Genomic DNA, 72,089 nt, shown 5'->3' with positions numbered 1-72,089 from the left:
GAATATATAAACAGAAGAGAAATCCCAAATAATAATCTATTCTGTCAGAATTATTGCTAAGAAATTAGGAAATATGTGAGAAAAACCTTTTAAATATTGACAAAATGAGGAAATATGATAAATTAGCTAGAACTAAAATACTTAATTGAATGTAATTTCAGAAAGGGATGATCAAAATTAATTTGTTCTAGAAGCTTATATTGCTTGAGAGTAGAAAATAATTACTAATTTACTTTAGGTTTTGTTTAGAATTCACATTAAAATAGTTGGGTTATGGATTGATAAAATAAACATAGAACAAGTAATCTTGCAAACAGGTTGATGGGGGAAAATGAATGAAAATGAGCAAAAGAAGTTAATCCAAAAGAAGACAAAGAAGTGGAGATACAACAATAGAATGCCAAAACACAGTGTAAAGCAAAAGATGGCTCAACCAAATCCAAATATGCTAATGGTACAAAAATGTAAATGGATGACACCCTTCAGAGTAAATAAAAAGATGGCCAGATAGAATTAAAATTCAAAATTTTGTTTGCTGCTATTAAAAGACATATCTAAAACACAAGAACACAGGAAACCAGAAAGTCTAATAATGCACAAAATATATATTAAACAAATATAGTTAAAAGAAAGCTGGCATAACTATATATTCATGAAGCAAAATAGACTATGAAGTCAAACACAACCAGAAATAAAAAGGTTGGTATTTGTTAGAGTTTCAATTCACCATAAGATATAACAAATATAAATACTAACCACATAACCTGTACATATGTTAAGTTAAAATTGTCTACTCCTCAGTCATAGTGAGAGATTTTAAGATAACTGTCTATAAAATCAGTGATGGTATAGAACATATTATTGCACAATTAGCAACCTTAAGGTAATAGCTATATAGAACAGCACTCCAAATCTGACATACATGGCATGTCTATGCAATGGAACACTGTGAGCCAAATGTTGGGCCTCAGAGCTAGCTTCCACAAATTTTAAAGACTTTGTATCATGTATAGCAAAGTTCTGATGGCAATAAAATTATCTTAATATTTGGTACCAAAGGTAATTAAGGAAACAACACTTGTTTGGAAATTAAAATACTCTTCTAAACAATGTATATGTTAGAAGAGAATTCATAATTAAATTGGAAAATAGTTAAGATTCAAAGATAAAAGAAATCTACAAATGAGAACACTTAACTTGTGGGAAACTTATGGTATTAAATACCACAATATGAAAAGAACCACAGAATAAGCCCCAGGAATGTAGAAAGCACATGATTAATGATACTAAAAACAATAAAAGTTAGTTCTTTGTAAAAACTCACAAACTGTTTGCAAGAGCAGTCAAGATAAAATATAGATTCTTAAACTCTATTAAGAATTTAGAAAAAAAAGCAATGTAACTTGAGAAACTGCATAGGTGGAACAGATAATGAAATAATCTGAATCATTTTATGCCAGTAAATGTGAAAACTAGATGAAATGGGTAAATTTGTTAAAATCACAACTTACTAAAACTGAAACAAGAAAAACATATATTAATGGTCTTGTTACCATTAAGGAAAATAATTTATAATTAAAACTTTTCCCACAAATAAAACATCAGACCCTGGTGGCTTTACATGGGCTTCTACCAAATAGGCATGAAAAAGGCAAATCTAATATTACACAAACTCATTCACATTCACACTCTCACACACACATACACACAGAAAAGTTACTGGTTGATAGAAAGTGTGAAAGACAACAACATAAAATTTTTAAAAGATAATATAAGGAAGCATGTTTATGACCCATGGTGTGAAATATTTCTTAAGCAAGACACAGAACATACAGTCTACAAAGACGAATATTGATAACTTCAGCTATACTAAAGTTGAAGATGCCTGATGATTAAGTTACCATGGAATGAAGACATGAGCTCCAAGCTGGGAGAAGATGTTTGTAAAACATATAATTGAAAAGATCTTATGCTGAGAATATATAAAGAACTCCTATGAATCGCAAAGAAAAAAACAACCCAATATAAAAGATTTGGACAGGCACTTTAAGAATGTGTTTGCCAATAAGTACTTAACCTCATTAATAATCAGAGAAATAAATATTTAACCATAATAAAATATTATTTTATATCCATGGATTGAAGAACAATTTTTTAAAGTTCAGACAACACAATGTTGATAAAATATAGAGAAATAAAAACTCCCACATTCTGCTGACCAACATATAAATTGGTACAACCGCTTTGGAAAACAGTTTGACATTCCCTAAAAAATTTGAACATGTGCTTATCCTGTGATTCAGCAATATACTTGAGAAAAACTTGCATGTGCATACCAGAATATGTGTACAAACATAGTCATAGCAGCATTGCTCATAATTGAAAAACTTGAAATGGGTATAATATCAATCAGGTATATAATAAAAAAATAATTTGTTACTGTCATACAATGTAATATTATACAATGGTGAAACTAAATTACAGCTATTTACATCAACATAGATGAATCTCAAAAACATAACATTTAACAAACAAAAAGAGTTAGATCAACTCATATACAGTTTGTTTTCATTATACAAATGTCATAAACTAAAATAAAATATATATTTTCACATAGATGGTATAACTATAAAGAAAACAAAGCAAAGATGAATACAAAAACCTTGATCTTGTTGCCATTAGGAAGATGGGAGAAATTGAGAGAAGAATGGAGTCAAGGAAGAACATAACAAGAAGAATATCTAGAAACTATTTTAATTGTTCATCTGATAACAGGTTCACAATGGCTATCTTCATTATTATCCTTTACAGTGTAAATAAAATTTTGCTTATTTTTGGGTGCATTGTAAATTTAACAATAAAAACAAATCTTGACAAAAAAAGGAGCCAAGAACAGAAAACAAATTTTAAGTAAGAAAAAGGAAAAACTTGCCCAATCAGACATTAAAACTTTTATAAAATTATAGCATTAAATAGTGTAAGAATAGGATAGGAGTAGACAAATAAACCAAAGAGCTAGGTTTACCTAGGAATAAAACAGAGCCTAGGAACAGTTTGGCATATATGTGGGAACTTGTTACAAGTTCTTGGGAAAGGATTTGATAATTGGAGATGGGACAATAAATATACAATAATAATGGTAATTCTTAATCTGAATAATCTCTATTATGTCCTGCAGAGCAGAAGAGTGAATGGTCAAGGGCCACATGGCTGGAATCTGGTGCCATTTTCTAATCCTGCCTCAAGTACATTAGAAGTAAACGCCAGGGCAGCTTACCTTGCATATCTGTAACTCACCTCACTCTGGTAAAATGGGAATGATACAATGATAGTACTTGTCTTATATTCTTGTTAAGTTTGAATATTAAAATAATCAAGTTTAAGTGCTTTAAGGAGTGCCACTCCTGGTTGAAGCCTCAATAAATAGTTTCCAAAATTATCTGACTTTAAATTTCAGAAGTTAATGAATTACTATGATGAAGAGGAAAAAAGGGTTTTTGAAAATCATTGTTAACTCTTCTGTCTCGCTCAACAGACTCTGACTTTGAACAGCTTGAAAGTAACAATTATGCCTATTCAAGTTCATATATTCAGTACCTAACACAGAACTTGCCATGTAATGGATGCTTAATAAATACATATATTATGTCGCATTGATTTGAATTAAGAAAAGGGAAAGTAGCATTGCTATTAAAAGGGAAAAAGTCAATGTGGGTGCCAGAAAATGCCACTGCTTTTCACTACTGTGTGAAGAAAAACAAAACAGTGTTTTAAAGGCCAAATTTAATGGATTCCCAAGGTTATGCTACTGTGAAATTATACTACTGTGAAACAGGAATTAGAATCAGTCAATCCAAAATGTAAAATACCATGGAAGATAAGGTAATAAAACATAGTATACGTTAAATGAATAGTCCAATTAGCCAAACACTAGGGAGGACTTAAATCAGAATGTAACTTTATATGAGCAGAACAAGGAACAATTATTTATACAGACAGGTAAAAGGGACCAAAAACATTGAGTTGTACAGCAATTATGCGGTAATATGTCATCCTATAGAATATCTAATCACTGAAGAAATATCTGCATATTAATGCATTGACACAATTCCTTGTGAGATATTTAAAGATTTTAATTATATCCATAATTAAAATAATTCAAATCAGCAAACAGCAAAACTGATGAAAAACTGTATATTGTCCATCTTCAGAGAATATCTGTGTTAAAATAGAAGCATTATAGTAGAATAAAAATCTTGACTGCTTATTTCTATATGTGGATAGCCACCAGTTTGAGGTCTCATCAAAATAGAATAGATACAGATGAAACATGGCTTCATTGCTATCATTTCTAAAAATACTGAAGAAAATACCTTTGTTTTGAAATCTACATCAGAAACACTGTTCCAGGTGACACTAAAAAGTTTCATAATTTTTCATCTTAAAATGTGATATAAACTTACTATATATAAAAAATTTATAATAAAAATTTCAGAATACTTTGTTTCCTTTAGAACTATATAGCCACAAGGTTTAAATGTCAGGAGAATTATGATGAGATACTTCTTTATCCTCAAAAAAAGTATACTTTAGGTTTCATAACCAAAAAGAGAATATAAAAAGCTCTGCTCCTTTTTGCTTTTTTGTTATCATTTCAGAAATGATTGACTGTATTTCAAAACTAGATCTTCCAAGCCATTACATTTCACCATCTGGTTAACCTTATCAGTAAAGCACTAGAAAACAAACTTCACACATTAGAATTCTATCCACTCTGAAGAGTTATCTTGATCATAAAGGCCTTGTCCAAAACTGAGATAAATTATTATGGAGACCAGAGATGAGGCTACATTAACTGTACATGACTGAAGTCAACTAGAACTGCACCTATAACAAACCTCAATGTGCGATGCTGCTGGTGGTGGTACCTGTGCAGAACAGGGGAGGTCAGTGTCTCAAGCTCATGTTTACCCAACACAGCATAATCATTTACAATATATCCCATTACAAAAACATCTAGAATTTTCCAGTTTAACAATGATTATGCTTGATCCACAGGGCATCTCAATGTTCTGTAACACCTTTTGTACACTTTTCCAACGTTTCTGGACCAAATCAGATTTGATGCAAAAGTTATCATGATCTTAAAATTATGACAAAACTAATGCCCATAAGTAAGAGCAAACACTAATAAAAACTGTAGAATTAAAGTTACATTTAGAATGAGAGCCCAAATCATTATCCAAACTACAGTTCCAGGAAATACACGTTTCAATCTGAAGAATTTATATAATGGTCCCAGAAGATTTTACTGGATTTAAATGGAAGATAGCACCCAATAGTCCTACATTTTTTCATCCTTGCCCAATAAGGGTATGAAAGAAGGGAATGTACAAGTAAAAGATGGCACACAGACATTATTTGTGATCTAAAATATTCTGGGAATAACACACAAAGAAGAAGAGGTACAGGTGATAAATACTCATGTTGTTTACTTTGGAGAATGTAATTATTCTGGCTGAGGCTATGATTTTTGATAATTCAAAAACTATTATCAGTTCTGCATACACAATAAAACATTATTTGGTGTTTGCTCACAAGAGTATTCCATGTCAGTTCTACCATAGTTTTCCCTTTCATTCCCATAGAATGCCAAGAACTTCCAAAATGCATTACTATGCAAATGCCTTAGGTGACTTTACTACACATTTATATTGCAAGGTGATCAATAAATTATTATTTCAATATTTATTGGAATTTCAGAATAAGAAAGAAGATGAATTACACATATTCATCTCCTATGATTAATGGATGTTCCAGCAGAAGGCATACACTGATGGAGTAGGTCAGTATTCAGACTATATTACTGAATATTTCAACCCGGGTTGTAAATATAGTATCTGTTTCTCTTAGGGACTGTCACACTGAGTGCAGTATAAAAGGCAATAAATTTCAGCAGATTAATTAACTCTTTGGTTACTGGGGCTGTGCGTCACCTACCCTGGCACCTAATAAAAATTCCTTTAATGCCAAGACATAAAGAAGGGCCTCTTTGGAAATGAGTTATTAACAGCATTTCGTGAATAGATGGAGAAATTGTAGCCAAGCCATTTAAGTGTCATAAAGTGCAGCAAAGGCTGCTGGAGGCCTCTGAGGGACGCCAGGCAATACCATAACAATCAAATCTGAGATGGAAGAGGGATTGAGCTGTCCACTCAGAATTTTTATATTGTCAAAGAGCAGCGAGGAAATAATGTGATCAAGAAGTGAATTAACCTTGTGTGTGAAGGAAAGGGGATGATCTGATGGAAAAGGCAGTAAAGTAAAAATCACTCCATAATGCCTACATTGCAGGCGAGTCATGAGGGGCTCCTAATGTCTGCAGGCTGTCAGAGAACAGATCCAGACGTCTAAGTACTATAAACCCATTACCTGCATTAGCCTGTAATTGGAATACATTTATTCATGCTTTCTTAGTTCTTCAGGGTTGGCATCTTGTATACCCACAGAGCATTAATTCCTATAAATGTTCTATCTTTGCAGACAACTAGACAGTCTCGGGTGGGAATTAACATTCAGCAAAGGAGGAGGAAAGTGCTGTGTATGTAGTACAAGATTTGTGTCCATCTTCTATTTCTTACTCTGTTTTAATTTAGCACCTTGACTGCTTCCCCTCAAATATTTTTGGATGCTTTCTGATACATGTCTAGCTATCATATTTTACTATTTCAAGACAAGAATTACAGCAAGCAGAAAACAATAAACATCAATACTAACCAACGTTTTTTACTAATGTTTGAATAACGATCTTTCAAAATGTAAATGTCATTTTGTTACTTGAGGTTGCATCTCAATATATAACACTTTTTATAAAGTTTTACACATAACCCAAGAAGTATGTACGAACAATAATAAATTTAAATCAACTTTTTTTTCCTGAAGACAGTACCTTTAGCCTCAGTTATTTAGTAAAACCAACCCCAACAAATACTAGAAAGTAGGTGCCTGGCACAAAGATCAACTACCGTGTACCAAGCACTGCTCTAAATGCTTTACAGATATTAACTTAGGTCTCTTTGATGACAACCCTCTGAAGTGGGTACTTATATTATTATCTTCATTTTATAAATTAGGGAAGTGGAGCACAGAGAGGTTATGTAAATTCCTCAAGATCACACAGCTAATTTGAAACCCCTACGGTCTGTCTCTAGGAGTCTAAAGTTTTAGCTACTTCACAAAAATGTTTCACAAAAAAAAAAAATTAATAGTTTTAACATATTGCTTAAATTATTCTCACCAAACAATGGATATTCTATTTATACTCTAATAAATAATAAATCATAAAATTATATATGGACATCCAAAAATGTGTGCGTGTTGTTCTCGGGAATTCTACACCTTCAGCTGCCCCTCATTGCTCCTGAACTATCAATCATTCTCCTTTTTTAAGGGAAAGTTCCTATTAGCATATAGATGTGCTTCTGGCTTTAGTGTCTTCTGGCTTTAGCCTCATTCTCCTTGACCCTATGTCGCCTAACAGCTATTGTCACCTCTTCACTGGCAAAACTTCTCTAAGGAGTTGTATTTACCTGCTGTTCCTACTTGCTCATGTCCCATGATTTTGTCAGCTTCGTACCACTCTGCCTCCTTCCCTACTACATCACAGAAACCACTGCACTAAATTCAAAGGTCATTTTCATGCCTTTATTTTGTTCAACCTTCTTGAAAGCAGAACACAATTAACTTTTCCCTCCTTCTTGAAAACACTGTCTTTGGGGGCTTCCAGGACACTACTCTCTGCCTTCTCTCCCACTCCTACTCGCTGGGTTTTCTTTCACTGGCTCCTCTGTACCAGCTGTGAGATGCTGAGGTTCTTTAGAGCTTGGCTCTGGGCTCCTTCTGTCACCTCACTTCCATTCCCCTTAGGGCATCTACCACATGTTCACTATGTTTGTATTTTTATTTCCTCTTTTTTACTCCAGATATAAATATACAGCTGCTCCCTGACATCTCAATTTTATGTCTTACAGACACCTCAGATTTGACACATACAAAATGGAACTCTTGATTTTCTCACACCACCAAAACAAACAAACAGCAAAATTAACCCTACCTTATTTCCAGATGCTTAAGCCATAAATGTAAGTGTCACATCCAAAGACCCTGCTCTCTCCATCTCATTTGCCAGATATTGGTTTAAGGACAATGTTTTATCCAGTTCTGGCCACTGAGAGTGAGGGAAAGATTTTCCTTACCTGTAAAAAGAGGCACAAAAGGAAATGCCTGCCTCATCCAGGTAATGAGTGAAACTGCTGCTACAAAGCCTTCCCTATGCGCTTCTTCTGTGCTCCAGTAAATTCCTCACTGTTTAAGATACCTTAACCCTGGCTGGTGTGGCTCTGTGGATTGAGCATTGGCCTACAAACCAAAGGGCTGTTGGTTTAATTCCCAGTCAGGGCACATGCCTGGGTTGCAGGCCCAGTCCCCAGTTGGGGGCTCACAAGAGGTAACCATGCATTGCTGTTTCTCTCCCTTTCTTTCTCCCTCCCTTCTCCTCTCTCTAAAAATAAATAAATAAAATTTTCAAAAAGATAATTTTAATTGGGACTTATGCTATTTGAAGCCAAAATTTGACTGACATATCTTTTTTTCTATCAGTTATCTATCAGCATAACAAATTATGTCAAAACTTAGTGGTTCAGAATGGCAATAAATGTGATTTGCTTCACAGCTCCCTTGGGTCAGGAATTCAGAAATGGCTTAACTGAGTGATCCTGGTTTGGGGTGTCTAATGAGGTGGCAGATACGACATTGACCAGGACTGCAGTCAACTGAAGGTTGGACAGGCGCCAGGTGGATCCATTTCCAAAATAGTTCATTCACATGGGTCATTCACACTGACAGCTTGGTGTTTTGCTTTTGGCTGGGGCCTCAGTTCCTTCCCACATGAGTTTCTTCACAGGTTGCTGAATCACAACATGGCAGCTGATTTATTTTAAAATGATTGATCCAAGAGTGAACAAGCCAAGTAGAAATTCTTCTTCTTCCTCTTCTCCTTTTCCTCCTCCCTCTCTCTCTTCTCTTCTTCTCCCCCTGACCCTCCCCCTCCCCCTCCTCCTCTTCCTTCTTCTGAGAACCATGCCTCAGAAACCACGCAGCATCATTTATGTGGCATTCTATTCATTAGAAGGGAATCACAAAGTCCAGCCCAGATTTAAGGGGAGAAAATAGGCTTCACCTTTGTAAAAGATAGGCAGACGTATTTTTAAAATGCCACATGAACCTTTTATCACTGCATTCTAGTCCCAGTAATGTTCTTTAAGTTTCTAGAATTTGCTAAACACCACTCTACCTCAGCGTTCTTGCATCTGTGAAATACAATCACCTGGAACATTCTCCTTGGAGCTGCTTCTTCTCTTTAGGCTGGCCTTTACTGAACACCTTTCTGAAGTGGATTCCCCATTCCGTGTCTCCTTTCTTCATAACATCTTTCACAATGTATGATCATTCCATTTTTATTTTATTTACTTTCATCCTTTGTTGGTCTGTATTTACCCATTGGGAAGTATGTTTCATGATGGAAAGGATACTTTTAGTCTAACTTACCATTATATTCAGTGTGTGGTAGGTAGTAGGTACTCAAAAAATAGCAAATGAATAATTAATTAATGAGAAAAACTCGAGTATGCATCCACAAAATATTTTTGGAAGAGTGACATTAACACAGCCATTTAGAGGAAAATGTGTAAGATAATAAGGTGCTTAGAAAGTTTAATATAAAAAGGGACATTATAAAAATATTTTGAATATTCAAAGAGCTATTATTGGGAACAAAGTAAATCTATCCTTTATGATTCATAGAGTATAATTAGAATAAGTAGGTAAAAATTATGGGAAAACAGACTTTAGTTCAGTAAAAGGAAGACATTTCACCATGGTCAGGTGCATCAGCTGGTTGGAGTGCCGTCCCACACACCAAAAGGTTGTGGGTTCAATCCCCAGTCAGGCCATGTACTGGAGGTAATCAACTGATGTTTCTCTCTCACACTGATGTTTCTATCTCTCTCTCTCTCTGTCCCTCTCTCTCTCTCTCTCTTTCTCAATCAATCAATAAACTTATTCTCAGCTGAAGATTTAAAAATATTAAAAAAAATAAAAGGAAGACATTTCTAATGATTAAGTTAACTAAAAAAGGGAAACCTATTGACTTATAAGAGTGCAATCTTCCTATCACTCCACACATTCAAACATATGCTCTAAGGCTTCCTGCCTTCAGTGTTGGAAAAGAAATTCAGATATATGACCAATTGGACCAGATGACTCTAAGCTTCCTTTGCACATTCTGGGACTCTATAATATAAGCCTTAACAAAATATACATTAAAACTTTCTTATAGAGAGTGAGCAACAACAGAAGTGAACACTAATGAAAATTATGGACTCTAGTTCATTATAATGTACCAATTACTGGCTCATCAATTATAGTAAATGTACCACTCTAATGCAAGATGTTAATAATAGTGGGAACTAGTGGGCATGGGGTACATGGGGACTTTTTGTATACATGCAAAAAGTGTGTGTGTATGTGTGTGTATGAAAAATAAAAGGCTATGATAATAGACTATAAATTTTATGGAGCAAGTATTAAGGTATCTAAAGAGAGAAAGGAAAGAGAAAAAGACAACAATGAGGTGTAGAAAAGTAAATGCTAAATTTGAAGGATTGTAAATTTAGAGAAAAATCAGAGAAAAGGACATAGTCTAGGCTAGTGAAGTAAAATGAATGAAGCCTCAAAAAGATAAATATAATGGGGGGTGTACTACTACTAATAATGAATATTGTAAATATTCATTTGAACAGTAAAGTAATTGGTATCAACGGAGCTTATGATTTATTGATATATTCAACAGATATTTATTTGAGCAAGACACCATGAGAGAATGATAGAGAATTTTTAGGTACATTAGACATCAAACCTGCTCTCAAGAAGCTTGCCAGAAGTTGAGAATTGCATGACTTCAGAAAATAAAAAACAGATCAAGAAACTGAAAGGCTTTCTTGTTCTACTATTCACTATGTATATGCTAAGGATGACATACATCCAAGTGCTCTTAACAGGGAAAACTAGGTCCACATGGTGCTGTCTAGGTCAGAAATGTTTCTCACATTTTTCTATTATTTCTAATGCAAAGAAAATATTTTGTTCCTATCAAACTTATCTGTATGTAAGAGCTCTGTAACAATTCACCACTGCCTGTAAGTGTGAGCTGCTGTTGGCATTGCTGATTTCTTGGTACTGCTCCCTCTATAGGGAACCACATGACAGGGGAGAAGTTTTAACTATTAAGCAGACCTATAGCTTGACCTTGTCAGAAGCACTGCTCTAGAAGAGAGTATGTCATGGTTGGGAACACTAGGGGATACCTAGTTCATGTCTACAGTGCAGGGATCGCTTGTAAAAAATACCCCAGAATAAGGCCATTCTACTCTCTGTTGTGAGACAGCCCATTTCATTTTGGAAAGTTAGTACAGTATGCTTAAAGGCAGGGAAACCAGAATTGATTATATATCTCAGTTTAGTTCTAGTTCTGCACACCACAGCCACATGAATCTAATTATTTTTTATATATCAAGGATTTAAATATTTGAAGACAATAATTGAATGCTCATTCATCTTAATGGTTCCTCGTTATTTCATAATAGCACAGTCCCTCTGTTCTGCATAAACATTTTTTGTTTGAAGCCCAAAGGCCACAAAGACCTGTCCTTCATTTTCCTCCCCCACAATCAATTTGAAGAACAGTTGATCATACCAAAGATATCATGATTAAATATATAATAACTGAATAGTCCAAAAATTATATATATTATAAATACACATAAATAAAATACAAATGTAAGAATATTAGCTATAAATAAAAAATAAATAGATGTTAATAGACCAAAAAAGAAGTTGTATGTTTTTATATCTTGAGCCCCTATTTTGGCTGATAATATTCCTGGAAATGCGTTAAGATATTGATAACATCTGTTGCCTCAAGAGAGAGGAAGTAAGTAAACAATACCAGGAGTATGTGATCAACTTTTCATTGCATATGCTTATGTAAGCTTGAATTTTAACTATGTAGATATGTTTCATAATTATAAATATCATTAAAACTTAAAGAAAGCAATAAACATTAAAAATATATAAAGGGTACTTCCTTTAACCAATTGTTTGAGGCATAGTATAATAATTAATCAAAAGAGAAAATGAACTAACGAATCTCAGAGTTGAGTTCAGTACCCAATTGTTGATTCTCTTCCAAGCTTCAGATCCAGATGAAGACTCATCCTTACATATATATGGAAATGGAGAAGTAAAATAATTCTTCTGCTCAAGTCTCACAATCACATTTCTATATTAAATATCAATACCTTTAGATTTTCATGCCTTCAGAGATCTCAACTATCTAGAATTACATTGTGCTGATAAATCTTGGTTGTGATCAAAGAACATTTAAAACTATGACATAGTTGCCCATTTTAGCAATGTCAGTAACTAATGTGTTCAATGGTCTGATGATTAATAATCAGAAGTACATTTTCAAAGATATGGCAAAATAACCTTCATATTATACTGTTTCATGGACAGCCATATTATAAATTTCTTCCATTGTTGAGGTTCAGAATGTGACAGAATGAGTATAAAATATTCCAATTTCTCTTAATAGTCACAAATCAATGAATAATACACCTCAGATGTCCATGGCAAATTCAATTAATTCAGGAATTTATAATCTGGAGTAATCCAATTTTAAATTTGGGAATCACACACTCAACTAAATTTATTAAAGCCAATTTTATTAAATAACTGTACCAACTAAATATCAAGTTATAGGGAGAAAACACTGAGTTATTAAAAATATTCTCTTGCAACTCCCTCACATACAAATTTGTTCATTCAGTCCATATTCACTGAGTGCCCCACACACAGCAAGCACTGTATCAGACAGTGAGGATTAAACACATGACATGGTCACTGCTTTCTAAGAGCTCACAGCCCAGTAGAGGAGAGAGACAGACACAGAGAGAATAAGAAGCACTAAACTGCAAAACACTGTGATCACTGCTCTCATAGAAGCAAACAGAAGTGAGTACAGGAATTGTGGTGGCTCGAGAGAGAGAACAGTTCATCTACTTACCAAAGAGAATGGTGAGGGATCTTTAAAAGGATGCTACTTTTCACAGTCATAGAACTTGACTGTGGCAGAGCCTTCATTCAAATTCAGATCTTTGGATTTCCAGGTTGTATGCATTTTGTTACACTGTTCCCTCGCAATTTGATCAAAGATAATCAGTACTAAAGCTATAGCACACATGTACAGAAATGAGATTTACTTTAGGGCATACCTTGCCAAAAAATTTCCTACTTCACAGAATGAAACTAAGGCTTTTTAAATAACTCTAACCTTGTACCAAAAGCATTTAATATTCATACACATGCATAGTATGATATACATCTGCATGTATATGTAGTTTCACATAGAAGTTAATAGATATGCATAGCTAGTGATGTGTATCTCAAAACAAGCCCAATTCAGCTTATTCACAAACATTTGGTGCTGAAAAGCTTATAAATTAACCAGCTGTCAGATTATGTTGGTCCAAAACTCTTATTCCAGCAATATACTTAGAAGCAAGAATGAATCTTTCCATTATTGCCATCTCTCTTACTTGACAGGACATGTTTCAGAGGGATCACCTTGCTTAATGCAGCTAATGCAATACAAACTAGTTGACTATTTAGGTCATCCAAATATCCTACCCTATCCAAATGTGTGCAAAGCAATTAAAACCTCTCATGTTGCATGTGATAAGAGGTAAAATTCTCCAGCCTGCCAAATGTCAAGTCCCAACAGGTAGCAAAAGAAAAAAAATTGGCCTTATTCTTTCAGATAACTGAAAATACTGTGGCAATACATTGGCTTTAAAGGAATAATGATGCTCCACTCCTGTCTCAGCAACAATAATGGATAATAATCAGTGATTATTGCCACCCAAACCATTTTAATAAGAAGAGGCAGTTTGTGTACATCTCTTGGTACTTTCAAAGCCTCTATCAAAAATGGCTGTAAATATGAGAAAAATGACATTTATAAAAAAAATAGAGTGGCCTTTAAGATCATGTGAATATGATTTGTTAAAGTGATGTGCATGGCATCTCTTCAAAATCAAGAGTTCTTCAGAGAGGTTAGACTTAGCAGCGGGCCCTTAGAAGCAGAGCTGAAATCTATCTAATATCAAAGTGCACTGTGACACCGGCTGTGCTCCTTCCCCAGCGCCTCAGCGCTCTGTGCCGCCACACATGTGAATGGAACTTCTGCTTCCTTAGAAGCCTAAAAAAGAGCCTATTTCTATCCATTGCTTTTAGAAAACATCAGACAAACTTTGGCAGGGGAGAGGTAGGGAAGAACACCATCTTTTACACATAGCATGTTAAAATGGAATAAACTGAATGCTACAATTTTTCTCTAAGCTAGTTGGTCCCCAGCCATTTTTTCCTGATAATCTGTAGAATATTGTTACAAAATGTCTTAAGTAATACTTTTCTTTCCATGTTAGCCCTATCATAGATAATTCTAAAATAAAAGCTAGCCATTCTATTTCTAGAAGAATTCTCTTTGCTATTAAGACCTAAATCACATTAAAATAAACACACACAGTATAAACAGAAAAACAGAAAAAATATGTATATAATTTTTGGATATATATGTATCTCCAAAGAAATTTTAGAAGCTTTTTTAATGAAAGTCTATTGTGATGAAATGAAACTAAATGCAGCTAAATCATGGTCACATATTATATAGTTGCAATGAAAATTGATTCAAAGAACTTAAGAGGTGGGAGAGTAGTTGCTAAAAGGGTTTTTTTTTTGTGAAAGAGACTTCAGCTAGTTGCTTTCAATATAACAATCATATTAATCAACTCATGGATTAATTATCCATTCCAAATGAACCCAGTAACAAGTTCAGTAGAGAGATACAAAAACTTTTATAATATAATCAAATTAGCACCATAGGTATGTTATATGCTTCAAAGAAGAAACAAGCCATGGTAAACATAGCTGATTAACCATTTTCTTATAAGAAAAGACAAAATCTAATTAAGACTAATTTAGAAAACCAAGAAAAACCTTCATCACACATCATGTCAGAGTGATAGGAGACAGGATCCTTGCCTCCACACACATGTATTTTCATTCGCCTAGCTCACCCTTATCTAAGAGAATTCTTTCTGCATAAGCATTACACAACTCAGATTGGCTGTGTACCACCTTTGTTAAGTTCATGTATACAGTATATATGGGCCCCTGCTGCTCAGAGAGTGAGGATGGTTTTGGCTCCCATGGCTCCTTTATGTCCTCGCCCAATGCCACAGGACAAGACTGAAGGCGAATGATACTTTGGCCCCTGTTCTTGCTCACAACCACGAGAATTGAAAGGCAGGTTTGGTTGCTGTTCTCACCCACTGCCGTGAGAAGGAACTTGGCATAAATTCCCTCTCCAGCACTCCACTGTCATTTTTCAGTCTCGCAGAATCCAAAGTAAACCTGCCCGGAGTTGAACTTCTGTGCTGCATCACATTAAACCTCATCCTTGTTTTTTACTCTTACTCTGTATAAGAATAATGAGAATATATATGAGTATATTAAGCAAATATTTATGTAAAAATATATCATGATGCTTTTAATACAATAAAGGAAACTAAGGGGACCCAGTCCTTACTAACACCAATGACTCATAAAAAATTAGCTAATATTTTTCAAGGGTTATTAATTTATCATTGTAGTTTTTAAGACTGCTTTTCTGGCCATTGGTTATAATATTTCAACTTAAGGGCTTTGGCTTTTAAGCTGAAAGAAGTGATTATTTCCTTAAACCTTATATATAGTATCTTAAAAGATTAAAGGAAATAGCCACATGATATACCTCTCCAGACTTAATTTAATTGTATTTATTTAACAGTAGAAACCTTTTCTCTGGAGTACATAAAAAATAAAAATTAATAAATACTTATCTTTCTGTCATGAGTTTTTCCAGTGCTTATTATATAAAGAAACAGAATAAAACAAATTTCCTTCTGGATGTTTTAATCTTTATCTTTGTGTCATTGAAATGCAAACTGTATATATAGTGTATTTTGAAGCAGTTTCTATGTGGACATTATATATATTATATTGTTTACTGTATCTATATATTATACTATTAATTTCTTGGGAAAACTTCAGACTGTATTTCACATGTTAATTTTACTTACTTTCTAGTATTAAATATAGCAAATATCCTTTAACCTCAATTATAATTAACCAAAAATTAGTGTGGTCCTCACAAATCAGGCTAGTACCATTAAAACATCTTTCACCTTAATTATTACAAAAGTCAGTAAAAAAAGAAAGATAAAATAAATGAATGCATTTTATAGTCAAATGAAAGCTTTAATGTTAACTATAAATTTTTACTTTATTCAATTGCATCAATGAACCAAAATTTATTTCCATAAAAGTATCTTGGATGAGTCCTGGCCAGGTGGTTCAGTCAGTTGGAGCATCATCTTGTAAACCAATAGGTTGCAGGTTCCATCCCCAGTACAGGCTGCATGAGTGGGAGGCAACCTATCACTGTTTCTCTCCCTCTCTCTCTCTCTCCCTCCCTCTCTCTCTCCCTTTCTCTCTCTCTAAAATCAATGAACATATCTTCAGGTGAGGGTTAAAAGAAGAGAAGTATCTTGGGTGAAATTTGTTGGTAGAGATTTCAATACTTCTCAATTTGGATAGGTACAACACTAATTTGCCTGGCATTAGGTTTTGCTAAGTAACAAACGTTTTATTCCAAAGATGCAGAGGAGCCCTATCTAATCCCTGATGTCATGTTGTCTCCTAAGGCACCAACATGGCAGGCCCTGAGGTTGTGTAATGTGGTGGTCTGGCTTGAACATTTCCAAAGTTAAAGGTACTTTATGTGTCTGGAGGACCATTTCTACTGAATTCACTTGAAAATATAATGCAACCACTTTTAGACAGTAATTTAAGTTTAATTTGTTTCAAAATAACATATTTCCAGTTGTTGGATGGTCGCAATGTGTCCAGAAAATATATGGAAAACAAGAATAATATTTTCCTTTTGTGGATCCTAAGCAGCAGATTTCTCATTGGAAACAGCATGGGCAGAAAGACAGTGCAACAACATCTTTAAAGTATCAAAGAAAAAATATATGTTACTCTAGAATTCAAAATCCAATGAAAAGAACTTTTAAAAACAAAGTCAAACTAAAGATCTCACAAGCAAAAATTAACTAAAAATAGATCACAGACGTAGATATAAAACCTAAATTATAAACTTCTCAAAGAAAACTAAAGAATAATCTTTGTAACATTGGGCTAAACAAAGATTAATTAGCTATGACACAAAAAACACAATCTACCAAAAATTAATAATAAGTTATAAGTCAAGCAACATCAAAATTAAGAACTTCTACTCTTCAAAGACACTGTAAAGAGAATGATAAAGCTAGCCTCAACACAGAGGAAAATACTTTAAAGTTGCATTTCTGATAAAAGTACTTGCATCCAGAATATATAAAATATTCTCAAAATACAATCGTAAGGAAACAAGTAAACCATTTTTTAAATGGGCAAAATATTTTAGCAGACACTTCACCAAGATGTACAGAACATATACAGAAGTCAAACAAAGATATGAAAAGATGCTCAGTATCACTAATCATCAGGGGAATTGCAAATTAAAACCATAGTGAGACATTACTGTACATTTATAAGATTAAAATTTTAAAAACTGGCCATACCATCTGTTAGCGAGGATGGGGAGCAACTGGAATTTTTATCCAATGCTAGTGGTAATATAATATGGTGCAATCACTTTGGCAAATAATTTATCAGTTTCTTAAAAAGTTAAATATACACCAACTATATGGTCCAGCCACTCTACTTCTAGGTATTTACCCAAGAGAAATAAAAATATACATCTACACAAATACCTGTACATGAATGCTCAAGAACAGCCTGATTAATAAAAGCCAAGCCTGGCAACAACTTGAATGTTCATTTACAAATGGATAAATAAATTATACAATGCATACAATTTAATATTACTCAAGAATAAAAAAGAATAAACTATTGATAAATACAACAACATGGATGAATCTCAAAATAATTCAACTGAGTGAAAAAGGCAGACAAAAAAGTATATGGGATAGATTTCCATTTATTTAAAATTCTAAACTATTCAAACTAATTTGTAGTGATATAAAGTAAATTATAGTTCTTTGCAGAAGGGGTAGAGGTAGGGATGGGTGGGAGGGACCAAATATAAAGGGACAGGAGGAATATTTAGGAGCACTAGAGGTATTCATTATTTTTATTTTGGAGATTTGTGTATAGATATATACATATATAAAAACATATCAAATTGTACACTTTAAGTGTGTGCAGTTTTTATGTAGTTATTCCTCAATAAAGCTGTTAAAAACTGTATCATCAATCTTGAATTGGTTATTAGTCTCAATTGCCCATATTCTTGCTTTATAATTGTAAATTCTTTTGAACTTCTTTATCTTTGTCATTATTTATTTCATTGCTGTGGGTCTATTTTAACCTTACTGCAGGTAACAATGAATATTTTTATAAACTGTATGTTTGGGCTAAATTTTTCAACTAATAATGAGTATATGCATGCACTGCAATTCCAATATTAATCATGCTTATCCAGTTAAGTCAAAACCTCCAGAAATGTGTTTGTGCAGTAATCCTACAGTTCTATCACCAGTTTCTTCAATGATTGAATAAGAGAGGATATGATACTTGAGCCAAGGGCTATTTTATCCATTTAAAGTAGGATGTTGTCATATGTGTTTGAGCCTTACTTCTAGACCTAGGGTGTAGATAGAAGAGCAAGCCTGGAAGGTTAAAGATTCTATAAGGTCTCTGTGACTGGGATTGAGAGATATCAGGCTTGTGAGGAAATCAAGGTCAGAGCCTGCAAAGCCTTCTATGTTATTCTAAGAGTAGAATACACAACGTGAGTAAAAGGCAACAAAATGAATAGATGGGAGATTATAGATTGATTGGACTGGTGAAGGGATGGGTTCCAAAAAATCAGACAAGAAATAAATCTTCAGATTCTTGAAAGTCTTAGAAAGCAGGATAAAGAGCCCTGGCCAAGTACCTCAGTTAGTTAGAGTATCCTCCTGATACATCAATGTGGCAGGCTCAGTCCCCAGTCAGGGCACATGCAAGAATCAACCAATGAATACATAAATAAATGGAACAACAAATTGATTTCTCTCTTTCTGTCTCTTTCTCCAAACAAATGAGAAAAATAGAAACAGAAGCATGTAAACAAGGAACAGACTGACAGTGACCAGAGGGAAGTGGGGAGAGGAAAAGGGAGGACAGAAGGAAAAGGGTCTAGTCAAGGAACTAGTATAAATGACCCGTGGACATGGACAACAGGGTGGGGGCTGACTATGGGAGAGGGGGGAGGTGGGTGTGACAGGAGAGAGCAATGGGAGAAAAAAATGGGACAACTGTAATAGAAAAACAATTTAAAAACATTTTTTAAAGAAAAAAAATCTATCTATATATATATATATTTTTTTTAATTTAAAGAAAAACAGGATAAGGACATCAAACTTGCCCCCACAGATAAGGGGAGCCCAGTTATAGTTTTAAATCATGACTTGGTAGGTAGAAATCTAACTTGATCCTTAATGACCTTCACCCTTGTGTGTGGGCTGAACCTCTGGTATGATGAAATATCACCCCCAGGGTTATGTTACAGTACATAACAAAAGGGATCTTGCTAATAAGTTGATTTTAAATTAAACAAGAGGGACATTACCCTTATGGGCCTGACATAATCACATGAGTCTTCGAAAGCTAGGTCTAAAAGTCAGAGACAGAGCCAATTAGGGTTTTTAAGCATGAAAAAGATTTGACATGCCATTGCTGGCTTCGTGCATGAAGGAATCTGCATGGCAAGAATTACAGGTGGCCTTCAGAAGCTGAGAGCAGCCCCTCAGCTGACAGCCAGTAAGAAAACAAGCTCATCAGTCCAAAAACTTCAAGAAACTAGATTCTGCTAACAACTTAAATGAGCTAGGAGAAAGACCCCAAGCTTTAGACAACAGTTCTTGCTAACAGTTTGATTTCAACTTTGTAAAACCAACCAGCTCGAACCTAGACTTTTGGTCTACAGGATTCTGAACTGATAAATGGGCCCTGTTTCAAGTTGCTGAATTTGTAGTAATTTGTTCAGCAGCAATAAAAAATGAATATAGGCTCGAAGTGAGAAGATGGCTGTGGAGTAGGGACAGTGTTCTCAGCTCGCTCCTGTTAAGGAGAGAAACCAGGAACAAATGCAGAGAGGAATGACTGACACCTCCACAAAAGATCTCTAGACAAGGTGGGCAGAGTGACTCTCAATCAACTAACCAGAGAAAAAGATCCACGAAAAAGTAGCTGAAATACAACCAGACAGATTAAAAAAATATAATCAACGACAACACAGATGGAGATCCAGGAGGGCGGAGGAGTAAGTGGAAGCTACACTAACCTCCTCCAAGGACCAGCCAGTGCTGACTCAGCCCCAGTACAGCAGACAGACCATTCCCCTCCAAGTGGCGTCATACTAAGGGGAAATAAAAGCCCTGCCTACAGGAATTAAACTGACACACCCACAGTTCATAAGCCTGACGGCCAATCACAGATTGAATATATTAACAACTAAAGAAGAGAGACAAAGGCAGTAGATCACTGGAAGTCCCCAGTAGGCTGCCTAAGGCCAGTCTGGTACATGACCTGATGCTACCAGAGGCAGATCCAGGAAGAGCAGATCATTCCAAGGGCACCAACAAACAATAGGAATCACAAAAATGGGGAGACAGAGAAACAACCCCCATCAAAAGGAAAGGTAGAATCCCCAGAGAGAGTGCTAAATGAAATAGAGGGGAGCAAAATATCAGATATGGAATTTAAAACATGGATTATGGAGAAGCTAAATGAGCTAGCGGAAACTACAAAGAACTCCAGGGAAACTACAAGGAACTCCAGAAAAACTACAAGGAACTCACAGAGAATTACACGAGCATGAAAAAGGACATAGAAGCTATCAATAAGAGTGAGGAGGAAATGAAGAATACGATCTCTGAATTGAAGAACACAGTAGAAGGAATTAAAAGCAGGCTAGAGGAAGCAGAAGATCGGATCAGTGAGCTGGAGGACAACGTACACAAAAACTCCCAGACAATGCAACAAAATGAAAAAAGACTGAACAAGACTGAAGAGGTTCTAAGACAGCTGCAGGACAACATGAAACGTAATAATATCCATATCATAGGAATTCCAGAAGGAGAAGAAGAAGAGCAAGGGATAGAAAACCTCTTTGAAAAACTAATGACAGAAAACTTCCCTCACACGAGAAGAGAAAGAGTCACGCAAATCCAGGAAGCACAGAGGGTCCCAATGAAGATGAACCCCAACAGGCCCAACTCAAGACACATCATAATTAAAATGGCAACATTCAAAGACAAAGAGAGAATCCTAAAAGCAGCAAGAGAGAAACAGCTAATAACATACAAGGGAGCTCCAATAAGGCTATCATCAGATTTCTCAGCAGAAACACTACAAGACAGAAGGGAATGGCAAAAAATATTCCAAGCAATGAAAAACAAAGACCTACAACCAAGAATACTCTACCCAGCAAGGCTCTCATTCAAAATGGAAGGCGAAATAAGGAGTTTCTCAGACAAAGGAAGACTAAAAGAATACATCTCCACCAAACCAGCAATGCAAGAGATGCGAAAGGGTCTGCTCTAAGAAGATAAAGAAACAGAGAGAGACAGAGAAGAACACGAGTACAAAGGGGAAAAATGACAATGAATAAGTACTTAGCAGTAATAACCTTAAATGTAAATGGATTAAACGCTCCAATTAAAAGACATAGGGTAGCTGAATGGATTAGAAAGAATGACCCACATATATGCTGTCTACAAGAGACACACCTTAGAACAAAAGATCTACACTGACTGAAAGTAAAGGGATGGAAAAAAGTATTTCAAGCAAATGGACATGAAAAATAACTGGGGTAGCAATACTTATATCAGACAAAACAGATTTCACAGCAGAGTCCATAAAAAGAGACAAAGAAGGGCATTTCATAATACTTAAGGGAAAAATCCATCAAGAAGATATAACCCTTATAAATATATATGCACCCAACTTAGGAGCACCCAAATATATAAGGAACATTTTGAAAGACTCCAAGAAAGATATAGACAGCAACACACTCATCGTAGGGGAATTTAACACCCCATTGTCAACAATGGACAGATCTTCAAAGCAAAGAAACACCAAAGATATTGAGGCACTGAACAACACTCTAGATCAAATGGACTTAGTCGATATATATAGAAGTTTACACCCCAAAGAAGCAAAATATACATATTTCTCAAGTGCACATGGAACATTTTCAAAGATAGACCACATGGCAGGACACAAAACAAGCCTCAATAAATTCAAGAAAATTGAAATTATATCAAGCATCTTCTCAGATCACAATGGCTTAAAATTGGAAATCAACCTCAAGGAAAAAACTCAAAAACTTTCAAAGTCATGGAGAATGAATAACATGCTATTAAATAATGAATGGGTTAACAATGACATCAAGGAAGAAATCAAAAAGATTCTGGAAACCAATGATAACGAACACACAACAACCCAAAACCTATGGGATACAGCGAAAGCAGTCCTAAGAGGAAAGTTCATATCAATACAGGCCTACCTAAAAAAGCTAGAAGAATCTCTAATAAAAAATTTAACCCTACAGCTACAAGAACTAGAGGAAGAACAACAAGCAAAACCCAGATCAAGTAGAAGGAAGGAAATCATCAAGATCAGGGCAGAATTAAATGACATAGAGTCTAAAGTAACAATTCAAAAGATCAACAAAAGTAGGAGCTGGTTCTCTGAAAAGATAAACAAAATTGACAAGCCTTTAACCAGGCTCATCAAGAAAAAAAGAGAGAGGACCCAAATAAATAAAATTAGAAACGAAAGAGGAGAAATCACAACTGATACAACAAAAATACAAAGAATTATAAGAAATTATTACGAACAACTGTATGGCAAGAAATTTGACAACATAGAGGAAATGGACAAATTCCTGGAAAACTATAGTCTTCCCAAACTGAATCAAGAAGAAGCAGAAAGTCTAAATAGACCAATAACAGCTAGTGAAATTGAAGCAGTAATCAAAAAACTCCCAACACACAAAAGCCCAGGACCGGATGGCTTCACAAGTGAATTCTACAAAACATTTAGGAAAGAACTAACTCCTATCCTCCTCAGACTATTCCAAAAGATACAAGAAGAGGGACGACTCCCAAACTCGTTCTATGAAGCCAGTATAACCCTAATTCCAAAACCAGGTCAAGACACAACAAAGAAAGAAAACTACAGGCCAATATCGCTGATGAACATAGATGCTAAAATCCTCAACAAAATATTGGCAAACCGGATCCAGCAACACATTAGAAAGATAATACACCACGATCAAGTAGGATTCATCCCAGGGATGCAAGGATGGTTTAATATTCGCAAATCAATAAATGTAATACACCACATAAACAAAATGAAAGACAAAAACCACATGATCATATCAATAGATGCGGAAAAAGCATTTGATAAAGTACAACACCCATTTATGATAAAAACTCTCAGCAAAATGGGAATAGAGGGGGCATACCTCAACATAATAAAGGCCATATATGAGAAACCTGAAGCCAACATCATACTCAATGGGCAAAAACTGAGAGCATTCCCCCTGAGATCAGGAACAAGACAAGGATGTCCGCTCTCTCCACTCCTATTCAACATAGTCTTGGAAGTTCTAGCCACAGCAATCAGACAAGAAAGAGAAATAAAAGGTATCCAAATTGGAAAGGAGGAAGTAAAACTGTCATTATTTGCAGACGACACGATAGTAAAACCCTATAGACTCCACAAAAAAACTACTCAACCTAATAAGTGAATTTGGCAAAATAGAAGGATACAAAGTTAATATTAAGAAATTGAAGGCATTTTTATACACCAACAATAAAAACTCAGAGATAGAAACTGAAAGAAAAATCCCGTTTACCATAGCAACAAGAAAAATAAAATACTTAGGAATAAACTTAACCAAGGAGGTAAAAGACCTGTACTCAGAAAACTACATAACACTGAAGAAAGAAATTAAAGAAGATACAAATAAATGGAAGCATATACCATGCTCATGGATGGGAAGAATCAACATCATTAAAATGTCCATACTACCCAAAGCAATTTATAGATTCAATGCAATCCCTATAAAAATACCAGCAACATATTTCACAGACCTAGAACAAGTACTTCAAAAATTTATATGGAACCAAAAAAGAGCCCGAATAGCCACAGCAATTTTGAGGAAGAACACAGTAGGAGGAATCACAATACCTGATATCAAACTATACTACAAGGCCACGGTAATCAAAACAGTCTGGTACTGGCATAAAAACAGACATATAGATCAATGGAACCGAATAGAGAGCCCAGAAATAAACCCAGGTTCATATGGTCAACTAATATATGACAAAGGGGGAAAGAACATCAAATGGAGTGAAAAGAGCCTCTTCAACAAATGGTGTTGGGAGAACTGGACAGGGACATGCAAAAAAATGAAACTAGACCACCAACTCACACCATGCACCAGAATAAACTCAAAATGGATCAAAGACTTAAATGTAAGCCATGATACCATAAAAGTCCTAGAGGAAAAAATAGGCAGGAAAATTTCAGATATCCCACATAGCAACATTTTCACTGATATATCTCCTAAGGCAAGGGAAATAAAGGAAAGAATAAACAAATGGGACTACATCAAACTAAAAAGTTTCTGCTCAGCTAAAGAAAACATCAGCAAGATGCAAAGGAAAACAACCATATGGGAAAATATATTCGCCAATGACATCTCAGACAAGGGATTGATCTCCAAAATATATAAAGAACTCATACGACTCAACACCAAGAAGACAGACAACCCAATTAAAAAATGGGCAAAGGACCTGAACAAACACTTCTCCAAAGAAGACATACAGAGGGCCCATAGACATATGAAAGTATGCTCAACATCACTAGCCATCAGAGAGATGCAAATAAAAACCACAATGAGATACCACCTCACACCAGTCAGAATGGCCATCATCAACAAATCAACAAACAACTTGTGCTGGAGAGGATGCGGAGAAATGGGAACCCTGGTGCATTGCTGGTGGCAATGCAGACTGGTGCAGCCACTGTGGAAAACAGTTTGAAATTTCCTCAAAAAACTAAAAATGGAACTGCCTTTTGAACCAGCAATTCCAGTGCTAGGATTATATCCAAAAAATCCTGAAACACCAATTCAAAAGAACCTATGCACCCCTATGTTCATAGCAGCACTATTTACAATAGCCAAGTGCTGGAAACAACCTAAATGCCCATCCGTAGATGAGTGGATCAAAAAATTGTGGTACATTTACACAACAGAATACTATGCAGCAGAAAAAAAGAAGGAACTCCTACCATTTGTGACAACATGGATGGAACTAGAGAGAGTTATGCTTAGCAAAATAAGCCACTCAATGAAAAACAAATACCATATAATATCACCTAATGCAGGAAACTAATGAACAACACAAACAAATGAGCAAAATTGAACCAGAGGTATGTAAACAAGAAGTAGACTAATAGTAACAAGGGGGAAGGGCGGAGGAAGAGAAGGGTGTAAGAAGGGAAAGGGTTAAGTAAAAAAAAAAATGTATGAATGACCCACGGACATGGGCAACTGAGTGGAGACTGAATGTGGGGGAAGGGAGGGACAGGGTGCAGGGAAGCAAGAGGGGTAAAAAAGTGAGACAACTATAATGGAAAAAGAAACAAAAAAATTTTTTTAAGTGGTTGAAAAATGAAAATATGAAGAATGGAAATGCCAGTTCAGTGCATATTAGGACAAAGATTTTCCTTCACGTTGTATATTTTTCTCCCTATTTGATCCCTCCAGAGTTTGGCATTCTAAACAAGTAAGTAATGACATAAGTTCCTTTGCATAGAACTAATAAGACCAGTTGTCAATAGAGGTTCCCTTTTTTTTTTTGACCAAGTCTTTGACTGGAATGTCAAGCCTAAAGGAAACATACTTGGGCTCAGATTGTTACCAAAAAGCCCTGAGGAACTGGGAATGACTTTCAAAGGTAATAAAAGCCTGTGAGATAAAAGGCCTGGTACCATGGTTGGTTGTGCGGTCCACAGCAATCTTTCCAGGGAAGGAACGAAGGTTGTTTTCCTGAAAGATGGCTAGAAAGGACCTTAAGGCACAATGAAAAGCCAGAAGGACTTGGAAAAAACAGGTGTGTACAGGCAAGGATGAATGCCAGATATGTGGCTCAGCTTCTGTGCCCTGAAGAACAGACTGAGGGTCACCCCAAATATTCCTTGGGTAAGTTCCAGCAAAGCAGAACTAAAGATCATAAGTGATCATTTGCTGCTCTTGTTATGTTTATGCAAACGAACAGGATAAATTAAAAATGGACTTAATGTAGTCCCTTTAAAGAAAAGGAAGGTAACCTTAGGGAGAAAAATCATTATTCAAGGAAAATCACAATGATCAGTGGTAAAGTATAAAATAGGGCAACTAACCGTCTTAAAAGTTGCTTCTCATTTAAAATATGGTTTCACTTGAAAATTAAACCATGTCTATGATATCATCAAAGATATTCAAGTTGCAGGCAAATAGAATTTCAAGTGCCTTGCTACTGGATGTCTTCCCAATAAGACAGTCTTACAGATTTAGAGACTTGTTTGTGGGTTATGTTACATAAATTAACATGTGTTTTCTGTTTTCAAAGGACATAAGCCTATGATCACATTACCTGAGTGATTGTCTGTACGCATAAGCCTCACTTAACCCTCTCTGCAGCGCTGCCTCCTGAAACTCAACGGTTTGGCTGAACTAAATGGCTGGGTTGGTGAAGAATGGGGTGGTCTGTGGGCTTCACTTTAAAACTGGTTTCTCTTTTCTATTCTAATGGCTTGGACAGAAAAGGCCCAGAGGTCTGAGAGGGGGGAAACCTAAACTATTTCCCTCAGTCCAAACTAAGTATAATGGACAAAAGGGTTTTGGACAGGTGAGATGTGCCTAGCACACCTTCCTCCAAAGAAGCCCCCCCCCTTTTTTTTCCTAATATGGAACATTGAAAAATTATTCCCTGCCTTTTGTCATCTAGTGGTTATGGATTGAATGATGCCTTTTAACCCTTTTTGCCAAATCTGTTGTCTTCAGAATACAACAAGGATGCCAGCCTGTTAAACCAAGCACGCCGTTGACCGGAGACAGCCAACTGACCTGGAGTCTGCACGATCCTTCCCCATGTGGGAAGGCCACCCTCCCCTCCACACCCCCACTCTTATTAGGGTTTTCTGGACCCAAGGGTAGGTAGGACGACGACCATGTCCAGCTTGAAGCAGCTAGAGGAGCTTGAGACCTTCGCCCATTGTCCTTTACAAGATTACAAAGGGTCCTAATATTTGAGAGGGGGGAGATAGTTATTTTTTACAAACCATGGGTATGGACTTGGGGGGCGATTGCTGGGGGAGGGAGATGCTGGGTGGAGGGGAGCAAAGGGGAGAAAATTGGAACTGTTGTAACAATATAATCAATAAAAAACATTAAAAAAATGAATATAGATGGTAAAGCTATGATAAAAGAAGTACTGTAGAAATACTCACCTCACAGCAAGTAGTACAATTGGTGAAGTCAGGGATAGCAGGCTATTGGTGTCTTGGTCTCACCATTCTGGTACACAGCTATAGTACTGAGAAAGTAAAGTAGCCCCTGACCGCTGGGAGCTGCCCGGCACTATCTACTTGGACATTTTATCCTGCTGAACATGAACAATTTCATGGAACACCAATATCAGATAAGACTACACACGGACCACAATGGATCAAGACAAAAACAAGAGTACTCAGTGATAATGAAGGAACAGGACAAAAACAAGAGCACTCAGTAATCATGTCTGAACACAGAAACACGCTTCTTCTGGGAAGCACAGCCTAACCCAGTGAGTAAGACTGACATCCAGAAGTCCAGGCAAAGGGCAAGTATACTGTAGTAAGCAGAATAATGAATGCCTCTCTCCAAAGATGTCTATGTCTTAATCCCTGTGATTTGTGAATAAATTATGTCACATGGCAGAGGGGATTTAAGGTTGCAGATACAATTAAGGCTGCTAATTAACTGACCTTAAAATAAGGAAATTATTCTGGATTCACTAGGTGGATCTGTTGCAATCACAAGGGTCCTTAAATGTGCAGAAGGAGGCCGAAGCAACAGCGTCAGAGTGATATGATGTGAAAAAGACTCAACTGACCTTTGCTGGCTTTGAGCATGGAAGGGACCATGACACAGGTATGCCAGCAGCCTCTAAAAGCTGGAAGAAGCGAGAATATAAATTCTCCCCTAGAGCCTCCAGAAAGAAAGTCAGCCCTGCTGATAATTTTATTTTAACCCAATGGGACCCATTTTGAACCTCCATAGAAAACAAAAGAATGTGTCTTTTAAATCACTAAGTTTGTGGTAACATGTTACAACAGGAATAGGAAGACTATGCACAAGGTGAACCCAAGTGTACTAATAGTAAGTACAAAGAGAAATTAATAGATATAACAAATAACGAGAGTGTCATTGACAAAAATAAAGAAGTGAGGGAAAATACTGTCTAGTGAAAGAAATTGAAGACGAGTTTAGGATGATCACAAGATTATATCATTACATCCAAAGTCTAGTAAATAATTTGAAAAAATTAGACTAAAGCATAGGTGGGCAGTGAACTATACAGGTATAAATATAGGAAACAGATATGTAGTCTTAAACTGAATGTATGCAAAAGATCAGGGAGACAAAGATTGAAACATGTACATTCAGAGGCCAGAGGAAGACAAGGAACAAGTGAGGAAGGAGAACCAGAAGTACAGTGTTACAGAAGTCAAAAAAGAAAAAGTTTCAAAATGAAGTGGGTTCTCAAAGATTCTACTGCAGCCATGAAATAAAGAAGAGGCTTCAGAAAAGGTTATTTGGTCTGAACAGCTAGTGCCATGAACCCTTCAAGAATTACACTGCAGTAGAGGACTGGGGGGAAGGGAGATGCTTCTCTTGAGAAAAACTGGAGTTACTCAATGTTCCACACACTTGCACCTACATGACTGGGAGCCGTCTCAATTACTACCCTACTTCAAGCTGACCACAGAATTTAGCCTTTTTTAAGTTCCCCTGAAATAATCCATCTGCACAGAGACGTTATGAGTAATGCAAATTTACCAAAGTTTTTCAGGAAGTTGGAGTGGTGGAATTACAAATCAGTTGCTTAATTTATAATTAGTTAAATTCCAATGAGACATCTTTGTTGCCTCCACAAGCCCTTCTCAGTCAAACTACCCTGGTTGTCTTCTTTTCTCTCTTCTCTTCTGTGCAACTTCGATCTCTGATCCTGAATTTTCTCTAGTACTTAAAACTCCATTTTCCACCAAATGTATTATCAGAATTCATCAAAAAGCTCTAAAACTGAATTACGACGGAAGCCAATAGTTACATGTGCTATTGAGTACCTACAATGTGACTACTTAGAATTAAGAGGTGCTAGAAGTTATAATTCACACTGGATTTTTAAAACATCATGGAAAAAATGTGAAATATCTCATTAACAACTTATTACATTGATTGAACTTTGAAACGATAATCTTTTGTCTATATTGACTTAAATAAAGTATATTATTAAAATTAATTTTACTTGTTTTATTTCACCTTTCTAGTATAGCTAGCAGAAAATTTTAAATTGCATATACAGTTCATATTATTTCTCTATTGACAGCACTGCTCTAAGAAGTGAAAGGAATTTCATGTTAAGGAGATCAATACTGAGAAAGTATTTCATTGTGTATATATATATTTCTCCACATTTTTTATTTAATCATCTATTAAAAGACACTTAGGTTGTGTCTTGACAATCATTCATAATGCTGCAATGAACATAGGGGTGTTTATATCTTGTGAATAAATGTTTTCAATTTTGGGGGTAGATATTCAACTATAAGAAAAGATGAAATACGGCTATTTGCAACAACATGGATTAACCTTGAGAATGTCATGCTAAGTGAAATAAGTTAGAAAAAGTTAAGAACCATATGATTTCACTCATATGAGAATATTTCCCTTTGGGGGAAAATAGATAGATAGATAGATAGATAGATAGATATAGATATATTATATTTTTATATTTATATTTCCCCCAAAGGATTCTCAAACCAGGGATTAATGCCTGAAATATTCCTCCATCTCATTAGAAATGCTAACTCTTGATGTAGAATTTTCATGACACAAATTATTAGTGCTGGGAAAGAAGGTTAAATAGGAGCTGCTGTCCACCAGTGACCCAGCTCTGTGAATCTCTGTGCATTTGGGAGAGAGCAGAGCAGACACTGTAGCCTGGAAGTCAAACAGCCTACGAGGGAATTGAATCTATAGCCACAGCCTCATTAGAACAGTCTATCGCTCCCAACACATCCTGTAGCTAATTCTGTTATCATTAACACTAATCACATTGTAATTACTTGTGTAAATAATTGTCTCAACCACAGACTGTGAGCTTTATGAGGGCAAGGATCCATGTCTGTCTTACTTATAGACATGTCCACAATGCCTGGAAGCATATATGGTAAGTGCTCAATAAATATTTATTAAATAAATCTTGAAAGAAAATTGAATTGACTAGTTTTTCCGTTCCCTGTAGCCTAAACCACACATCTACCAATGAACAACCTAGCTTGAAAATATTATCTAAGTTATTCTTTATGGCAGAGATAGGAAAGAAGCAGCTAGTAACAATGATATGTAAATGAAATGATATGTAAATGAGGTTATATGTAAATGAAATGAAATGATATGTAATGATAGTAAGCCATATTAAAAATAATGGCTAACATTTACTGAGGGCTCATTGGATAACATTTGCTAATCATTTAACCCTTTTTCATTTAATCATCACAAAAACTAACCAGTTAAGTACTATTATCATCCCAATTTTATACATAGGGATACTGAGACTTAGAACATTTAAGTAATTTTCCCAAAGACATCCAACAAACAAGTGCAAGATTTTCAATTTAGTCTTACTCTAGAACCTGAGACTTAACACTGTACAAGATGATTGTCCCAGGACACTGAGAACCTGAGAAAGCCCTCCCAAAATTATCCTCCTAAGGGATTGAAGGCAGGGGCATTTATCCATAGGTGCCTGTTCCCCATAGGTGCCTGGGATAACCTCCCCGAACCTTCTAAGGGGCAGCTGTGTGCATGTGTGTGCATGCAAGTACACACAAGTGTATGGGGTATGGGAGTGCATGAGCTACTTCAGACCTCTGCAGCATCAGAAAAGCAGAAAACAAAAACACATAATGTAAGCTTAAGTCAATACACTGCAACAAGAATTGACTGGGTGAGACTGAGAATGTTCAATCACTACAGAGAATTTAATATCCAAGGTTTAACAGAATCAGTTAGAGATCCTACTGCTGTCACTAGTCCTAAGGCTGTAGCTTATAGCCACCTTCTCCCTCTTCTACCATCCATTTTAGGTTTATCTCACCCTTGGCCAGCACTACAGCTGATTGCTTGCCAAGTGGGGTGACTGAGACATTGGAGCCTTTGCAACAGCCTATTCACCGATTTTACTGAGCATGGTAACACCAAGAGACACTCCAGTGAATCCACTAGCTTTGTAGACATCATTTTTGTCCATACTAGGTGGAGCAGCATTCATAATACTCAGGGTCTATTATGTAGCAGGTCTGGATAAGAATTCAGGTCTCCTCTACCTGCTTATCCACTAGTATGAGACACACAAATGATCAAGTTGTATTTATAACTGGTGGCTCCTATCATATTCCCTAATAGAAGAGTTTCTCTAATTAGTAGAGAAATGTGAAGCACAAATTCTGCAATTGAGACACTGGGATGCTTTGTGAGAGAGGTAATATTATTTCCACTTCTTGGTTCCCAGACTTATATATTCTGGTCACTGGGTGCACAGACCATATCTGTCAGCTGTGGATTCTCTGCATATAAGTATTCAGACAATGGCCTCCCAACCCTATCAGTTTATTCTTCCTGAGCAGAAGACTTGATGCTCAGTAGACCATGTCAATGTCCTATTAGGCCAACTACCTCAAGATGATGCAATATAATATAGTATGACCTGTAGACACTATGATCATTATGTCCATTGTCACACTTCCTTTACCATAAAGTAGGTCTCTCCACTCCTTAACATTGTTTTTCTGTACACAAACATATCAGGCAAGTACTGAAGCTGTTGAGAACAAAAGCTAGCACACATTGGACAAGTCATTCCTTCTACTTGCTTACTGAGTGCCTCCTCTGCAATAAAGGCTTTACACAGGGCATAAAAATGAGACACAAAGATTCAAGATTTTGTGCCCACTCCTTAGGTATAGCCATATGCCTCTTTTCCAGAACTCTTGCCTCCAACCTACCCATTTGACAACCTCTCTTACCCTGACGAAAAGTAGACACTATTCAGGAGGTAGACGACATTTCTCACTCCATACTAAGTGGATAATCCAGCACTCACAGCTCTGTCCACTGGGGGAATTGCACCCTAATGTCTTTTTAGGACCACAGTTGAGTGGTGCTGCTGTAGAGCAATAATAAATTTTCAGCTCACACTAAGGTATTCAACCAAGTGATATTTGAATAAGGCCCATGTTGTTGTTGTTTTCTCTTTCATTAATTAGTCAAAAGGAAGACCCTGAGGCTATACATGTGAGCTCATGGAGAGGCATTGGTGCAATAGAGACAAATGATGTGAAAGTCTGACCCACTCGTTCACCTAACTTACTTTGCTCTCTAGACTTGCTCAGGCCTAATCATTAAGGTACCATTTTCCTCTTATAGCAGATTGCTGCTGCACCTGTCTGTATGACTCAGAGGGTCTGAATATGACCACAGGTAGGTCATGATGGGCACCTATAATTTCATAGTCACTTGATAACTGATGGTCAGCATCCAGTCTCCACTAGGCTCCAGGAGCACTGCAAAAGCTTAAAGTTGAGCAGAAGGTACAGGCTGGCCTTCTAATCTGCAAGTTTGCACTGTAATTCTTCTATTGAGGTTTCTAGAGGTTCCATTCAACAATACCTAGCAGAGATCCTTCAAGCCCATTGAATCTACTGGGCCACACAACTCTAGTGACAGAGCAGATGACAATCCAGTATAGCCAATGTCTACTACAGAGCTCTCTCTTGCTCTGGCCTGCACTCAGAGCTGAAAGTTGAGTCACCTAATAAATGCACTGAAGCAATACAGCATTTCTAAGTGTGTTATATATGGCCTCTGAAATCAAGGGGCCATCAAGTGCCATGTCTCTTTTTTGAAACAGGGGCTACAAAGTGCAATAGCTTTTCCTTCACTTTCAAAGATGTACCCAATGCTTCTGTGCCCCACATGACATCCCTTCAGCAAATCTCTGATTTAAGCCATAGCTCTGGTGAACATTTCTGTGGGCACTCTGATCTACTGTGTACTGACAGTGTCTCAGCTCAAGTAGGCACTGTGAGACTCTGCTTCCTGCTTTAAGGTCTTCTTTGATACTCCAAATGTCCTTTAGATAGTGCCCCTGTACATTCTGGAAATTTGAGCAACAGGAGCTGTGGATAAATGTCCCAAACTCCAGCCCTTCAGGCTTTTGATTTCTAAGCCTAAGGGAATTAAGCCCCACTTCCCAAAGAAACATCCTCTATATGAACCCTAATATTGCCTTTGCTTTTCCTCTCTCTCTCTCTCTCCCTCTTTCTTTCTCCTTCTTGTTTACCTTCTTCTTCCTGGAATAACTTTCCAAACAAACTAACTGTACACAATTTCTTGCCTCAAATTCTCATTTCAGATAAAACCAAAAGAGGATGCCACAGACTTTCCTAAATCATCAAACGTCCTAGACTTCAGCAGATTCTGAATCCTTACAGGTTTTATCTCCCACTCTGTGGCACACATGCATCTTCCTAGAGTATCCAGTACTTATCTCCTGTTCTTTAGGTCCAGTGAGCATGGTGTCAACAATATAGAGGATTCTATGACAAGCAAGATCCCGCAGAACTCAATGTGTACAGAGAGTGGAAAGGTGATCCTAGTTCTGAGAAAAGGTAGTGAATGTGCACTGGAGTCATTTTCACAAAGGAGAAAAGTGCTTTTGTTCTGCTTTACCAATAAGGCTTTTGCCAGCTCAATAACCATACAACATGTATGAAAGTCTTTTTTTTATCTATTTTAGTAAAAATACTGCAACTGACACTATAGAAGCTGCTATTGGAGTCACAATCTGGACATAGTCTACCAACATATGCCATGATCCACCTAATTTTGCCAAGGGCTAAAAATATGAACTGAATGATGGAGGTTGTCATTTCTACATTCTTTTAAAGTCTTTGCTGGTAGTGCAATCTCTGCAACTCCTCCTAGGACACAATTTATTATTTTGGACCAGGTAGAAGAGGTCATTTCAGGAGCTTCCACTTGGCTCTTCCTACCATACGAACTCATCTAAGATGAGACAGGGCTCTGGTGAGTTGCCAAGCATGTCAATACTGATTACACCTCAGGGAGTTCATAGACCCATAGGACTCATTAGGAGACAGATTTTGGAAAGAACTCATTTTATCGCCTGATCTTCATTCTGAATGCTTGGAATCAGCGTCCATTTAGTCCTTGTGTCAAACAGCCCTTGAATCTGGCAGTTTGTGTTGTACAGTGTGCTTGTCTTTGGGTAAATGACTTCTGTTCCCTTAAAAGATATATTGGGGAACACATTGTAGATAATTTATGATGGTATTGCAAGGCTCTTTCTCAAGGGACTTGGCATCCCACTAGCTAACAGAGATACCAACATCTTTCCCACCAGTTTATTCTGTATTGCATAATTGAAGACAGTGTTCACAAACCCTTCCTAGGAAACATGGACAGATGTTGAGGCTTCTTATTCCTTCTTCAGCATTCTGTCAAGGCCATTTCACTACACATGCTTCATTTACTGAAGGCTTTCTTCATTCAAGTTTCAAGGAACCATTTCCACAGGGCATGCAGACTGGCTGTAGGTGTCCTTGCCCAGCAATTAAAGTCTGAGTCATGGAGACTGCTCCTATGTCATTAAGTCCTCCTTTGTCCAGCCTGATATTTGTCCCCTTTTCTTCTCCCCCTAAGTCTAATACCTGCTATATTCACTCCTGGATTATGGCATGTGGTTTTCTACTTGCTGCAAGTTGTTACCAGCTAGATCTAGTGGTACTTTGTGTAGTAAAGCTGTTTCCTCCCCAAAAGAGGACTGTACTTCCCCACTAGGGATATATTGAGAGCTGACCCTAATTTTTGACCTGGAGACAATAAGGAGAGGTTGGAGCAGACATTGAGGACAAGCAAGATCTTGCCAGGCACCTGTCTCTGATGAAGTCTTTTCTTGGTGTTCAGATGAGGGAAAGTTGTTTCCCTGATCAAAGGATAGTCTGTCCTGTGGCTGCAAGAAATGAGAGTCTCCTTAAATACTGATACTTATTCTGAGCCCTGAGTTAATAACTCGCTGACTATAAGATTCTTTTTTAAAACCCACAAATTTCCTTACTCTTACAAGTATTATTGCCCTTTCCCATTCAAGTTTGAGAACTACCATGCAGGTTAATGTTTTATGTTCATCTTCTACCCACAACAGGTAAGAATACCCTTAGTAATTGTGATGCCATAGCACATCAGGAGATATTCCTGTTGTAATCTGACTGGTGAGTGACTCACTTTCAGAGACCTAAGAGGCCACATTTGAGGCTTTCTTCTTACACCAATTTTATTAACATGTTTTCTCCAAAAGCGTAACCTAAGACAACTACTTTGGTGTAGTCAGATCATTTGGAAGGTGATCTTAGGAAGAAGCAGTGAGGAAAATATTAAAAATGATACAAGAGTGTGTCATTGAAGTTGCTGCTGTGGGCAACCAGAAATCAATTTCACCAGAACTACTTGAGAAGCACACAGATGCCCTTACAAAATTGTCTTGCTAAAGAAAATTATTATTAGCCCTTGGTGAGGCAAGGTGAATTTTCATAGATCAGCTCTTAGCAGTTTTCCTGTTTTAGTTATGTTTTTAGAAATAAGCATATTAGCATTTACTGTAGACTGGATTACTGCCTTGTTTAATGCCTCTGTTTATTTTTGTTGACTCTGTTTGGACTCCTCATTCCTCCCTGCTTTTTTCCGTTCCAAACCCATTTGAATCCTCCTCATCATTTAGCTCCTGCCTTCTGAAGGAAGAGTCATTCCAGCCAATATTTTAAATACTTCTTCTGAATTTCCACTCTACTATCTTAACACTCATTTGGCACTTAATCTTAGTCATTCATGCAGTACAGTATTTACTGAGGGCAGACTATGTCTCAAGCATTCTTTTCTTGATGATGGAGATATAGCTGTAAATGAGACAAAATTTTTGCTCTTGTTGAACACATATTACAATAGCGAAAAAAAAAAAAACGGTGAGGGAGACAGACAACAAATATGTAGGAAGTAATCATAATTGCTACAAAGCCAAGTAAAGCAGGATGAGGACAGCGTTTGTATGTGTGTGCTTGTGCATGCCTGCACAGGGGGTTAACTCTCCTAGGCAGGGTAGTCAGAGAAGAACCTTTGAGCACTGGCTTGAAGAAAATGAGGAAGTATGTCTTGTGGACATCTGGGAAGGCAGCATTCCACGAAGAAGGAAAGAGTAAGTCTAGACTGCTGATGCCTAATATTCTTGGAGAGGGTTAGATAGTTTTGAAGAGTTGCAGTGAATGTGGTCCACCTACATCAAGTTCCTTCTTGATAAAAGTTTTGAACTTTAATCTAAATAAAACAATAAGCCATAAAAGGGTTCTAAGCAGAAAAATGAGATTTGGTCACAGGTTCTGAAAGGATCATTCCAACTGCTGAATGAATTTGTATGTAGAGGAATAAAGAGCAATAGAAAGACCTGTTAAGTTGTTACACTTGTGCAGTCATGAGTGGCTGGTACTTTATGACACCTCTTGTACTATAAGTTGCTTTCTATCAGCATTTACCTTTTTTGTCATGTATATCCATAATTCCTTGAGGGCAGGGAACTCATAGCTGTGACTGATGGATCATGTGTATGACCTATATACATGTACATTTAATAGGGACTCAGTAACTGTTGTTTAAAATACTACATTATTCAGGTAACAGTATGCCATCACTGAAAGCCTTTGTCATTTACTAGTTCTTTAAGAAATTTTTATTCTCCAAGCCTTAATTTCAACATTTGTAAAATGGTAATAATACCTACCTAACCTTGTTGGTGAGGATTAAATGAAAATGCCTAGCCATACCTACCACTTACAATGGAAGACATCTGTGGTGCTTCAACAGCAACCCTCACACCCAATACAAACACAAATGTTCTTTCTGTATAATGCCTGTGAAATTTTAAAAGCTGTAATAACTGACTGGATTCTAACACATATTAATTCAATTCATTTGTTTCTGGGTATCCAAAGCATGCACTCAGAAATGTTCCAGCTTTGTTACAGTATTTGCCTTCCGTACCATTTTAGTGTTACTGAAAAACAACTCCTCACCTATCCCGTCTTGGTTTTTCACATCATTACATCCCAGTAATTGTAGCTGTACCCCTACACCCAGGGTAAATGTTTAGGAGTTTGATAGGTAATCAAGCTACGGGATTGATATTCTGCCAGTGTCAAAACAATGCTGGCAACACTTCCGTGAAGTCGCAAGGACCACGTGTGCGGTAGCTACAAGCTGAGTTATAACGTCCGAGGCAACCCAAGTGTTACTTCAGCCCACTTACACCAGAGAGCAAGTGCGAGTTAGGCAAGGACACAGGAGCAGAGGAAGGTATCGCTACTTTGCCCTATCTCATTAGCATCAGGCAGATGCTAATTCAGAAACCCAAACCCCAATGGGTTCAACTTTCTTCACTTGGCCGCGCTGTCACACTTCAGCGTAGGGCCACTGTCGAGGACGGCTCCGTCTGCGCGGACGCCCACGGGGCTGGGGGAGGCAGGAGGTCCCAGGGCGCTGCAAACAAACAGGCTGCAGAAGCTCAGAGGCTCGGACACAAGGACGAGCGGAGCACCGATAAGATGATGAGAACACTCGACCCCATCGGTGACCGTATCCCTGACGCAATTTCTAGTGAGTAAAGAAGCGCAGTCCTCGCACGGTTGGGACCACCGCCGTGTCACTCTTCCTGCGTCCGGGGAGAAGGCGCATGCGCGAGAGGTAACCTGGCCCTAGCTACTAGCTATCTGAGGCCGGCCAGGAGGCGGTCGTGAAACTGCGCACGCGCGCGGGGACACATAGGCGGAAGTGTCGCGGAAACACCGGGAAAGAGAGGACCTTTGCTAGAAGGCGGCAGATGTGGCGGAAAGGGTAGGAGTTAGGCGTAGAGAAGCTGGAGGTGATGGCGATGGACCTGGGGAGGGGGAGACGCGAAGTCTGGCTGGCGCCGTCCAGTCTGGGCTCACCCTTCCAGGTGACCCACCGGCCCAGGAGTGGTCGGGCCTTTCGGCTTGTTTGGGACCCAGATCCTCTCTTCCCAGAGAACCTTCCCTTCATCCCTGCCTAGCGTGCAGGGAGAGGATGAGGCGGGATTGAGAGCGCGGGTGACTTCCTTTTTAAAGAAATGAAACCTGCTGTCATGGTTTCTAGGGAGGAGCTACTTCTTTGCCCCCTTCTGCCCTCCGGCTTGCCAGGACTCCCTTCTGCCCCGGTGTGTGCACTCGCTGGCACGCGGCCGCGTACAGGGGCGTCCCAGACCTCTGGAGAAATGTCAGTCGCCTGGTGTCCCCGAGACTGCGTTTTATTTAAGAGCTTCTTCTGGGTTCTGCCTTAAATCTGCTGCCCATTTGATTTGCAGTGCAAGGTGATTGTGCTTACCAGGTTACTAAATTCTTATCATAAACTTTTTCCAGGAGTTATTCCGATTCTTCCAGACTTTGCAGATTATTCTCTCCCCCACTTTATTTTTCTTTTAAATAGTGAATGAAGATTGGATGGTTTAGTGTGCTAAGAGCTGTTTGTTTTTAAGTGTTGGGCCTATTTCTTTTACAGTAGGATATCAGAGGTTGAGAACTGATTTTTGGATAAACATTTTCTAAGTGAATTGGGGTAGTTTGGGACTCACAAGAAAGATATAGCAGCATTTGAAAATAATTTAGCTAAGTTTTTTGGTACTTAATTTGTATATATATGACTAGATTATGAAATTTATTGAAATGATTTTGACTTCAGTAGGTCATTGTAAATCAACATTATCATCAGTTATTTATAACTTTTAAATTTCAGTGTGCCAGAAATGCTACCTTTTTATTCATTTCTAGCAGTTATTTGTGCCTTCATGTAACTAAAGTTAAATATGTGTGTTGACTTTAGTAAGAGGACTCAGGCAGTGATTCTAAATTGTGGGTTTTTGTACTTAGTTTCAACAGTTAATTGTGAACTTTTAAAGTAAAGCAAAATGTTGATCATTTAATTTGAAAACTAATTGTAACTTTATGCTTGATTTTTTTTTCCTGCACCACAAAGACATTGGCCTAATTTCTTTAGATGTTGATTAATAATGTTACTAATGTCTGAAATGGAAGGGATATGGCAAACATTTAGGATCACACCTACTGGGTGTCAGAGTTTACAGGGTTCCTTCATCAGTTATATGATCAGACCAGTGATGTTCTGATTAATAAAAGGCAGATTTTCTGAGGCTGGTGCCTCAAATAAGCAAAGGAAATGAATTTACTTCCATATTCATTTTAGATGCTTGGTGGAAAATTTTAGTAGAAATGTCAATATTTTAGCACAACTGTCCAATAAGTAACAGTGCTGGAGGGATTTAACTATGTCTGGCATAGATCTGTGGGCTCGTAAAATTTCCAATAGGTGTGTTAGAAGTGGCAAAGTATTAGAAAGAAGAGTCACACTATTGATTAAATAGTGTTTACTAAAGTGAAATAGAGTTCTTCATTTAATAGTTGACATTTTTAAATTCACTGTTGTGAGTAGGCAAAACAGAGTTTATTCTTGTGTTGTTATTAATTATTGTATTATTTTCCATACAAACTCTGTAAACCTACTTTGCCCCACCCTCTATAACTACAGAGAAATCAACAGTCATCTATGGAGCCTTCATGATCTTTTTACAGACTAACAAAAATTATGTGTTTCCCAACTTTTTGCAATCCCAGAGACTTTTTTCCTTTTGTTTTTAAACAGCTTTATTGAGGTATACTTGATATACAAAAAACCTGTGCATTTAATATGTACAATTTGATGAGTTTGTATATATGATACACTTGTGATACCATCACCATAATCAATGTAATAAATATATCTATCACCTTCAGAAGTTTCTTTGTGTCCCTTTTTGTGTGTGTTTGTGTTGTTAAGAATACTTTACTCATAACAAATTTTTAAGCACACAACCCTGTGTTTTTAATTGTAGGCACTATGTTGTATAGCAGATCTCTAGAACTTATTTATCTTGTTAAACTGAAACTTTATACCCATTGAATGCACCACCCCAAACATCTGTTTAATTAAAATTATTTTCTCCAAAGAAAGAAAATGTTTCTACCTAAGAGATGCTATTGCTAAAGCATATTATCCTTTCTCTAGTCTCTGATAAATTGTTTTTTAAATAACTTAACAGTTGTTAGATTTTATTTTAAAATGACATTAGCAAACATATTTTACATTTGTCTTAGTATTTAGAAGAGCATTGATAGTTCTTAATTCTTCTGCAGATAAGAATTGACATTAATGTTGAAGATGCTATGCATCAATAATCATGGGCTTTAAAAATCATATCCTTACTACATATAAAAACAAAGGCATGTTTACTTCTTTGATGAAATAAATACAAGTTTAGCTTTTGGTTTGTTGCTGTGGATATGAAAATGGTATATACTTAATTTAATGCTGTATTGGTCTTTATCAGATGAAGATAAATTGGAGAGTCAGTATTGTTTTTGGTTGATAAGAAGCTCAAATAGAGAAATTAAGATATTTATATCCAGACACAATGAGACATAGTTGTATACTTTATGAAGTGTGATTTGAAATATTATTTGGAGCATTATACTTTTTAATCCAAATGTTTTGCTTAAATCGCTTATTTCCTCCTTTAGGACTTAGCTCAGCAAGCAAAAGAAAAACTGAACAAAGGAGAGGAAACCAACAAAGATAACTTTGGAAGCACTGAATGTGGCAAAATAAGAACAATGGATCTCAAGTTCAACAACTCCAGGAAATATATATCTATAACTGTCCCATCCAAAACCCAAACAATGTCACCACACATCAAGTCAATAGATGACATTATAGTACTTGGCATAAATCTCAGCAGATTTAACAAACTTACTCAATTTTTCATATGTGTTGCTGGAGTTTTTGTATTTTACCTCATTTATGGATATTTACAGGTAAAAAAAATAGTCATTTGTTTATGGTAATTATTTTTAACAACATCAGTAAGAGCACTTGATACTTTTGTTCAAAATATTTTCCTTTATACGTTACAAATTTGAGGTTTTCAGTATAGTAATAGAAAAGGACTTCTTAAAAGTAAGTCTGCTGAAAACAGGTCAGAATTTCAGAATTTAATATTTTAAGTGATGGACGGGGAGCAGGGAAATCTTTAAGAGTTAAAATTATGAAAAAAAGTTGAAATATTTAAAATGTAAACATTGTAAGAATGTGTTAGTTTTTAAAAGAATAATTCAAGCATTGATTAGTATTTTGGAACATAATTCTCCAGTAAAATTGATTGATAATATAAAAGCTATATTCCAGTTCATTCTTGATTCTTGGAGCTTAATAATAACAGCTCATTTTTGGAAAAGTATATCAAGATGTATATTTTTCCAATGATCACTAATTCTGTGATCATTGAATCATTCTTTTTTGAAGCACCTATTTTGTTTTCATTCTTGATTTCTTTTTCTATTCTAACTTTGCTAGAACCTTATTTTTCTGTGAATTTTTTTTTTTTTTTACTTTTGTGAAACATTTCTAACATTGCCACAATTTGTCTCACGTTTGCATTGTATTATGGCATAGATGACCTTCAAAGATGTGGGCTGGATGGGAGGATCCAGGCTAGTGTAAACAGAAGGTTTGAATGTATTAATATTAATGATCAGTTCATTAGTATATTCAGCCATTACCACCTTTGCTTTTTTTATTCAATTCCCTAACATGAGAGAACCTTTTATAGTTCAAGAAAAGGAAGGTTGTATGTTTTTGTTCAAATGCAGGTATTTCTGGCATTCTGTAGTATTAATCAGAGTGAGCTTAATCATTATACTCTTTTCCATTATCTTACAGAGATGAAATATAAAAATTACATATAAATAAAGAAGGTGATTTTTGACTATTCCTTAACTTATGAAAGTACTATGAAGAATATTACTGTAAAACAAAAACATGAATTAAAAATTTAATATTTACTATACTAATTGATTTTCCCACTTGCAAATGGTATAAAATTTCAGTGAATCAGTGAATAGTGACAAAAAATAGTATATTTTATCAAGTAAAATTGGAATTCTTGTTCAAAAACATTTTTGTTAAAATATTCTTACCAAATAGCTTGGGAACAAAGTCATTCCAAAGGAAAATGAATTAGAAATTTACTGTATGAATTTCATTAAATTTTTTATTTACTAATGATCAGAGATTTTAATTAATAACTGATATGCACAAAGTTTTTTTTAATTAGATCGCTATAATTATGTTTGTAACATCACTCACTTTGTGAACACTGACATTGCTACTAACTTACATATAATTTCTTTGAATTAAAAATTGTTCAAAGAAAATGGGTTGGAGTTTTGTAATGAAGTTAGCTATTTATATAATCTGAATGTCAAAATAATTAATAAAGCTATTTTCATGTTTTAGAGTTCATGGACCAGAAAAATCCTAAAAACTTGCAGACTTACTTGAACATGAAATCTAAGCTTGAGGAATTATGCAATATCCTAAATGTACAAAATCTAGTTCAGGGTCTATTTAGAGGGTGTGTTGAGTTTTTCTTTGAAAAGAAATTTATATGTAATTCTAATCTTTTAAAAAATTATTTAAAATACAGTTGAAATATATATATATATAAGTGGGGGAAAGTTTGATTTTCTTTAAGAAAGATAACTTTATTAGACCTCATTTTAATGACTTGTTAATGTCTTATTAAGAATTAATGTAAATGTTTCTACATTATGTTTAGGCAAAGTAACCATTTCCTCTATAAGGAGGAGTTTTATATAATCTGTGGTACAAGTATCCTAAAAAAAACCTATTAAATTGATTTGAACTGATTATAGTTGTGTAGAAAAACAGGCCTAAGATAATAGATTTCTAATGAAATATGCTTTTCTGAATAGTAGATGAGTTCTTGAATTAGCTACCTTTCTCATTTTGGGGGCAACTCTTAATTTTGGTCTTTAAAAAGCATAGAATAATGTTGCTTTATAACTACCCCTCACCTTTTTAATTTTTCTTCTGATTTTCATTCCTGGATATCTAGTGTCAGTTCCTTGGAAAGGCCACATAAGTTCTCTAATTATACCCCTGAGAAGTTTCGTAATTTGGGTGTTTTTTTTTTAATGTGTGTATAGGAATTTATTGTGAGGAAGTTGGTCTGTCTCTCGAACTTAATGGTATTCGTGTATCTTTTGACAGGAATTAATATTTTCAGTGGAGGGTTTTAAGTCCTATGGCTGGTACCTTACTTTAGTACAATTTGCATTTTACTCCATATTTGGCCTAATAGAACTTCAGCTTATTCAGGACAAAAGGAGAAGGTATGTGGTTTGTTTGTTTTTATTTTTTTATAGTTAAGTTCACTAGTTGTAGTTTAATTTTTTGTTTTGCTTTTTTGGGTATACACAGTATATTATACATGAAATATACATTTCCCATTAATAAAACATATCTACTATCCAAGCATTTTATCAGTATAATCAACTTATCAGAATATTAAATATGATATTTTCATTGCACATTGAAAAATGATCTCTAAGTGTTATTTAAAAAAAGTAGTTTAGGCTCAACTTGTATTAGATGTATCTTCTTAAAATGAGGACATATTCAGATGTGCATGTGTACTTTTATAAATTTCACTGAAATACGTGATTACTGAAAGATTTACAGTGCTGCTACAATTTAAAGTGACAAAATAAAATATCAATACCTGTGTTTATAGTGGTTTTTAAAACTTAGTTATGTTTTTTTGTGAGATAGATTTTATTTAACATTGTCATATTTGTATGGTCTAGGAGCTGAGATTGCATTTTTAGTCATCAGAGAAATTCCATAACATTTCTTTTTCATCCAAACTGAAGGAGCTTGTTTGACAGTATATTTTAAATTGGCCGTCTAGGTTGTAGAAATACCTTCATATATTTTTAATGGCCTATAGAACAATATGCAATAAAATTTTGTCTCTGATTATAATTAGAATGTGGTTAGGAAATTGAATATAAGTTTTTGGTAAATGTAAGTGTGGTTATCCTGACATATCAGAGCCTAATATGTGAATATTTCAGGTATATAGTGGGCACTTTAAAATGCAATAAGAAGCTCTAATATTGTACTGACATTCTGTCTTCATTGATATAAACATTTAATCCCTCGGTGAAAATAAAAATTTTTCACAGCTTTTATTTCTTACATAAATGTTTTTGATGTTTGTGTGAAGAAAACTATAAATTTTTAAATATTTAAAACTGAATATCCAGTGTTTCTTCATGGGTCTAATTTTACCTCTCAGTTTCTCTATTTGACAATAAATTATTATAGTAGTGATATTTAAAATGTTTGACTCTGAAGATATCTTCTTCATTATTTTCATGCTCTGAAACTCTACAAGACTTAGCCATAGATGATAGAATATAAAGTAATCAAATATATCTGTCAAGACTAATATGTAAGGAACTATGATGATTCATTACCTATTGCAAACTACTGGACCTCTATTGCTTCTAAAGGAAAGGAATCTAATACTACCTCTATTAAATGAAAAGTGACAAAGAAAATGTATCTCCTCAATATTAAATTTTAAAAAGATACACCTCCCTCTCAAATACCCAAATGAGATGGTGGGTGGGGGACAAGCTATGTTTATTTATCCCAACCTTTAAACCATATATATAATCATACCTATTTGAAGATAACATCATTTTTATGTGATTTGAACACAAGTGAGGAATTTAGTAGAAGAATATATAGATGTATAATAAATACAATTATGAATTGAAATTTTTTATTCCAAAGCACATGAAAAACTATTTTAGAAGAAGCTTTTAAAGTTATATTACAATGAAAATACACTAATCCCATATTTCTGAATTTATTTCTGAGTATATACCCATCTCTGAATTTATTTAAGTGGCACTGCTCTTTAGACCTTTGCTTGGTTTTTGTCTTTCTTCCTATATTTATATGAATACCAGTGTACTTGAAAGAGTACAGGCTTTAGAGTCAGAAAACATGGCTTTGAGTCTTACATTGCCTCTCATTAGCTCTATTAAGACCTCAGGGAAGTTTCTTAAATTCTGTTTTATTTTGAGCATCAAATGTCATACCGTATGGTGAAGCACATTGTAAAGTTTTAACACCCTGAATATACTACTTGTAATTTTTCAAGGAAGATTGCCTTGTAACTTTATTAATTACTTTATGTGAGTTTGTAATAAAGGATGTCTATCAAATTGGTTTTAACCAGGCTTTTTAAAGTTACAATTTCCCATCATATCTAAGGAGGTAAGCAATTGGGGTATTAAATAAAAATAGAAGCATTGAAAGTCCTAGAGGCAAGATGATGAACTCTTAACTTCTTCATTTCCCAATGAGAAAACAGACCTAGAGGGGTGCTGGAATTTCACAAGATCAGATAGCAACTTGCTTTCAGAGTTGGAGTCTTCTGAATTTAGGTTTACTGAGTTTCAGGCTGTTGTTGTTTTGTTTTGTTTTGTTTTTTGTTGTTTGTTTGTTTGTTTCCTATCTGTACCATGCTGCTTTTCTAATCATCATTCCTTGTGATTTTTCTGGGTTGAATTTTTTATTTTCTGGCCAATGTTCTCTTACCCAGAGAAGCAGAGCTGTCCTTCCCTGATAATATCCCACTGAGGGTTAAATCCCATAAGCAACATAAAAATCAGTGTTTTTGTACAATGATGCATACGGGCATGGCAGATTATTTCCATGTGGATTTTAAATGTTGACCACTGTATTAGTAGTAAGTAGGAAAGGCCTCAAAATTCCCATGTAAGTGGATATGATGCATTCTAATTGAATTTTTCCAGTTAATTTTTTGGCCTTACATCTAGCCATATAAAAAATATGAAAAATGTTGTCTTAATTTAAACATGAACACAAAGGCCAAAATAGAAACTAGATCTAAGGAGGCAACATAATGTAATTATGTGAGTAGTGCTTCCTGTGTTAGTCACATCAATGTACAAGATTTATTAATTTAGACCATTGAGTATCTAGTCAGAGTGAGTATATGCTCACAATGATAGCTCAAATTCCGAAGATTCCAAGTTAAGAATTTCCTTTAGGAAATCCAGATAGAACTTAAAGCAGATTTGGGATCATAAGGAGAGAGCCAGATTCCTCATCAGAAAGTTGACTTTACTGAATATAGACAGAGCTGGAGATGAATCATAAGATGTGGTAATAAAAATTATGTCCAGAGTTTTAAATGTACTTTTTCTAGAGAAATTCTGCCCAGTTTATTCTAGCAGAATAGATGGGTGTATTTTTCCTAATGCTAGATGGAAACGTTAAGAAACAGAACAATTTAGAAGTTAAGAATTAGTTGAGGCCATTATAGAGGCCAGTATTTTAAAATATTTTTTCTAAATTTAGTCCTTACAGGGGCCAATATTTTAAAATATATTTTTTCTAAATTTAGTCAAGATAGTTTTTACGCCTTATACATGCAGTAAGAATCTAAGTGGCTCTCTAATATACCACTTTTCCACACAGGGGTTTTCAGTTAAGATTGATTAAATAAGGGTGAGTTCTTATTTTTAGTAGCATCCATTTATGCAAGTAAACAGTGTTACAACTTTAAAGTAGTGATATCTTACCAATATTTCTAGAAATACTAAACAGAAATAAAAAGAGTAAGTAGACATTGACACATTGTAAACACATTATCTAACAAGTATGAATTGGGTCCCAAAATGAAGATTTTAAAAATTGTCTCTTACAGAATACCAGGAAAAACCTACATGGTAATAGCTTTTCTAACTGTGGGTACTATGGGGTTATCAAACACTTCCTTGGGCTACCTGAATTATCCAACCCAAGTCATCTTCAAGTGCTGCAAGTTGATTCCTGTTATGCTAGGAGGAGTTTTTATTCAAGGTATAGTAATGATATATTTTCATACTGTTTGAAACTAGTAGGATATGTTATAGCATCTAGCATTAGGAAAAATATTAAACTTTGGTTAACTTAATGAACATTCTAAATATCACTTCTGAGTGATACAAAAGTAAAGTATAAAAATACTAATACCTACCTTAGTATCTACCTTATATCTACCTTAGTATCTGAAATCAATAATTTGAACTCAGGTAGAATAAAAATGGTATTTTGTTTTATTCTTTTAATCTGGAATCTACTTACATTTCCAGAAATACTGTATTCACATATTGAAGGCATAGCTCAAAAGTACCTAAGTACCCAGAAAGCTCCTTTTTTCAGTTCTTTTATTCATGTACTCTTCAGGGCTCAGAGTGCTCTCTACCTCCATTATAGAAACAGACAGTTCTTAAATTGAAGTGAAGCTTAACTTGAGCCAAACTGCTTTTTTACCAGTTCTGCTGGCTTATTGGTTTCTTAGAGCCCCCAAAAGTTACAAGCTTATATGGAAAGAGCAGTAAAAGACAAGGCAATGATAGCAATAAGCAGCAGGACAAGTTATTGTTCACATAACTGTCATGAGGAATATTCATGTTTTTATAATCAAGTGTTTCTGTATCACTGACATTCTTATATAGCCTGACTTCATTTTATGCATTAGATGCCTTCCTAAAAAAGCCTTTCAATGAAAGTATGCCTGTCAACTACTTTACATAGGAAAAAATAATTATCTCGATCCCTTTTAAAAAATTGCATTTAATGTCAACTAACAGTGCATGTATAGTATTTCCTTACAGTCCTTCCAAAAAGTTACCCACTACATGGTTCCATTATTTAAATGTGGTTATATTAAAATAAGTTAATCTTAACTAACCTAGAGGTTATTTGATTATGGTGCAGTATTTGCAAACTTCAACAGTTATATGGCTAGAATAATTACTTCGGTTGCGTTGTAAACATATAAACTATAAGAAAATATATAGCCTTATATATAAAGAAAAAAGGCATTAATTTTTTAAATGTTCATATTTACTCACTACCATAACGGAAGTAAAATAGAATCTCATATCTAACCTGTAAACACAGTGATGCTCATTGATAATTTAATTTTCAGAATCCCTTTTGTGACTGTCTCATGCCTTGACCTAAGTGTTCTTCATATATTTTGACATTGGATATAAAAAAGCAGACCCTTGATCTACTCAGTTAAACACAGATCTAAAACTATGCTGTGTGGATCCTTCCATTCTGAGGTTGACTTACATTTATATTACACAGGCAAGCGTTATAATGTTGCAGATGTGTCTGCTGCAGTGTGTATGAGCCTTGGTCTGATATGGTTTACCCTCGCTGACAGCACAATTGCACCCAATTTCAACCTGACAGGTAAGGAAATTTATTATCTTCCAAGATTTTGTAGGCAGTTTGGTTTACAGTTTCATAAGGATTTTAAATGAAGGTGTGACATCTATAATTCTCATATCTGTAGAATTTGTAAATTAATTTTTTTCACAAGCAGAATAGATACTATAGTATGTTTAGAAATAAGTAAGAAAAAATATGTGTTTGAATCGTTTTCATTCTAAAGGCTTTATGGAGAAATTGTTTATACATATTGTCATTCTTCACTATTAAGTTTTACTCATAAGATTATTGTAGTAAAATTATTACAACCCTGGAAATATAACAACAGTTTTGACTACTCATATATTCTGACATGACAGAAAGCTGTTTGCCCAGTTAAAATTTTCTGTTATCAGGTACATGATAGATCAATTTCTTATGGGTTGAATTGGAAATATACACATGAATTATAGGAGAATCCCAGTAATATTTTTTATTCTCATTTTCTTCATTGAAACTTGCACATTTACTTGTCATTATTTTAGCTAAAGAGGGAAAGATACACTGTGCTCTATTAATATGGTTATAACCTAACATGCTTAAACTTTCCACCATAAACAGTGTGCCATGTGGAATTTTGAAAATTAATTTTAGATTTTTTTCAGAGGCAGAATAGGTTTCATAGTATGTCTAGAAATAAGAATAAAAATAGGTATTGGAATTTTGTTTTCATTCTAAAGACTGTGGAGAAATTATTTATGTATACATATTTTCATTCTTAACTACTGAATTTTACCCATAATATTATTTTAGTGTCATCCCATACCCAGCCCTGACAAAATAGTACAAGATATTTAAAATATCTAGGTCTTCACCCTGGCTGGGTGGTTCAGTTGGTTGGAGCATCATCCCTTTCCCATACCCAAAGAGTTGCAGTTTCAATCCCTGGTCAGGGCACCTACCTAGGTTGTGGGTTTGATCTCAAATCAGGGTGCATATGGGAGGCAACCAATTGATATGTGTGTGTGTCTCTACTCCTTTCTTCTCTCTAAAATTAAAAAATATATATATGCCCTTGAGCAAGGATTAAAAATAATTAAATATCTAGGTCTTCAAAGGAACTCTGAAGAGCAGGAAAAAAATTTTACATATATCTTTTTCTGTCCAGAAAAAGTCCAACCATTGTTAATATAACAGGAATGATTTGCATGATACTGATGTAATGTGGCAGCCAAGGAGAGTGGACTGGGATGCACATGCATGAACAATGATGACTTCACAGTACTAGTCAATATGGGCAGTAGATGCCATTGAGTGAGCATGTGTATTATGTGGCTGTTGCATTCAAAATGACTGAGAAAGTAGAGCAACGAATCTGCATCAGATTTTGAGTTAAGCTTGAACACTCCTACCTGGAAACTATTCGGATGATTCAGAAGGCCGCAGCAATGGGCAACTGGTGATTGGCAGCTTCATCACGACAACGTACCCACTCATGCATCACGCCTCATGCAAGAGTTTTTTGGCAAAACATTAAGTCATCCAGGTAACTCTGCCTCCCTACAGCCCAAACTTCGTGCCCTGCGACTTCTGGCTTTTCCCAAAACTAAAATCGCTTTTGAAAGGGAAGAGATTTCAGACCATTAATGAAATTTAGGAAAATATGACAGGGCAGCTGATAGAGATTGGGAGAACTGTATAAGGTACCCAGTGGCTACTTTGAAGGGGCCTGAGGCATCATTATTTTATGTACAGTGTTCTTTTATCTTGAATCGTCTTCAATAAAAGTTTTTAGTTTTCATACTATGTGGCTGGATACTTTCTGGACATACTTTAGTACATATTACAAAGTGTAGTAAATATAATTATTTGTGAGGAAAAAGTATTAGAAACTGAAGCAAATTATTTACATAAACTTCACTATTCTTACTACTTGTTAGTCAGTCTTTCTTACTAGTCTGGTTAACCAGGCTAAGTTAAGGGATTTAAATGCTGTATATACACCTCAGCCTCTTGGAGCAGCCCTTTAAGAACTAGGAGGTCTGGTAGAACCTTTTATATTCGTTCTTTCAACTTGGACCATTCAAAGTACAAGAGATCCTTAATTCAATGAGGCTTACTTACTCTGAGAAAACTTTTAGAGTTGCAGGTGTTTCTTACATGGTTTAGATTTTTCAGAAACACTTTGTTTACATGTCCACAAATTTAAAGTTTATGTTTGAAAACTAGGGAAATTGACTCTCTTACTTAATGAAAATGCAGTTTTAGACAAGGCACAGAATTTGCTATCAGAGACATGGCTTCAAATTCTGTTCGAATCACTTAAAAATATATCTGTGGCTAAATTGCCAGATGCCTTTGTACTTCACTTACCCAGAAATAATGATGATAGTTTGTATCACGCACAGGTAGTGAGAGGATAGAGTGAGACAAGAAATAATGGGTGTGAAGGCAGATACACTTGGTGGGGGCGAGGTGGTGATGGTGACGATAATGATGAAGACGTGGTTCTGTAACTTCTCACTATAGCTTAAGTGCTAACCCTTTCTGAGTTTCATGGAAATACTTTTAAGAAAATTAGAATCTAACCATACTTTCTTATTAGGAATAATTGATGAGCACTTACCACAATCCCTGATCTGTAAGAGGATATTATCTAAAGGAGATTAGATTAACTATTAAAATGGTTAAGGCAGACATAAATAAAACTTTGAATATATAAAGGAGTATATCAAATTTACTTACTCAAATGTTCACCTTAAAATAATCCCCTTAATATGCAGTGAAGGTATTTTCATAAAAATATTTCATGTTGTTGCCATTGTTCAGAACACTTTTGGAATATCTTTGAATAGCCTTTTAGGAGCTAGGCCATTGTTTTCAGGATCTTCAGTAGTGCTATGTCTTTCTTTTGAGGACAGATTTGATATTTGAAACAAGTAAAGGAGCATTCAGAATCAAGTAAAAAAGAAAATCAAGTTGAAGAAAAAGTATGAAAACTTGAAAATTCTCAAGTGTATATGTGTGTACATGTATTTTCTGCTTTGATTCTTTTCATTTGGGAAAAAAGAAGAAAACTCCCTTAAATCTCATCAGACTCACAGATGTAAACAAGGCCACTCTTGATTCTTTCTGTAAAGCACCATGACTGCTGACCAGTGTCCTAAACACTTGCAGTTAAGGGCCTGCTTCTCCAGATATTGCATGTCTGTATGAGTGTGTTGATTTCTGGATTTGTTTATGCCAGTTGTACCTGTTATTGTAATTATGCAATAATTAAATATTTACTTGAAGTATTCAAAACTGAATCTGAAGAAAGAATTGTTTCTATAGGAACTAAGTTAACTGAAACCATTTGGTTGATAAGTCGATAAAACCACTTATTGAATCATGGGAATGGAAGAACTGTAAAAATTGGGAGATATCATAAATATATAAAAGGTTTCTGCAACCTGCTTTTTTCAGAAGTTCCCGAGTTTTGGTATACTTTATTTTTTTACTTCTGAGGTTCATGGGGGGGAAAATATATATATATATATATATATACACACACACACACACACATATATATATATGTATATATATGTGTGTTTTTTGCAAATTTATATATTTGGGTTCCAATTTTGCTTGTAAGATAATGACTATTTTTAAAAGTTCTTATATAAGTTGGTGTGCATTGATTGAGCCCTATATTAAAAAAATGTGAGGTGCTGTCCTTGTTTTGAAAGTGCAAGCCGGTTTATTTCTCTCTCTTGTAAAAAGAAATCCAAAGGTGGTAATAATTATAGCTAATATTTACATAGCTCTTATTGTGTACCAGGCACTATTATGTAATATATATATATATATATATATATATATATATATATATATATGTATATATATATATGGTACTTTTTAACCAAAATAACTTGGAAATTAGAGACAATGTGTTTTATAAGTAGTGTAAACAAAAGAGAAAGTGCAGAATTTTAGTTAAGACCCTCATTGAAAGAAAAGACATTAGCAATTGCATGCATGTTTATATGTTTTAAATTAAACATTTTAATAATAAAGGTAATTTTTTATGGTTTCCCTCTTCATCTGATTCTTTAATTAACTACTAATCCCAGTAAATCTCCTAAGAATTTCTTCTATATTTATTTAATACATTTTTCCTCTCAAACATAATTTAGTTTAAAAGCAGAACTATTATTTAACAGGACAGTGAAACACAATAATAGTGACAGCATTAATGCAGTTTATTAGTGTTAGCTTTTTAAAAAAAATCACCTATGTGACCTGTGTGACCTATGTGCCTGTTACAGGTGGTTGTAGATAAAAATACTCAGCTTTATGGAAAAAATGTGATTAAGATCTCCTTTTGTTTCTTAGTCCAATTATATCTCTGATAAATCTTGATTCTCATTCATATACTTAAATAAAGAGGTTGTTTTTATCTTGTGCCTTCTTGAAGGTGTGATCCTTATTTCCCTGGCACTGTGTGCAGATGCTGTCATTGGAAATGTGCAGGAGAAGGCTATGAAACTGCACAACGCTTCTAATTCAGAAATGGTAAATAGTTTAGCTTTTTTTGTTCTTCACATAAGATGGACACAGAATGGTAATAATATTTAATTTTATTAAATAGTTATGGTATTGACTTGCATTGCATTTTTAAACTAGTTTTTTTATTATTTTCATAAAAGTAATGGATTCAAACATTAGAAAGATAAAAAATAAAAATGCCACTACCACTGCTGATAGCTTATGGTATAGTATTTGATAAATATTTCTTCAGTGATATATATTTTTTACATATTAAAAAACCTTTGATACATTGTTTCTTCTATCTTTGTATTTGGTTATTTTTTTTCATTTAGAAGTTGGTGATTTTTATGCTGTCCAGTTTATATTCTCCTTCTGGTTCTGGCTGTATGTTATTATTGAAAAGGGCTTCCCTGACACTAAGATTAAAAAATTTATGTTGCCTATTGCTTTTATGATTTTCTTTTTTAAAATCTTTGATCCACCCAAAACTTTTATGATTTCCTTTTTTTTAAAATCTTTGATCCACCCAAAACTTTAAAAATTTTCTTCCGTATGGCTATTCACTTATCCCAATATCATTTATTGAATAATCCACTTTTTCAGCTTAATTCCCTACTTTATTACTTCATATTTTACCAAAGGTACAGAATTGTATCCTTTTGAATTTATTTCTGCACCAGAACCATTGGATGACAGCAGCTTTATCACATATTTATCAATGATTAGAAGTAGCCACCATTCTTCCTTTTGTTTTTCAGAATATTACTACCTGTAGTTATTCTTGGGTGTTCATATCCCCAAATAAACTAGAAATCCCATTGGTATTGTGATTGGTTTGGCATTGACTTATAAATTAAATTAGGGAGAATGGCACCTATACCTTTGATTCGTTCAATCCAAGAATAAGATATGACTTTCCTTTTATTCAAGTGTTCTTTTTTAAACGTCCCATATAAATCCAGCATATTTCTTTTGAACTTATTGTTAGGTGTTTCATCTTTTTGCCATTGTTACTGCAAATAATACCTTTTCTTCCAATATATCTTCTAACTGGTTGGTATTTATATACAGGAAAGTTATCGTGTGTGTTTACATTAATTTTATACCCAGCCATCTTGCTAGGCAGATAGTTCAGACTGCATTAAGAATATATAGGAGACCAATAACAAAGAATGAAATTGTAACAGTAATCAATAATCTCCTGGCACACAAAAGCCCTGGACCAGATGGCTTCACAGGAGAATTTTACAAAACATTTAGGGAAGAACTAAATCCTACCCTCATCAAACTATTCCAAAAAATCCAAAAAGAGGGAAAAATCCCAAACTCATTCTATGAAGCCAGTATTACCCTAATTCCAAAACCAGGTCAAGACACAACAAAGAAAACTACAGGCCAATATCACTGACGAACATAGATGCTAAAATCATCAACAAAATATTGGCAAACAGGATCCAGCAACACATTAAAAAGATCATACACCACGATCAAGTGGGATTCATCCCAGGGATGCAAGGATGGTTTAATATTCGCAAATCAATAAATATAATACATCATCTTAACAAAATGAAAGTCAAAAATCACATGATCATATCAATAGATGCGGAAAAAGCATTTGATAAAGTACAACACCCATTTATGATGAAAACACTCAGCAAAATGAGAATAGAGGGAGCATACCTTAACATAATTAAGGCTATATATGAGAAACCTGAAGCCAACATCATACTTAACGGACAAAAACTGAAAGCATTCCCCCTGAAATCAGGAACAAGACAAGGATGTCCACTCTCTCCACTCCTATTCAACATAGTGTTGGAAGTCCTAGCCACAGCAATCAGACAAGAAAAAGAAAAGGCATCCAAATTAGAAAAGAAGAAGTAAAACTATCATTATATGCAGATGACATGATGGTATACATCAAAAACCCTATAGAATCCACTAAAAAACTACTCAATATAATGAGCGAATTTGGCAAAATAGCAGGGTACAAAATAAATATACAGAAATCTAAGGCATTTCTGTACACCAACAATAAAATATCAGAGACAGTAACAAAAAAGAAAACACCATTTACTATAGCAACAAGAAAGATAAAGTATATAGATATAAACTTAACCAAAGAGATAAAAGACCTGTACTCTGAAAATTATGTAACATTGAAGAAAGAAATTAAGGAAGATACAAATAAATGGAAGCGAATACCATGCTGTTGGATTGGAAGAATAAACATCATCAAAATGGCCATACTACCCAAAGCAATCTACAGATTCAATGCAATCCCTATTAAAATACCAATGACATATCTCACAGATCTAGAACAAATACTTCAAAAATTCATATGGAGCCAAAAAAGACTTCAAATAGCCAAAGCAATCTTGAGACAGAAGAACACAGCAGGAGGAATCACAATACGAGACATCAAACTATACTACAAAGCCACTGTGATCAAAACAGTCTGGTACTGGCAAAAGAACAGACATATAGATCAATGGAACAGAATAGAGTCCAGAAATAAACCCAGGACTATATGGTCAACTAATATTTGATAAAGGAAGAAGGAACATAAAATGGAATGAGAAAAGCCTCTTCAACAAATGGTGCTGGGAGAACTGGATAGGGACGTACACAAAAATGAAAATAGACCACCAACTTACACCACACACAAGAATAAACTCAAGATGGATCAAAGATTTAAATGTAAGCCGGGAAACCATAAAAGTCCTAGAGGAAAAAAAAGGCAGGAAAATTTCAGATATATCACATAACAATATCTTCTCGGATATATCTCCTAAGTCAAGAGAAATAAAGGAAAAAATAAACAAATGGGACTACATCAAACTAAAGAGTTTCTGCTCAGCAAAAGAAAATATCAGCAAGTTGAAAAGGAAAGCAACCACATGGGAAAACATATTTGCCAATGATACCTCAGACAAGGGACTTTATCTCCAAAATATATAAAGAGCTTATACGACTCAAACATCAAGAAAAGAGACAACCCAATTAAAAAATGGGCAAAGCACCTGAACAAACACTTCTCTGAAGAGGACATATAGAAGGCCCATAGACACATGAAAAAATGCTCAACATCATTAGCCATCAGAGAGATGCATATAAAAACCACAATGAGATACCACTTTACACCTGTCAGAATGGCCACCATCAACAAGTCAACAAGCAACAAGTGTTGGTGAGGATGTGGAGAAATGGGAACCCTACTGCACTGTTGGTGGGAATGCAGACTGGTGCAGCCACTATCAAAAACAGTATGAAGTTACCTGAAAAGACTAAAAATGGAACTGCCTTTTGAACCAGTGATTCCACTGCTAGGAGTATACCTGAAAAATCCTAAAACCCTAATTCAAAAGAACTTATACACCCCTGTGTTCATAGCAGCACTGTTTACAATAGCTAAGAACTGGAAACAGCCTAAGTGCCCACCTGTAGATGAGTGGGTCCAAAAACTGTGGTACATTTACACAATGGAATACTATGCAGCAGAAAGAAAGAAGGAACTCCTGCCATTTGTGACAACATGGATGGAACTCGAGAGAAAAGAAAGAAAAATACCATATGATATCACTGAATACAGGAAACTAAGGAACAACACCAAAATGAACTAAGTAGAACAAGGAGCAGAATAACAGTTATGGGGGTGGGGGATAAGTAAGGAAAGGGTTTATCAAGGAACGTGTATAAATGACTCATGGACATGGACAATGGGGAGGGATATAATTGTGGGAGAAGGAGTGGGAGGGGTGGCGGGGAGCAAAGGGGGGAAAAATGGGACAACTGAAATTGAAAAACCAAAATAAAATTAAAAAAAAGAATATATAGGGACTTCCGGCCAAGATGGAGCTGTAGACAGACTCTCTGTATCTCCCTACACAACTAAGAAGTAACACAACTACCGTATTCCCTCACTTATTGTGGGTATTACGTTCTAGACCTCCTCACCGAGAAGCAGGAACCTTACATTTATTCTACACTCTTAAACCTACGTAACTTTAACAACATACATATACGGTACCACAAAATCCCGCGATATAGCGAAAAATCAGCGATAAATAATTAAATATAATATTTTTAAAAATCCTATATACAGTGAGGCTGCAATAAGTGAACCGCGATATAGAGAGGGACTACTGTACCTCAAAACTAGAAATAAGCAGATGTTCCAGAAAATCGAGCTGCATGGAAGTCCAACAAACAAAGATATAAAGAAGAAATACTCATCCAGATAGGTAGGAGGGGCCGAGCTGGGGCAGAGAGGGTGTGGTGTGGTGGCAGCAGCAGCAGGCCAGCAGAAAGCACAGTTACACGTTTTAAAAAGTCAGGAGGAACACTTGGGGAGCATTCCCAGCTCCTCATGGGACCTCGCAGCTCACGGTCCCAGCAACGGGGAAAATCAAGTCTCATTGCTTCTGACTGTGCAGACCAGTGGGAGCTGGGGCAGAGGCAGAAACTGCCAGTCACTCAGCAGAGTCCACTTGTTTAAAGGGCCACCACGGACCTAGAACATCCACAGACCCATCCACTCTGGGAACGACAGCCAGGGCAACAGCTAGAGAGGCACCAGTCCCATACGGAAGTGGGAGAAGTGGCTGGAAAAGGGCCACGTGTGGCATTGTTCCCTCTCAGACCCCTCCCCCACACATAGTGCCACAACGTGGTGAAACAGGTTGCTTTGTACTGATGAATCCCTAAGGCTCCGCCCCTTACAATGTAACAGTAACAACAGTTCTACCTAAGACACAGAGGCCTATCAAGATGAGGAGCCAGAGAAGTATGTCCCAAAAGAGGGAACAGATCAAGGTTTCAGTGAGAGAACTAAGTGATGAGGAGATAGCCAACCTAACAGATACAGAATTCCAGACACTGGTGATAAAGATGCCCACAGGCTTGACAGATATGCTTGAGTACGTCAAATACATAAAAGAAGTGATGGCTATGCTAAGTGGAACAAAGGATAATCCCCACAAAACCAATGGTGAAGGGAAGAAAACTGGGGTTCAAATCAATGATTTGGAACATAAGTAAAAAAACAAAAAAAACCCAAAAGAACAGTTAACCAGTACTGAATGAGGAAGTAAGAATTGAAAAAAATGAGGAGAGGCTTGGGAACCTCTGGACATCTTTAAACATGCCAACATCCGAATCATAGGGGTACCAGAAGGAAAAGAGGAAGAGCAAGAAATTGAAAACTTATGTGAAAAAATAATGAAGAAAAACTCTCCAACTTTGATGAAGGAAATAGACATACAAGTCCAGGAAGCACGGAGAGTCCTGGACAAGTTGAACCCAGAGGGGACCACACCAAGACACGTCATGATTAAAAATCCAAAGGTGAAAGACAGAGAGAATGCTAAAAGCAGCAAGAGAGAAGCAGATTTGCCTACAAAGGGGTGCCTATAAGACTATCAGCTGATTTCTCAAAAGGCGCTTTGCAGGCAAGAGGGACTGGCAAGAAGTATTCAATGTGATGAAAAGCAAGGACCTACATCCAAGATTACTCTATCCAGCAAAGCTATCATTTAGAATGGAAGGGCAGATGAAGTGCTACCCAGAGAAGGTAAAGCTAAAAGAGTTCATCATCACCAAGCTATTATTATTTGAAATGTCAAAGGGACTTACTTAAGAAAAAGAAACATAAAATTTTGAACATTAAAATGACAACAAACTGACAACTATCAACAACTGAATCTAAAACATAAAAACGAAATCCAACTAAGCAAACCAGAATAGGAACACAATCAGAGGTATGGGGATCATTTGAAGGGTTATCAGCTGGGAGGGGGAGAAGGGAGAGAAATGGGGAAATGGTGCAGGGATTAAGCATAATCAGTTGGTACAAAACAGACAGGGGGAAGTTAAGAATAATATAGGGAAGGGTGAAGCCAAAGAATGTATATGCACAACCCATGGACATGAACTAAGAGGGGTGGGATTGCTGGAGGGAAGAGGGGTACTGGGAAGAGGGGAGCAAAGGGGAAAAAAATTGGAACTACTGTAACAACATAATAAAATATACTTAAAAAAAAAGAATATATAGGACTGTTTTTTTTTGTTTTTGTTTTGTTTTTTTTGTCAGCAGAGTGGGGATAGTCTAAGGAGTCCCTAGGAACATAGGAACTTTAATCTTTGTCAAAGTTTTCTTGATCATCATCACTGCTCTTCCTAGATAAGGTAAAAATAAAAGAGTTAAGGAAGTGTAGATAATTAGAAAGTTGATGTAGTACAGTGGTGAGACCATTGGCTCTGGTCTAAGATAGCTCCAGTTCATATCCTATTTTTACTAGCTCTCTATGACGATATCTCTCAGTTTTAGTTTCTTCATCTGAAAATTGGGAAACGATTATTAAAAGTACCTATGTCTAGGTTGGTTGTGAGAAATAAATGCAATAATCTGTTTAGATCATTATTCGCACAGTACTTGACACATAGCAGGTATTTAAGTTTGATTCTGATTCTGCTTATGAGTGTAATAAACTGGGATAGAAAGATTTTTAGGAAAATTAGGAAATTAAGCAGTAACTATGTAATATACTGCTTATTTTTGTTATATTTTAATGTCTTTGAAAACTATTTGCGATTTTTCATGTTTAATATGTAGCTTTAAAGTTTTTTGTTTGTTTGTTTTGTTTGTTTTTAGAATCCCAACATTAAAATCTAGTTTGAATTCAGTAATTAAGCAAGGGAAAAAAATGAATAATTATGTAACCATATACAAAAGGATCAGTACTGCTGTGTCGCATTGCTCATAAAATAAGGCATAGACTTATAAACAGTTAGGACCAACCATCATTTCCAGAAAGTTAAGCTATATTGAAACAGTGATGTTACTCAAATATGAATAGATTAACGGAGCCACATATTAAAATCCTTCATTTTTTTTACCTTTGGTTTGGTAATCACTTTTTTCCACTTTCTTTTTATCTACTCTAGGTTTTGTATTCGTATTCAATTGGTTTTGTGTACATTTTATTGGGATTGGCATGCACTACTGGATTAGGACCTGCAGTAACATTTTGTTCAAAGGTAACATCTTCCATTAAATAGTTTTCTCTGTATTTCTAATTCCCCTTGTTAAAGACTTTTTACATAATTTGATAACTTCTTTATATGGAAATCAGAAATTTTTTTCAGAAATGGAATGATTTATATATAAATTTACTTTATCTTTACCCTCCCTATAAGATAATGTTTAAGATATTCGTGATATAGAAGTTGTGGATTTTAAATTTTATTATTTTTCCATTAAATCAAAACTAAATAAGAATCTTTGTTTGACTGCATTGTTGAATGGCTTATTATTACTCAAGAACTTGATTAAAATCTATGGTTTTATTTCATTTGTAATACCTTAGGGTTTGTTTTGCATTTTTCTAACAGGTTTTTTTTGTGTGTTGCAGAATCTAATTCGGACCTATGGTTATGCTTTTCTTTTTTCCCTCACTGGATATTTTGGAATCTCCTTTGTTCTGGCTTTGATTAAAATTTTTGGTGCACTTCTTGCTGTAACAGGTAGGAATGATATACTAGCAAAGATTATGAAATAAGCATTTAAATTTTCTCTGATGCTCTTTTCTAAAAGATAAGGTCAGTATCTACTCTTCATTAAAAAGAAAATTGTCATATCACCTAATACAGGAGACTAATGAACAACACAAACAAATGAACAAAATTGAACAAGAAACAGAAAAACAGTTATGGTGGGGGGAAAGAAGTGGTAAATAAGGGAAAGGTATAGTAAAGGAACTAGTATAAATAACCCATGGACATGGACAACGGGGTGGGGAATGACTGTGGGAGAAGGGGTGGGCTGGGTGGGGGAGAAAATGGGACAACTGTAATAGAAAAACAATAAAATTAAATAAAAAAAAGAAAATTGTCATATTTCATTAATTTATTGCTTGACTCATGGTATTTTTTTAAAATTGTAAAGAAAATGATGTTTAATCTTAATTTCTTATTTGACGGTTTAATTTTAAAATCAAATACAAACATTTATCTAAGTAACTTAAATACATTTAAAGAACTTTTTGTTAAAAAGTATAATGGGATGAATATTTTCATAGAAAAAGAGTACCTTTATGCTTTTTAATTTATAACTGAAAATCCCAGTTTTGTTGAACTTAAAGTATGACAGCTGTATTTTGAACAATGTTTTTTTGACCTTTCTTTTGTACACTTCCCAGGACATCAGATGAGCTTCTCTTTTCACTAATAACTATTAGGTACCTGCCCTGTGTGGGCACTTTCCTCGCACTTTAGAGGAATGGAATTTGTATTTGGAGGAGTGAGGGGAACAGATGAGGGGCTACAAGTGAGGCATAATGAGGGCCACAGATGACTCCCTGTGCTACACTGTGTTGTTTGCCTAATGAATGGTACAAGTGACAAGTGCTCTTGGTGTCGCATGTGGAGCCAGGATTGGAAGCAGTGGGAAAGCTGTGGCTTGCTGCATCAGAGGAGGTGGAGCCCAGACCCAGCTCTGTTGGTTAATGACTTGTGACCTGGAGAGTAAGTCTCTCCTCTTCTCTGGGCTTCAGTTCTCTCCTTTGTGTAGTGATTGGTTGGACTTAATCATTTCCACCAGAGATCTGCAAAATTTGCACCCGTAATGCATATATTCGTCATTTATCTGATTTGAATATTCTGTGGTTTTAGGGGAATGCTTATTTTAATACCACAGAGTAAATTAAACAAATAAATACTTCTCTTTGTAAAAGTATATTTGCTTTCTAATTTTTCTCTTTATTTGCTAAGGTATGACTTTCCCTTTTAAAATTTGTATCCCACATGGTAAATAGAGGGAATTTGATTGTACATGACACCATTCACTAATCTTTCAGTTCATCTCCTGCTGTCTAGAAAGATTGCAAATTCATGTACCTAGCTTGGGTTCCAATTTTGCTTGTAAGATAATAACTGTTTTAAAAAGTTCTTACATCAGTTGTTATGCATTGATTGAGCCCTGTATAAAGAAATATGAGATGCAGTCCTTGTTTTGAAGGTGCAAGCTGGTTTATTTCTCTTGTAAAAAAAAAATCCAGAGGTGGTAATAATAATTATAGCTAATATGTACATAGCCCTTATTGTGTACCAGGCATTATTTTAAGTATTTTATAAATATTACTTATCTTAATCTTGAAATAATCTTAGAAAGTACTCACTAATGTTATTCCATAATACAAATGGGTAAACTGAAGCATGGGGAGGTTCAGTGACTTGCTCAGTAGTCAAGCAGCTCATAAATTGCAGAGTCAGGACTTTAAGTCAGTGTGATACCAGACCTGTGCTTTTTTTACTCCTTGTGCTGACTGCCTCTTGAACTGGTGTAGTGTCTCCATGCCCATTAGGAATCCAGGCTCCTTCTGTATGCTCTGCCATGGTCCAGGCGGTGAGATGGAGAGAAAACAAAACACCTTTCTATTTGTGGAAACTTCCTAGAAATCACACTCCTGGAAACAGTACTTCTGCTCACATTTTTTTTTTTTTTTTTTGGCCAAAATCTAACCCATGATCATGTCTAGCTGTAAGAGAGGCTAGGAGGCATGGCCAATTAAAAATAGGGGTCCTTTTATTAAAGTAAAAGGAAAGACAGATTTGGGGAATTGGGGTCTGACACATGTTTCCAAAACAGTTTCTTCATTTGGTGTTCTTCATTCATGCATTGAACATTAAGTGCAATAACTATAGAATCTGGGAATATAAGGATGACTAAGACAAGGAACTAAGTAAAGTATGGTCTAGTAGGAAAATAGTAACTGTTAAAGCAAAGTGAAGGAAAAGCTATAATGGAGATATATGTGGTTTTCCCACCTCTACCTGGTGAGACAAGGGAGGGAGATTTCAGGGCTTACAATAGACTTTGAGGTAATGACTTAAAGGATAAGCAGAAGTCAATACAGACAAAGGATTGTAAAGATTGCTCATAAGTCTTATCCAAAGGTGATCACTGTTAAGTTGCCTGCTCCACCTGACATTTTCTTTTAGAAAGCATTTCTTTTCTGCCAAACTTGGCCTGAGGGATGACATGCCTTCATGTGTCATGGCCTCTATCGAGCATTTATTACAGTTGTGCTTTAGCATTTATCTGGAATATTTAATGTCTGTACCCTCTAATAGACTGTAAATCCCATAGTAACAGCAACAGCGACTTTTTGTTTTTTTGCTTTTTGTTGTTTACTTGTACCTCAAATAGATCCTGGCAAGTAGTAGGCTTTGTAAATATCTGTGAATGAATGATTTCCAAAATATCTCTACCTATTTTTCCCTATAGTGACAACAGGAAGAAAAGCAATGACCATTGTACTTTCATTTATATTCTTCGCTAAGCCATTCACATTTCAGTAAGTACATTTTAATTAAACAAGTTTCTTGACTTTTAGATATGATACTTTGTTTCATTTACCTATTAAATAGCCTTAATTTGTTATAAAGCATATTTTTCATCTCTACCTCTAATTTATTGATGTGTCTTCTGCTGCTTCAGAAATGTGTGTAATTATTTTGAAGAAATAATTCTGTACACTTAAACTGTTCAACCAGAATCCCAGGGAAATGTGATCCTGTTTGCAATATAAATGACTATGAGTGATATGTTAAGATTAAGAGGGATTCATTTCCCCTGGCCTATTACAAATATTTTAGATATATATGTGTGTCTGTGTGTGTGTATATGTATATATAATGTGTGTGTGTCCAGAAAATTTCCAGCCATTGTTAATATAATGAGAATGGTATGCACGACATTGATGTAATTCAGCAGCCAAGGACAGTGGACTGGAATGCACTTGTGTGAACAATGATGACTTCACTGTACTAGTCAGTGGGGGCAGTAGATGCCACTGAGTGAGCATGTGTAATATCCGGCTGTCACATTCAAAATGAACCAGTAGAGCAACGAATCTGCAACAAATTTTGTGTTAAGCTTGAACATTCCTCCAAGGAAGCTATTTGGATGATTCAGAAGGCTGCAGCTATGGGCAACTGGTGATTGACAGCTTCATCACAACAATGCGCCTGCCCACACATCACATCTCATGCAGAGATTTTTTGGGAAACATCAAGTTACTCAGGTGACTCAGCCCCTCTATAGCCCAGATTTGATGCCCAGCAACTTCCAGCTCTTCCTAAAACTAAAATCACCTTTGAAAGAGAAGTGATTTCAGACCATCTATGAGACTCGGGAAAATACAATGGGGCAGCTGATGGTGACTGGGAGAACTGTGAGGTCCCAAAGTGCCTGCTTTGAAGGGGACTGAGGCATCATTGTCCTATATACAATGTTTCTTGTATCTTGTATCTTCTTCAATAAATGTCTCTATTTTTCATATTACATGGCTGGATACCTTCTGGACACACACACACACATATAAGTTTGTGTCCTTTACTGTTTACTTTCAAGATGTGTTAGAAATTAGCATTATTTAAACTTACCTTGGTTAGGAATTGAGAAGATTCAAACCTAGAAATTATCAATGTATAAAATATAAACCACAAAATAAATTTCCATCCATATATTGTTTGTTTTCTGTAATTTGGTTTCCCTTTCTGAATGTGGTTGGTATACATTATAGTAATCTTTGCCAATTCTGCTCTCTCTGGATGTGCCCCCTTTTTATTGCTGTATATTTTACCCAACTGGGATAACTAGTTGGTTGGTTGTATTATATTCCCAAGATGGCCATTGGCAGGTTTACCAATCCAGCACTTTTACTTAAGACTTTTGGTAGAAGTTGGACTTTGAATTTTCTATTCTCAAAATTCAACTACATTTAGTATTTTGTAAAATATCTTATTTCTATATATACTAACATAAAAGGTAAGAAATTCTCTCTGATCTAAAACTACTCTTTTTGTTTTAACACTATTATTTTAGGCTTCCCATTGCAAAATTTTATTTTATTGCATAGTTTTTGTGAACTTAGCACCAAATTCTGTGGCTAATAATGAATTTTTACCTTAATATTAATTTTTTTCATATCTCTTTCTCTTAGGTACATATGGTCTGGTTTGTTAGTCATCTTTGGTATATTTCTCAATGTTTACAGCAAAAATATGGATAAAATAAGACTACCATCACTATATGACCTGATAAACAAAACAGTAGAATTCAAAAAATCAAGGACATTGGCACAAACTGTATAAGCAATGATTCCTGCTGTTTAACATAGAATTCTAAGGGACCAGTCACCAATTAATTAACTTTCCAAATGGATTATTATAAAAACCAAAGGATCTGACGCATGCTATCCACTTGTAACTGAATTCCATATGAAGTTGGCCTTTTTCTTCAGAACACTTGTTTGACTGTTTGACTTCTGAACCAGTTGAGAAAGCAACATCTGTCATACCTTAGAATAGTATGTCACTATAAAGGACTGTAATTATTAGCAGTTTATTGAGAATTTAACTGGAACTGGACTCTGTTATAAAACTAATTAGATATTGTTATGACATATCAAAGAGATTGACATGTAATAGCAGATTTTTTCTGTCTTCATTCCATTTTGGTGGTGTTACTTAAATTGATTCTCTGTTATAAGAGTGAACTGATGATTTAAAGTAGAGAGAATAACTTCATTATAAATAAAAATTATTCTGTGATTTTTTTAACTGTGCTGATAGAATTTTGTTATAAAGAGGGAAGTGAAGGTTGCATAAGGCTTTATATAAATTTTAATACTTAGGCCTTTCTCTGATAATTTAAACATATTCTTTAGAGAAGACATGCTTTAAATTTTCTGGGAAATATAGACAATATAGTCAAAGGAGTCCTCATACTGCGTTCTGTAAGTATATATCACACAAAAAAATTGCTACTATTTATCAAAGAGGTGCTAAAAGATTTAATATTTTAGATTTTTTAATTGAAGATAAAATAATTGGTGCTTAAATTATAAAATAATAAAGTTCTCATCATTTTCCTTATACTATTTAATTTGAAATCAATTTGGCAGGTTGAAGATAAAATTAGGTAAATTTAAGGGATATAAGTAGAGATGGCAAACTTGTAAAGTATATTGCTTGTAGTTTTGAGTCCAAACTCAAAGATTTTGGCCCTAATTCCTTTCACTATATTAAAAAATTCCTATTAATCTTCATTTTCAGTGTAAGTAATATTGAGTAAAACAGTTCAATATCTGTGCTATTGGTGTTATCACTTATATTTTCTCAGTATAATACACTTGGAACATTTAACCTCAATTCTTAAAACTCCATTGTACGCTGACCATGACTTCAACCTGTCATGTGCATGTGATAATTTAAGAATCTAGCACAAGGAATTCTGACTAGTTTTCATTTTTTGTATGTCAAAATACTGTTGCTTTTTTCTCACATGGTAATCATTTTTAAGTTTCTATATTTTAAAATGAAAGGAATCCTAATTTCTACTTTATTATACTATCTTAAACTATAAGACAGTAAGGTTTTGTGCTTTTTAAAAAGTTAATTTTCCAAAATCCTTGATAAAATATTATAATTTTAACTTATCAGGGCATCCTTTTACCCCCACTCTCTAATTTTTACCACTGTCTCTGCCAATTACAAACTTATTGCACTCCCCAATTTTAAACAGTTTGGCACTGTTTAAAAAATCAGTTTTCCAGCCTAAAGTGTTATACTCCATTTCCTTTTTCTACCTTCCATCAGATGGTGAGAAACTTTGTTTCACTCATTTGTATCCATGGAGTTGTCTTAAGAAATAGTCTGAAATACAGAATAATTTCTATAGTAAAGGAAATCAATATTTGTGTGTGTGCCAGATTTTATTTTGTGATCTTTCATTAATATTATGTCATTCCCAACAACCAATTAAATAGTAACAAGGGAATTAAAAATAGTAATTACAATTTCTAATGTTAAAGTGCTTGCTAGGTGTCAGGCACTATTATAGTGCTTTATATGTAATAACTTACTTAATCCTGACAACAGCCCTATCAGGGTAAGTATTCTTATCCTCATGTTATAGAAGAGGAAGCTGTGGCCAGAGGGATTAAGTGACATTCCTCTAAGAACGGTGTCGCTCAGAGAACCATGAGGACGCAGCAAGCAGAAGAAAAGTTTATTGGAGGGAATTAGCAAGTGGGGAGGAAGCCGTGCTGCGAATGGCCTGACTCGGGGGTCCTAGGGAAGGAGGAGCTGTTCTATAGGGGGAAGAAAAAAGAAACTGGTGAATTTAGTCGTTATCTTGCAGCTGCGAGTCTAGGGCTCATCGAGGCCAAACGGAGCTTGGGTTGATGTACCCCACTATCATGGGAAACTCCCAGACAGCTGCAGGCGGGCGGGGGGAGGGGGGACGGCGTGGGAACCAAAGCTGTCAATTCCTAGCCTTACATAGCTAGAAAGAACAAGAACTGTCTCAAGCACTGTGGTTCCAGAGCCCATGCTCTTAACCATTATGTTGCCTCTCTAAGTAGATGTGATTCTTCATGTTCATATATTTACAAATGTAGAAGTTGAGGACCAGGGTAAGTACGAGTTCACAATCACATAATTATTATGGGATATTTTCTGTCCATTGGACCTCACTGTGAACGTTTTAAGTAACTCAAAGTAACATAATAAGTGATGAGGTGTCTATAAGTAAAGAATTTGAGACATAAGTAAATGAAGAAGCGGGAATCTTTTTACTAGGACATTAGTTAAATGCAGATAGGTGTATTTGTCTTGAGTGTATAGAGTAAATTGTTTCTTAAGCTGTGTTTAAGTGCGTATCTTACAGTAGGCACTCAATAGCTGTATTATACAACTCTGAACATCAAAGAATATCATTAGACCAAAAAGGATAATTGGATAATTGATGTTCTGAATTTTGTCATATTATGTTCCCTTCTTTGACATAATATTCAGTGCAACAAAATAACATAGCAGAAGAATCTGGCTAACTCTTATGAATCACTGTATTAAGATGTCTATTTAAGAAACGTTACTAAGTTGGTTTCTTCCCAGTCATAAAGTATCTCATTAAGTTTTCAAAATAATAATTCCCCATAGTGGTAGTGATTCTAAAACTTTAATGTGCCTACGAGACATCTGAAGATCTTAAAAAGGAAGATTTTAATTCAGTAGGATTGGCTTGGGCCTGAGATTTTGCTCCAAAAAGATGCTGATGCTTTTGATCCATGGACCACACTTGAGTATCAAGGTCTTAGAGTACAAACTCTGGACATTTTAAATATCAGGACATTTTGAATTATTTGAGTAATCTTCACTTGATTTCCTTCTGTTTGCTAACTTCCCATTCTGTGTAATCTGGCTTTAAGAGACTTTTTGTCCAAACTGAAGAGAATTGCTTGTGTAAGTGAAAAGATTTCTTTAATCATTGTAGGTGTATAAAAGATTTAATATGCATTACTTTCTTCATAAATGTTACTTTTTAAAAATGTCCATGAAAGTAAGATAAACCCATAATTTCCTACCAGTCATGGTCTGTTGTTTTAATTTCATGGCATGTAGTTAGAATACTTTTTGTGCTATTTTGTAGTGACATTATAAAGAAAATGTTCACTTCAGTGATTTTACCACTGCTCCAAAATGATCTGTGTATCACGGGGGGGTTCAGGAAGCAGGACTTCACACTTAGGGGATTCTTCTGAGACTTTAATCACAAACTGTGTTTTATTAAATATCTTACTCCTGTGATATCCCCAAAATTGCTAAGATATAATTAATTATACCATTTCAATCAGTTTAATACAATTGATAAGGCTTAAACAGATGAAACAAGTAAAGAAAAGTGAATAATTATTCATGATGATGATAGAAATGAGACCTTGGAGTCAAATTATTACAGATCTCATTGCAGGACCCATCTTCCTTTTTTTTTTTTCTTTTTTCTCCTAATGGCCTAATGCTGGGTACAATGAAAGGAATAAAAGCAGTCAATTTAGGTATGTATTGTGTTTTATTTATGACTGAACAGAATATGAGCATTTGGGAATTGATTTTTTTAATATCTTCTGAAGAGGTTTATTAATATGTGCTTTAATTGTATAGGATATTTTTGTATATATACCCAGAAAAGATTCATAAAGGCAGGTAATCATCTTTTCTCTAGTTTCTAACTAAATTTTAATTAGTATAACATTGTTCTATGATACCTGTGCTAAGCAAACCAAAATCATAGAACCTTAGGACTATTTTGTTGTTCATCAAATCAAAGAAGTCGATTATAATGCTGGCTCTTAGGAAGGTTTGATCTGATAGGGTGGGTGAAGCTGAGAGTAATTTACTATAAAATATCTACAGACGTATCCACAGCCAGCTCAAGTCATACATATGTCTATCTTTAAACAGCTGGGAATTATTGGGATTCAGGAAGGCATAGCAGCAGAAGGGTGCCATGGCACTGTTGACACACGGGATTGATGAAGCACGTCTATTGTTATGGGACTTGTATGAATGGTAAGATACACAGGCTGAAATTTATACACCAACTCAACAGATTAATTCTTTAAATGTCCCAGCCATTTCATGAATTCTGAAATTTAATGTTACTGGCATAAATTATTTGTTCACTCATTTCTTAGCAGTTTGCCATTCTCGTAAAACGGAGACATGGTTACTATTTTTCCCCTTTATTTTGAGGGCTGGCCTGTGCACAAAGTTCCTGAGAAGGCCTAATAGTTTATTCTTTTTTTCTCTCCCCTTCTGGACCCCCGTAGATTTTGTCAGTCCTACTTTGTCTCACACGTCCCTGAGCCACTCTCGTATGCTTCCCATGGCTTTCCTGTTTCTTCCTGCTTCTGGGGAGGTTTCCCCTTCTGATCTTTCAATGTATTCATTCTTTATCTATTAAGCCTGCTATTTATCCCATCCATTATGTTTTTGGTTTTTTATATTCCAGCTGTTACATTTTCCTATCTCCACTTGGATTTTTAAATTCTTTGGTTTTGACTTATGTTACTACGTTTCCCATATTTCCCTCCTGCTTGGGTACTTTTGTCTTCCAAAGTTTCAGTTACTTAGAGTCAATCATTATCTGAAAATATTAAAAAGAAAATTCCAGAAATAATTTACAAGTCTTAAATTGTGTGCTCTGTCCTGTCTGGGACATGATTCAACCCTTTGTCCAGCATCCTTAGGCAGCATATGCTCCCCACCAGTTAGTCATTTAGTGGGCATCTTAGGCATCACGTGGCCTAGCAGTATTGTAGTACTTGTGTTCAAGTGACCTTTATTTCACTTCATAATGACCCCAAAGCACAGGAGTACTGTTGCTGGTAATTTGAATATGCCAAAGAGAAGTTGTGGAATGCTTCCTTTAAGTGAAAGGTTTGTATGTATAGGAAAAAACAGTATAGGTAGGGTTTAGTACTACCCATGGTTTCAGCCATCCAATTGGTGTCTTAGATAAATCTTTCCTGAATAAGTGGGGGCTACTGTATTTATTATGATTAATTTAAATTCCTGAGCTCTCTGTTCTAATCATCTTTTTTTGATGGGAGGTGTTTTTAATTCTTTCTTTTATAGTGATTATTTACCTGAGCATAGGCATTTGTCTTTCTCCACCCTTCTCATTGCCCTCCACACAGGCCTCCCTCTTCCACTTCACAGTCCATGGTTAACATAGTCTTGGCCTTCCCAGGGCATCTCACTCTTTGGTACAGTTTTGTTTTTCCTAGACTCCATATGTATGTCTCCCACCCCACCCCCTCTCTTCCACTACTTTATCTTTCTCCTCCTCCCTTTCCTCCTTTTTTCAAGAATTTCTCCAGGGTCTTAGGAAGAAGCCAACAGCCTTTGCTAGTTTGCCATCTTGAGAGGAACCAAGACTAATTAAAAGGGAATTTCTCCCAATTATTTGTCTTAGCAATTTAATTAACAGTTCTCTGATTTACCATTCCAATTCATATAAGCAATAGCTCACTGGATTCTAGCTTGATCCCATTTATTTTTAAAATACTGGTTTATTTACCAATTTTAATTAGTAAAAATGCAAATGTAAACAAGTATGATTTGTAATGCTTAACAATTTAAATATAGATTTAAAATCTTCTGAAAGGAACATTAATAGAAATAGAAAATAGAATTCAATCATTACAATAAACTTAAGTTTCATATCATGATTAATTAGATAAAAAAAATTTTAATATATACATATAACTGAGATTGGAAAACTTTACTTCACCTTAAAATTTTAATTATTTGAGATGATACCAATTCAAATATCTTGTAAGATTCCCCAATTCTACTGTTGTCTAGTGCACAGTGAAGGAAGCATCACTTGTATGAAATCCAGTGAAATACAAAAGAGAAATCATTTTTATTATGTAGACTTGGAAACAGGCCTCAGCCAGATAAATGCCAGGCCTAAGGTTCTACATACAAGAAGTGGCAGAATGGACCTGAAGCCAGTTTTTTTACTTTAAATCCTAATGCCTGTCTGATAACCCACCATTCCTGAACCTCCATCCTTTCCAACAGCCTCATCACCAGGTTAGGATTGGCATCCTCTCCACTTTTTCCATGTCTCCCCAAAGGACTTAACACTGCCTTCCTTCTCTGGGTCATTTAAACTGAGAACATTTCCTAAGGAAGGGCTTTTGTGGACAATCCTGTTAGTATACTTAACAACCCATCTCAAGATTCT

The 72,089-nt window shown here is 35.4% G+C and overlaps 1 protein-coding gene across 4 annotated transcripts; it reads left to right on the top strand.

Moving 5' to 3' along the window:
* The first annotated feature begins 38,531 nt into the window (after positions 1 to 38,531).
* SLC35B3 (solute carrier family 35 member B3) lies at positions 38,532 to 67,247 on the top strand. Of its 4 annotated transcripts, none has more exons than XM_090269862.1 (10): positions 38,532 to 38,611; positions 41,365 to 41,658; positions 43,916 to 44,037; positions 47,457 to 47,611; positions 48,890 to 48,997; positions 53,412 to 53,509; positions 60,431 to 60,523; positions 60,898 to 61,009; positions 63,771 to 63,840; positions 65,491 to 67,247. In XM_090269862.1, the coding sequence occupies exons 2-10, from the start codon at positions 41,458 to 41,460 to the stop codon at positions 65,639 to 65,641; spliced, it is 1,110 nt and encodes a 369-aa protein (XP_090125988.1). In that variant the 5' UTR covers positions 38,532 to 38,611; positions 41,365 to 41,457; the 3' UTR covers positions 65,642 to 67,247. The 4 variants fall into 4 exon arrangements, with proteins under 4 accessions (XP_090125988.1, XP_090125989.1, XP_090125987.1 ...); XM_090269863.1 differs by having other exon boundaries at positions 38,532 to 38,639; XM_090269861.1 differs by lacking the exon at positions 38,532 to 38,611 and adding an exon at positions 38,646 to 38,714.
* The last annotated feature ends 4,842 nt before the right edge of the window (positions 67,248 to 72,089 follow it).

The sequence above is a fragment of the Furipterus horrens genome, unplaced genomic scaffold, assembly GCF_987537825.1.
Source record: "Furipterus horrens unplaced genomic scaffold, mFurHor1.1.pri manual_scaffold_3, whole genome shotgun sequence".
NCBI classification, from domain to species: domain Eukaryota; kingdom Metazoa; phylum Chordata; class Mammalia; order Chiroptera; family Furipteridae; genus Furipterus; species Furipterus horrens.
This window is presented reverse-complemented; position numbering and strand designations above follow the sequence as displayed.

Coding starts and splice junctions, on each gene's coding strand:
- SLC35B3 (XM_090269861.1), top strand. CDS start 38,649: ATGGACCTGGGGAGGGGGAGACGCGAAGTCTGGCTGGCGCCGTCCAGT. Junction 61,010..63,770: donor TGCACTTCTTGCTGTAACAG/GTAGGAATGATA, acceptor TTTTCCCTATAG/TGACAACAGGAAGAAAAGCA. Junction 63,841..65,490: donor GCTAAGCCATTCACATTTCA/GTAAGTACATTT, acceptor TCTTTCTCTTAG/GTACATATGGTCTGGTTTGT.